Source organism: Populus euphratica, unplaced genomic scaffold (genome assembly GCF_000495115.2).
Source record: "Populus euphratica unplaced genomic scaffold, PopEup_1.0 scaffold366.1, whole genome shotgun sequence".
NCBI classification, from domain to species: Eukaryota; Viridiplantae; Streptophyta; class Magnoliopsida; order Malpighiales; family Salicaceae; genus Populus; species Populus euphratica.
The window spans coordinates 44,338-109,536 of record NW_011500066.1 but is presented as its reverse complement, the minus strand read 5'-3'; the positions used below and the strand labels follow the sequence as shown (position 1 = coordinate 109,536).

At 32.2% G+C, this 65,199-nt stretch overlaps 2 protein-coding genes across 2 annotated transcripts; one reads left to right on the top strand and one right to left on the bottom strand.

The window, feature by feature from the left end:
- Nucleotides 1-5,603: 5,603 nt before the first annotated feature.
- Nucleotides 5,604-10,740, bottom strand: LOC105108262 (uncharacterized). Its single transcript, XM_011002510.1, has 7 exons — nt 10,656-10,740; nt 10,462-10,548; nt 9,939-10,021; nt 9,182-9,271; nt 8,442-8,493; nt 7,417-7,519; nt 5,604-6,153 (listed from the first exon to the last, which is right to left on the bottom strand). Exons 1-6 carry the CDS (start codon nt 10,738-10,740, stop codon nt 7,485-7,487), a joined length of 432 nt encoding a protein of 143 aa, XP_011000812.1. The 3' UTR covers nt 5,604-6,153; nt 7,417-7,484.
- A 24,214-nt stretch (nt 10,741-34,954) lies between these two features.
- Nucleotides 34,955-42,662, top strand: RH20 (DEA(D/H)-box RNA helicase family protein). The gene is made up of 10 exons (XM_011002488.1): nt 34,955-35,152; nt 35,263-35,531; nt 37,012-37,191; nt 37,304-37,465; nt 37,663-37,817; nt 38,635-38,727; nt 40,029-40,114; nt 40,220-40,446; nt 41,473-41,706; nt 42,282-42,662. Exons 1-10 carry the CDS (start codon nt 35,097-35,099, stop codon nt 42,338-42,340), a joined length of 1,521 nt encoding a protein of 506 aa, XP_011000790.1. The 5' UTR covers nt 34,955-35,096; the 3' UTR covers nt 42,341-42,662.
- Nucleotides 42,663-65,199: the final 22,537 nt, after the last annotated feature.

Genomic DNA, 65,199 nt, shown 5'->3' with positions numbered 1-65,199 from the left:
AAAATTTTCTAAAAGAGAAAATAAAAAACATATAATGAAAAAAAAAAAAAAAAAACTAAACTAAACTAAACTTAGAATCTCACTTTGAGCTATTAAAAGTATCACCATTCCATATATCAAGCGTGCTTCGTAGGAGTGACTATTAATTATTGAGAACATCTCCATTTTATATATCAAATACCCTTTCCTTACATATATTTATTTCTTCTAATAGCTATACAAAAAAAATGTCATGAATCAAAAACTTCATATATTTCCACCCTTTTAATATTTTAGAGTAAAACAAACACCACAAGTTTACGGAATAAAGATGTATTCACACACGCATATTAATCAGTTAAAAAAGGATTCACAAGGTTAAGAATATTTTGGAGTAAAAGATGTCAAAGGATAACCTAACACCACAAGTACAATTTATTTCCAAAACGAAGAATTGACAAAAACTAATAAGATCATACATAGTTTTAAATCCTAGATCAGCCTAGCAAGTCGATTCAGGATTGGAATTAGATCGGGTTAAAAAAAAAATAAAGAAAAAAAAACCTGGTATGACCTGGTGACTCGGTTGATTTGGCAAGATCCGGTCAAAAACCCATTGCAATTCGTTAATTTTTTTATTAAAATAATATCATCTTGATTTTAAAAAAATTAATATGGTGACTTGGTCAAAATCCGAAATCTGAGCCTTGAATCAGGTCTAAAAACTATGCAATCATGACTGCGAACAACCCTTGAGGGGATCGCAGATGTTTTTTTTTTTTTGGTGTCAAATAAAGCCTATGACCATCTCAAACCAAAGCTTTCTATGCGATGACTTTGTATCAAATTTGCATAAATAGATGAGTTTTACATCATGGTGGTATTAGATCATTTGGAAACGTGGTATAAGTCGTGTTTCTAAAGATTTTATTTTTTTGTGAAAAATAATTTTTTTAAATGTTTTTTATTATTTTGATGTATTCATTTCAAAAATAATTTTTTTATTTTTTAAAAATTATTTTTAAGATCAATATATCAAAACAATATAAAATATTTTAAAAAAATAATTTTAATTCATTTCAACATAAAAAAATACTTTAAAAAATAAATATAATCACATTTTAAAATAGACAATTCAGATGAATCCTTGCATCTACAAAAAAAAAAAAAAAAAACCTATTTAAAATCAACAAATGGGCTTACGGCCGCTAAATAAAATGTTTAATAAAACAATATATATTATGCAAAAACACTTGTTCCTTTTCATGTCTAGGGTGCCGACCCAGAGACTGGAGACAGATCTAAAATGCATGGTGCGGTAAGGGAACGAGCTTTTTAGATAATAAGCTTAGGAAGGGAAGCTAATTAGAGTAGGACAGCTATATGGAAATAATGGGACCAGACCAATGAAGCAGAAGCCCCAAACATTGTTAAGCTTCCATAGTAGCTGCCCAAAGAAAGGAAATGGCTGATGAATGATCAAAGCAGTCATTGAGGTTTAGTAGAAAGCAAAAAAAAAAAAAAAAATGGGTACTTTTTATTCTGGATCATGCATGCTTTCCAGGTACCTTAAGCAATACTTGGAAATGCAGTTTGCATTGGCTTGCCTAGTCCTCACCTCACCCGTTACATAGAAAAAATACCCAAGATTCTCTGGAAAATGGGAAAGACCACATGAGAGAACACGAAAGGGAGAAAATGGAAGGCAGATGAAATTATTTGTTTTTGTATTTTAAAAATATTTTTGAAAAAAATTGAATTTTTTATTTTTTTTCTTTACTTTAATTTTTTTCTATATTTTTAGAGCATTTTAATGTTCTGATATTAAAAATAATTTTTAAAATATTAAAAAAATATTATTTTGATATATTTTTAAATAAAAAACATTTTTAAAAATAACCATAACTACATTCCTAAACATACTATTAGTCAACAAACTCACCAATAGATTGGGCCAATTGAGAAATAACACATGAAGGGGAATCATGCAAAAATAATGTAGGGCTAGGTCATTTTTATACATGGTCTTGTCACTATTGACTTAATCTGCGAGTGAGTTAACAGACCAAGTCTAAGTAACAATTATAACAAAGATAAATGGTATGAGAAAATCGCTATGGATCAAGAGATTTTTTTTTTATTGTGGATTGTAATAGTAATTTCATTTTTAATTTCTTATCTTTTTGCGTGCAAAAAATTGTTTCTTTGGTTTTCTTTCTCTTCTCATTCATTGTTTCTACTTTCTTTTTTTTCTATTAACTTTTTACAAATTAAATCACGAAGAGAATGCAAGTGAGTCGGATGAGAGGAAACCGGAGAAAAAAGATGAAGATGGTGTTATGTATTAGACATAAATGGAAGAGAAGAGTGCACTAAATTGACAGCGTCGCGACGGAGAGAAATAGACATAGAAAAGAGTGTGAAATTTTATGGTATGTTTAATTTTGATAAAATTATGTGGTTTGCTTTTGTCTATTCTTAACAATTTGACGTGATTAATTATTCTTCCATTAACAAAATGGATGTATCTAATGAGAACATTCTTGATCTCTCCATCAAACCTATAAATTCTTAAGGATAAGTGGTGGATTTTATGAGTTCTAACATCAAATGTGAGATCTTTTTCCAAGATCTAACATGCTTTTTTTATTTTTTTAAATAATGTTAAGAGAATTAAAGATAGGTAACAGAAAATTTAAACAACAAATTAATGAGAAGAATAAGAGAACTATGAGTATGTTGAATCAACATTTTATTGGAGGACAAGTATATCTTTACAATGTTAACAAGAGAAGCTTGCAAGAGTAATTTTTCTTTATTCTTGATAAGAGTTTTTTAAGCTTTAGAGTTGATGCTCTATTAATTTTTTTTTTGTGTTGGTCTTTGCAACATATCATTTGTTGCTGATTTAGAAATTTAACATTTTGTTTGTTAACATTGTTATTATTACTTATTCAGGAATTTAACATGTTGTTTGTTAACATAATGAGTTTGGCATGTTTGCCAGACCTATGATGTCTGGACTTGGTGGTCAGCCAATTCCATAGTTTATGGACTTCATGGTAACCAAGTCCACATAACGTTGGTCTAATATATTTGTTAGATTTATGATGTCTGGACTTGGTAGCTGTCAAGTTTACATAACATGAGTTTGACATGTTTATCAGGCCTAAGTAAACATAAGTCTGTCATGTTTGTCAAATCTAAATAACGTAAGTTTGACGTGTTTGCCAGATCCAAGATGCCTGAACTTGACACCGTCCAAGTCCAAAGTCAAGGAAATGTGGATATGACATGTTTGTCAAACTCAAATAACATGAGTCAACTAATTTTTATTAATGTTTTTTTTTGCAAATACTTTCAACATAGTGCTGATAATCTAACTAAGCCAGACCTAAATAAATAATATTTTTATTCTGTTCTTTTTATCTTTTGTGTGAGTTTTATTTATTTACAATTTAACCTTTCAATTCTATTTTTTGTATACTATATTTTTCAATTCAATCCTTCTATTTTTGATTTCTTAAATTTTTTTCCCTTAACTCTTTTTTCAAAGTTTTTATAGTTTTTAATTTTACCATTCAAATCAAATTTATGATTTTTTTCAATAGTAATAATATTTTTTTAAATTTAATAATAATATAGTAATAGTTAATAGTAATTATGATAGCAATAACAACAACAACAACAATAATTTTTAATTTTACCTTTCAAATCAAATTTATGATTTTTTTCAACATTATTAATGTTTTTTAAAAATTTAATAATGATGGTGGTGATGGTGATAGCAATAATAATAATAATTGTGGTTATAAAAGTAATAATAATGATAATGATAGTAATAAGAATAAAAATAATGATTATTGTAACAGTGTTAATAATTATAACAATAGTATAAACAACAACAATAATAGTAATGATAATAAAAATAATAATGATAATAATAGTAATCACGATAATAATACTAATAACAATTATAATATTACTTATTAATGATAATAGTAATAGTGATAACTGTAATAATAATGACAATATTAGTAATAATAATAATAATGATAAGAACAAGAATTGTTTTAATAATAATGATGATAATTCATCATTCGATATTATATTCATTCTTAGGTACTGGATTAATTGAGAATTCAGTTTCATAATTAGTTTCGTTTCGTTTTTTATAAGATTATCGTGATCTAAAAAAACATTTCAATATTAAATTGGTGAATATTAAATTGATGTTTGATTTTACAATCATCTATTTTTATTATCACTTAAAGAAAAGATAGATTAAAAAAAAATTTATATTCCTAGCAAAGTCCATAACTCAGTTTATAGGTTTAATGTAATAACCCGACTTACTCGATTCACTCAAGGCAACTTGCTTGAAATGGATTGACCGTCACTTTTGGAAAGAAATTTTTAGTTTGTCATTTGCCTTCACACTTCTTCGTTTTTATCAAAACCTCTTTTGTTGGCGTTCATTAACTCATTATGGATAAATCATTACCTTACCTTTTGATATCTTACAAGACTAATGTTGAATTTGCAAAGAACAATTTGTATTAACATAGTAAAGTTTAGTTTAAATTTTGCATTTATTTATTAAAATTCAGTAGTATTTGACAAAAGTATTTGTTATCTTTTTTTTAACAATACATCAGAAATTCACAAGTAATTATTAGTTAGATATCCTGAGACTATTCAACACATTTGCATGAGTATTTTAGTCCTCAATAAAACCATTACTTTTGCTTGGCTAGTGAAAATTATGCAAATCAACAATCATGCCAAGTTTAAGCGTCTTGAATCTAATAACCATGCAAAGCCCAAACACCCATACCAGACTCAAGTACAATAAGTTGAGGAACCACGCTAAACCTAAACTATTTAGATCTAACAACCATTTCAGGTTAAAGCACCCATGCCAAACCCAAAGGTCTACCAACCATGTCAAATTCAAGCTACTCCAGTCTAATATCTTGAATTAAACTACTTGATTCAAACATGTTAAACTCATGTTACGTGTGCTACTTGATTCAAACATGTTAGCTTAATTCAAACATGTTAAACTCATGTTACGTGAACTTCACAAATATTGCAATGGACAAGCTTTGATTTTTATTTAGATTTCAATCTTGTTGTCTTGGTTGTGTATTATCCCATCTACATCTTAAAACCTTTGCTATTTGCTTATGATTTGTGTTAATTTCTTTTTACATTATTAGTTGTTAAAATTTATGTTATCTTATATGTTTAGCCCAAACATGAAACAAGTTCAGCGTAAAGACAGAAAAAAAGAAAAGAAAAAGAAGCCACAGTGGATCAGAGCACAGGCATGTATCTAGTGTCTCCGTAGAGGACGATGCCATGCAATGATAGAAACCCTAGTTGATAGAGACACCAACAGTGGCTGGATAATCACGGCTACACAAACATGAGAAAAAGGCTCACTTGCCAGTAAGTATTTAGAACAAGGAAACATGCAAATAGAATGTGCAATGTTTACATGGCATGTAGGGAGGAATAGAAGATGCTACACATAACGGGAAGAGAGGAGAGGAAACGAGAAACAAAGGTGCGAGGGACAAGCATGTAATTAAAGAGATAAGGTATGTGAAGAGCCACAAGATCCCAAATTCATGTCATTAAAGCTATCCATAGGCGAGGCTACATGCTTGGCCAAGGCATGTGTTCATAGGGTTAGCCAAAAAGCATGTAAGGCACAAGTCCTTTTCTTTTTATCATCATGAAAGAGACACCATTGTCACTAACTTACACTATCTCTCTACACAGGTTTCAGTCCTAATTAGCCAGTTCTATTTTAATCTGCCATCATTTGCCACATAATGTGATCTTAGCTTTCCCCTAGCTTTCTTGCCCCACAACATCATAACCTTAGAATCTCAAGCTTGAAAGGAAATAAAAGAAACGTGCATGACGTTTGCACCTGAGCACATGATGCCCATATCATGTCACTGTGGCACGCATTTTATTACAAAAGCGAAGAGGTAAGGTGCTCGATACAAATTTGATTTACAAACAAGAAAGGCGCACTCTAGATAGTTGACTTACTGTTTGCTTCCTCCATAATCATTTGTGTAGAAGAACCAGTTGAGAATCCCAACGTAAGCATTACTCTTCCAAACTATTTACATTTGTCAGGTAGAGATAACCAACCTATAATATGCAAAGTATAAATTAAAACAAGCCAAAAGCAGATTTCTGAATCATGAATAATGACTTCAGGTCATGACCAAGCAAACTGGATAAGAAATCAATAAAAAAGGTAGATAATCACATATGAATGTCTCAATACAGCCTAAGCCAACTTCACACCAACTTATAAGAGTTTCTATATCATAAAAAATTTATAACCTTGTTTGTAAACAAATTCAAAATTGAATGGTGTCTAATTGAATAATATCCTAAATATAATTTTATTTTAATTAAAATTTAAGGAAAAAAATAAAAAAAAGGGCTAAATATAAAGAACCCAACGCCAAGAGCTGGGTGGAGCATTATTGGCCCAAAATAGAGAAGTCAAGAAAATGAGCCTGGCCTTCTTTTTTTTTTTTGTTAAATTGGGCAGATAACATGTTATTCACCAAATGTTTTTTTTATAAAAAACAAAAACAAATCACACATCATCAATTGAATTCTAGCCACTCTAGATGGCTGAAAAGTTGAGTTCTCACTTGTAGGACAAAAAACACTCATTTTAAACCCCTTTTCACCTGACCACGATAAATTCATTTCTAACCTTAAATCAACCTTTCATCTATATAGAAAAACTTAACCCAAATAAAAAAAAAATATTGAGTCTCAATCTACTTTTTCCGACAAGATAAAGGATTAAAAACACATCAATGATACTCACTCGTCAAAGAAAACTTATTGACACCAAAATCAGCCTTTTTTTTTTGTCAAAATGTGCCATCCAATCACTTTTCTCTCATCTCTCAAGCTAAAGAACTAAAAAGGAAACAAAATAAAGTAAGCTAAAGAACTAAGAAGGAAACAAAATAAAGTTTTGGACCAAAACTAAATGGATCACAATAGAAGTCAAAGGCAAATATGTGGGACTAAAACATACTTTTTCCTGCCAAATTGAGATTGACCACGCCTTTTTATGGTTTTTAGTGTGGTCCTTTTCCTTTAAATTGTTTCTTTATACTATAAAATCAAACTACATCTCATTAAATTGACCTTTAATCAAGTTTTTCAATCTAATTAAAAACTTTAAATCTCAAGAATATGCAATGAAACGAAACTCTCAACTCACAAAACACCAAAAACAACACATGAAAGGATGCAATAATAAAAAGAAAAAGTTTAAGACCAAAAAAAATAAAAACATTGCTCCAATCCACAATTGTACTCCAAGAGAACATTATATTAAGCTTATATCTTGTTAAAACCAGAAGGTAAGAGGGTACTAACTAATGTTTCTAGTGAAGACGCTCAGTTGTAAACTGCTACCCCAACACGTTTTTTAGTTCATGTTTTAGCTAAACCAACATTCTTTCCCCAACGAAGAACACCCCTGCATTAAGAAGTTTTGAAAGGTGATGATTAGTTACAATCTTCTAAAAATCATTCTTTTACCATGGAAGATTAAGGAACATGTTATCATGGTTTTCAATAGATAATTTAGCTTCAATGAATTCCGACAATTAAAGGAAATGTATTAGGTTAACTAACATCACCTTAGCAATAAGATCTATCTACTAACAATCATTTGATAATCTTTCTTTCTTTCTTTCCCCCTTCAATTTTTTTTAGAAAAAAGTAATTCATCATTTCTCTATGAGTGTCCCAAAAATCTCACTCTTAAATAAAATAATCTAGTTGACTATTGCTATATAAGCAACTATTTCTATTATAAAATAAATAATTTTGTTTTTTATGAATCTCAATAAAAAAATTGTCAAAAAGAATTAACATCAATAAGAGGAATTGATTGGAACGACTCTTTTAGGTGTCATGAGTACATGGAAAAATCTTACGATTTCTTGCCATGACACCACATGACATTTGACTTGTATGCCAAGTAATATCTCAAGCAACTCAAACCAAGAGCCTTTCCTTCTATTCAATTTTAGAAGTCCCATCATCATCTTTTGAAAGAGTTGAAAACTTGAAATTCTGTTATTCTGCCAAAATCCCAAGAACACATTCTCCAACCTGAATCAGTAATTTCCCTTCGTATGGTGCTACCTTACATGGACTTTTAGATGTGCTCTAGGCTCCTAAAATAGAAGGGTTCCCAAATCAAAGGCTGCTTTTAGATCATGGGATAAAGATAAGAACAAATTCAAAATTAAATTCAGAAGAACACACGTCTGATTTAAAAAAATATAAAAAAAGTTAATTGCTCTTGTTTAGTTTTGACAAGGAGAACAAGCATTTAAGAGTTTATGTCAGTAGATAAAAGAGGATAAATGAACAAAAAATGTTCTACAGACCTTTCTTTCTCTGACGGTAATTATCATTGAGAAGTTTCTGGAGCAATGCATCCTGATTGCAGCAATCAAATAAATTAGAATTTGAGCTTGAGCAACAAAGATATCACATAATAATGAACTTAAAAAGATGAGAGGGGCGAACATCAGAGCAGGAAAAAGAGAAACCAAACCAATTGTAAACTAAGCACCAAACCATTTTAAATCCTTTATTGCAACCTAATTCCCTTCAAACAGCTAAAAAATACAGCCAGACTCCTAAAACTACATAAGGGGTTGGAAAGAGAAAACTTCAAAATTAAGTAGAAGCAAAAAAAAGTACAAGAAAGAGGTACAATTCCATACGGACCATAACCTATAAGTCTTTTGCCACTATATACAACATGCATGCTCTGTAACTGAATATACAATTGGTTAGCATATTGTATGGTTCTTCTTATCACATCATGAATAGTGACTAAAGTTCACATATGAAAGTGAAGGCTCACCAACATATCCGTAGAAGTTAGAATGACAAGGGATCTTAACAATGGGTAGAAGAAGGGAAGGTTGAGTTAAGTCATAGACTCCAAAAATAGAAAAGTGGTATATAATACAAGATTACAGATTTATTACTTGATTGGAAAAAAATTGCATATCTCACCCATGGAAAAGTCTCCATTTAAGAATATATAATAACAAATGTGATGCAAAATTGAAAGAAAGAAAGAAAGAAGAGATAATATTGACTAGGAAATCTGTACTTGTACTTCACAGCGTACAACTGCAATCACATAGTCATTATGTTCCTCAAGACTCAATGGAGGAAACAAAAAGTGCGTACAAGCATATAGCTGCATCATTTTAGAAACAATGGTGTATATTATCTGGCAAAGTTAAATAAACTTCAGGAAAACAGAAATTGTGTTACAAACATAGAATATACCATGCAGCTTGTAAGCATCAACAAAGAAATATGCATTCTCAGCTAATCATCTAAAAAAGCCATCAACCAGCATATCTGCCCATTTGTTAACGAGTTGATCATTCCTTAATACCCTGTGCTTTTTCCAACATAATTATTATTATTATTATTATTATTATCATCAATAGATCATGCCATTAATGTGTGATTCAGCTTTGGACCCAGAGCACAATAAACATAAACCTCTTGTGTTGCAAAAAGAAGGTGCAATGCAGCCCATTTACATTGATGTAATACAAAAGGCGTGCCAAGAGTAGAATCATAACCTAACAATCAAAGGATCTGAAATTCAAAAATAAAATGGGAGTGACAAATACAAAATGAATCTGGTTAGAGAGCAAGGGAAATATGAAAAACACAACCATGCATCCATAAACAGAATGCCATGCATCTGCAAATATTCTACCTTTCCTTTTCTGATTCAAGCACCAATAAAGCACAGATTATGACCATCCTCTCACAATAACAAAATGTAAGAAATACGAAGGTGTGGGTCCAAATGGTGATTGAATGAAACAAACAAAATCAAAACACACCTCAAAAATACTATCATCAATATAAGCCAAATTCGCGGCATTAAACACTGATGGAGGCTTCTCTACTTTTGGCCCACTGAATCATCCAATTGTTCTACAATTTCACATAAATTCCAATCAAAAAGAAAAAAAAATGGTAACAATCCCAATTGAAAATGATAAAAATAAACGAATCCTTCATTTGATCATCAACCCTTGTTAGGAATGACAAATCATTAATTTGGTTTCCATTAATTATTCTATTACCTATCATTTCCTTGCTATGGTTATTTATCTGAGAAACTAGCTAATCAAAGTAGGAAATGGAAGACCAAAATAACAGAATCTTGGCAATCCCTGAAAACCCATTAACACAAATAACAAGGTTCTTTCTTTCTTTGACTGAACAGAAAAGAATTCTCCTTATTCATTAACCACAACACCATAAGAAAACAAAAGTCCTATATTTCTTTCAAGATAGATATGAGGCTAGAGGAACGTGGCTAGAGAGAGAGAGAGAAACAAGTGTGAAAGTGATAAGTACCTTTACCCTGAACAATAACAGTCTTGCGTTTGAAAACGTCAGAAACTGCCTGAGCAGTTAAAGTGAAAGTCGGTGAGGAAGCAGTTTCTGTCGGTGGTGGGGAAGGGACAGAATTGTTGGGTTTAGGATTGAAGGTTTTTGAAGGAGATTCTTGGATTGTAAGGGGGTTGGGTGTCCACTGAAGCAGCTCTTACTCTCGTTACTTTCCTGGAAATCATATTCATATCCATATCCATATTCATTTGTACTGCCGTTGCCGTTGGCTCCCTCTTCTTTCATCGGTTAAGGTACAGGCACCAGTGGGACTCCGACAGGAGTATAGGATACTATGGCTGCTGGGTTGGGTTTCGGCTGGTTTTGTTTGGGCTTTCTTTTGGTTGGGGATAATTAACCTTATCTTCTTCTTCTTCTTCTTTTTTTTGTTTTTTTCCAAACATTCAATGGTGGGGCTGTAGGTGCATTTCTTATGGGTGTCAGCATCTCCTTGAAGACAATAAATACACGCACGCATGCACTAGATTATTATCTCACATGTATTATGAGTAGAATTATTTTTTTTTGTGTAAAGAAACAACTAACTAATTTTTTAGTAGGAAAAAAAAATCATGTGAGCATTAATTTAATATATGTTGGTCTAACTTTGTGAATTTAAAAATAATTAATAAAAAGTAATTTAATTTAAAATGAATTTTTAAATTAAAGATTTTTTTTATAAATATTGAGACTGATCAACTCGTCTTAATTTACTAATCTATATGTTGGATTATGAGACCATGATAATTATATAGAAAGCAAATAAATACATATTATAAATTCTAATTTCAATAAAATTAATTTTAAATGAAGAAATTAAAAAAACAAAAAAAAATGACTTGAGTTAACTCATATTAATTTTCCAAACTAGTAATCTGGGTTATGAGACCAAGATAACCTAATAAAAATAAATTAAAAAAAATTATGAAACTAGATTTTCGACTAGTTTAGTGTTGAAAAATAAAATTAAAAAAATTAATTAAAAAGGATATAAAAATAACTTGAGTGAACTTAGGTTAACCTACCAATCTCGTGACCCAAGTTGTGAAATAGAGATAGTCTCGTATAGAAAGAAAATTAAAATAAATAACAAAGTCTAATTCTCAATCAACTCAATATTAAATGATAAAATTAAAAAAAATCAATTAAAAAAACTTGAGTCAATTGAATTATCTCGTCAAACCTATAGTCTGGGTCATTAAACTAGAATAACCTCATAAAAAGTAAATTAAAAAAAATTATGAAGTCAAATCCCCAATAAGTTTTATATTGAATGATGGAATTGAAATTAAAAAAATCAATTATAAAAACAAAAAACAACTCGAGTCAATCTGGATAATTTACCAAACCCGTGATCTAAATTATAAGACAAAAATAATCTCATGAAAAATAAACCAAAATAAATCATAATATTTAATTCTCAATTAACCTAATATGTCAAGGATGCATTTGATAAAAAAATGATGTGATGTGAATGATTTTAAAATCAACAACAATAGATCTGACGAAAATGGATGAAAGATGGGTTTGGTTGGTTGTCTTTGTTATGGTGTTTAGGCTGGATTATAGTGATTTTAGGGTAAATAAGATGGAGGATAAACTAAAGTGATACTTTGATAAGTCGATTTGAACACCACAAAGATCAATCTAGGATTTTGACGCCACACTTTTTGTGATTAAAGAGTGATAAGTTAGGTAGGGTTCTTCACAAATTAATTTGGAAGAACAACTCTTAATTCTCTGAATTAAGTTTCAAATATTGGCCAAAAGTCCTTTATTACATATTCTGATAGCATATTTATAATTGGAACATCCCTCTATAGTTAGGAAAATTTAATATAACAGAAGTCAAGCTTAAAAATTAGATTTTGACAAAATAACTAAACAAATTAAACTAGCACACATTTTCTGACTTTAATTGAAACATAAACAGACCAAATTTAAAATGGCTATAACTTCTTGCATAAAAGTCCAATCCAATCATGGTTGGACAATCTCAAAAGATCACATTCTGAACTTGAAATTCACCTAGATTAGTCTTGTTTTCACATGCAATGGATGACTTCAAATTCAGGTATTATACTTATTCTTACACCATTAGTGTAACCTTTTCACCTTGACATAATTAACTTAGCTAGACATAATGAAAGAAAGCAAAATAGATAAACAAAATAAGAACATAAAAGTTAACTAAGTAAAGGAAAGGAAATGAAAGGCATAAACTTAATATTAATGAAAACAAAGCATAAAAAATACAAAGAGAGAAAGGAAGAGCATGATCTTGATCTGGAAATCAAGATGCCTAAATGCATGGCAAATGCCTCCTTTTATAGGCCAAAAATGGGAACTATTGATTTGATGACTAATTGATAAGTGGGTGACCAACTTTTGACTTGGTGACAATCCTTATCTTCTCTTGTCTGCCCAAAACGTCATTGATAACGTCAAAATTGGAGCCAGTTGTAAACATGAAAGTTGTAGGCAATTGTCTCAGCTTTCTTGTGTAAAAATTTCAGCTCATTTGGACTTCTAGAACTCCAGATATGGCCAAAATACCGAATAGTGCTCGGGCTGGAAGACAGATTCGGGCTTCTTTGTTGTTGCTACAATTTGGACTTGATAATGGCCTTTTTAGATCTTGGGCTCCATATGAAAGTTGTAGGCCTATGTCTTACCTTTCCATCCATATAAATTGGACCTAAATCTGAGATCTGTAGCTCCAGATATGACCCAATTACCGAACAGTGTTCCGGTTTGGATTGCACCGACATCTCTTTTCTAAGTTTGGCCATCTCTTTATCCTTGCAATTTAAGTTCTTCAAGTCATCAATCAATCCTTTCATTTATGTGATAGGCCTGCATTAAAAATAGACATTTACCATAAATTATAGGTATCTTATATTATTAGATACATTATTATAAAACATATTTTAGTTAAGGAGTTATTGATACTTCAAGTGCAAAATGATGATATAAAACCATGATAAAAATGCACTTTTAAGTACTAATCACACCCCCCAACCAGCTTATTACTAGTCCCTAGTAATCAAAGCGTTAAAATAGAAAACAAATTTGCAAATTTCACAAAGCAAGGTATTCATCATTTAACTTCCATTAATCTATCCAGATAAACAAACTCTCATTAAATTTATATATCTGCTCAATACCACTTAACAAGATATTAATAAACCTTTCTTTTGTGCTCAATGTATCAACACATAATTATGGGGCTTTTCTTGGAAGAAAACAAAATTTTTGTTCTAATGTTTAAGGTTAACTTCCTTGGGTTGGGATTATTATTTTTGTCTTTTTTTTTTAATGTATATACATATAATTTAAAAATATCATGCATCTTTAACCCATGTAATGAGCTTTCAGCTAATGACTCCCAGACCAGTTGGTATTAGGGCATTAGGTGTTAAGACACCCCTACGAGCTTAGTAACTCGGGTCGCAGATACTGATATGTAGATAGTGCAATGTTTGATTCCTTTAAGCTTTTCTCCTCAACCCATGTAACAAGCGTTGGGCCAATAGCTCCCAAGTCAGTTGACTTTAGGGTATTAGGTGTTAAAACACCCCTTCGGGCTTAATTGCTTAGGTTAGGGAGGCTACGAAACCAAACTTATCTACATTTTTATTATCATCATTTTTTTTTTCTTTTTTTTTTTTTTTTTTTTTTTTTTTTTTTTTTTTTTTTTTTTTTTTTTTTTTTTTTTCTTTTTAATTATATACAATCCCTTTCCCTTAGTTGTTACCTTTAACAAAAGAACATAAATAATGTAATAATCCAATATGCAACCCACAATCATATGTTAAAGTGTGTGTGTGTAAATTAAGGTTTAAGAATACATGTTAAATAAGTATATGAGCAGAATTAAGTGGTAACAATACGAGAGTTTGTAAACCTGAATATTTCAGGAAGTATTATAATAGACCTTGTTAAGAATGGTTACTAAGATGCGTCTCAAGAGTCACTTTAACAAAAGAACTCCTTTACTCTGCCATCCTAGTAACAACAATTATGCACATGCTTTATGAAATGAAAAACAATTTTTTTTTTTATCAACTACTACCCTCTCCCCCCAACCAAAACGAGACATTGTCCTCAATGTTCTAAGGTAGAAAGATAGAGTATAAAAGATATCACCTGAAATAACGAACACTGACAAAACCTGAAACACACTGAAACAAAAATAAGAAATAACAAAACATAATAATAAAACCAAAAGACACAAAAATTCACAAATGAAGGCTCAAATCCAATCTAAGCTTTTTACGGCTTTCCTTAGATGACCAATTTATGCGACTCATGGAAGGATCAATCACAGGAATGAAAGATTGTAGTTGGTCAATCAATTGTTCAGCAGTAGTAGCAGAGATTATGATTTGTCGTGCAGAAGATGTTAGAAATTCCTGTTCCACAGCATGATCAAGAAAAGACAACAACTTATCATAATAACCATTAACATTTAACAAACCTATGGGTTTATGGTGAATGTGCAATTGAGCCCAAGAGGAAATATGAAAGATCTCTTCCAATGTGCCTAGACCACCTGGTAAAGCAATGAAGGCATCAGCATGGTTAAACATTGCATTCATTCGAGCTGACATTGTGGAGACCTGAAGTTCCTCTCCAATTGTTTTTCCAATGATGTCCCCTTGTGCCAAAGCTTCAGGGACGATTCCTAAAACTTGACTACCTCCTAAAAATGCAGCTATTGACACACCTCCCATTAACCCAAGACTGCCTCCCCCATACACTAAATGAATCTTTCTCTCAGCTAGCACCTGACCAAGATGATTTGCTGATTCTAAAAACTCTTTTTCTTTCCCAGGACTAGATCCACCGAAAACACAAATATTTCTTATATGATGACTTGGGGAACTTGCCATTTCTACACACTTCTATATATGCTGAATGAATGGGTTGAGTAGAAATGATGGAAATGAAGAGAAGATTTTATAGATGAGAAATTGAAAATACAAAGCATACCACCTATATGTAGGCTAGCTGAAGTCTTACTCTCTCTCTCTCTTTCTTATTTATTTATTTATTTATTATTATTATTTTATTATTATTATATATATATATATATATATAAATGTATGTACAAGCAGTTGTGATTGTGGCTCACAGCTTTCCCTTGGTTTTACGTCCAAGAACGGCTTAAACGCCCTCTATGGGTCGGGGATAGGCTTCCCATCCAGTTTTCTTAAAAACTGGCAAACAGGGTCTTTTTTAGTCAGATTCCCAAGACTAAGTCGATCATGTTCTTTATGAAAATGAGGCCATAAATCATGAATTGCACGATGCACATCTCCACTAGGATGCGTCTCAAGAGTTAATAGAAGATTATCTAAAGACTCCTTACTCAGGCCATCCTTAATGAATTGTATTTTATCTTCACGGTTTATAGATACCATTCCTAAAGAACGACATTTTGTATTACAAGTCCATCTGGCACATCGGTGACAGACTTTTAGTCGTTTTGCACGACGTTTCTTTGCAAAAGTGCTTTTACCTGTCCCAGGCATGTATGAAATAAAAGAGTTGGAAGACTCACCTGATAATCGGATCTTTGCTTCAATTATCCAGCGAATATCTTCAGGAATTCCATGGTTCATTAACAACCTCAATCTTTCACACCTAGCACGGTAAATTTTTGTAATCGCATTCTGAGGCAGAGCAGGAAAATACTTTTTCAATTTTTCAAGAGTGGTGTCCATTTTTGTTTTGTTTTGTTTTTAAAGAGAAGTGCAGAAGAGATGTAAAGAAAAGAGAAGGAACAAGGAATTGAACAAATATATACAAAGATATCAATTATCATGGGAAATTGAAAGAACCGACTTAAGAGTCACGGAGTACCGTTATCCGCCATTTGACCGGGGTTGGAGAAAGACTAGCAAAACAAAAGTCACACCAAAAAGAAACACAAAAAAAATATGAGAAAAACAAAATAATCAACCTTCATATACAGGATCATTCAAACCAATGGATTCATTTTCACTAGGAAAATTATCAAAGTAAGCTTTCAAACGATGTCCATTGACCTTGAAAACATTACCATTCTTTGGATTCTCAATATCAAAGGCCCCATAAGGATATACATGTTTCACAACAAATGGACCGCTCCATCTTGATCTTAGCTTTCCAGGAAATAAATGGAGTCGAGAATTATAAAGCAAAACTTTTTGACCAACATCAAATGTTTTTCTCAAGATTCTTTTATCATGAAAGTCTTTGATTCTTGCTTTATGAATTTTTGAATTCTCATATGCATCATTTCTTATTTCTTCAAGCTCATTTATTTGTAACTTACGCAGCTGACTCGCATCATCCAGGTTTGAATTGAAAGCTTTAATAGCCCAATAAGCTTTGTATTCAAGTTCCACAGGCAAATGACAAGGTTTTCCATAAACCAACCTATAAGGTGACATACCTAATGATGTTTTAAAAGCAGTTCGATAGGCCCATAGTGCATCATTAAGTCTTAAAGACCAGTCCTTTCGATTAGGGTTCACTGTTTTTTCCAAGATTTGTTTGATCTCCCTATTAGCAAGTTCTACTTGTCCATTTGTCTGGGGGTGATAAGGGGTGGCAACTTTGTGTGTGATTCCATATTTCTTCATTAAAGACTCAAATGGCTTGTTACAGAAATGTGTTCCACCATCACTTATCATGGCCCGAGGGATTCCAAATCGACTCAAAATGTTTTCTTTCAAAAACTTAATGACTGTTTTATGATCATTGTTACGACTTGGAATTGCTTCTATCCATTTTGAAACATAGTCTACTGCGACTAATATGTACACAAAACCAAATGATGGAGGAAATGGACCCATAAAATCTATACCCCAACAGTCAAAGATTTCAATGACAAGAATAGTACTTAAAGGCATCATGTGACGTTTTGAAAGAGATCCTAACTTTTGACAATTTTCACAAGATTTGCAGAATGCATGCGTGTCCTTGAACATGGTGGGCCAATAAAATCCACATTGTAAGATTTTTGCAGCTGTCTTTTTTGACGAAAAATGACCTCCACATGCCTCAGAATGACAAAATTTAATGACATTACTTACCTCATTGTCAGGAATGCATCTTCGAAATATTTGATCAGGACAATATTTGAATAAATAAGGGTCATCCCAATAAAAGTTCTTCACTTCGTTCAAGAACTTTCTTTTGTCTTGAGTGCCCCAATGCGCTGGCAAATGTCCTGAAACAAGAAAATTAACAATATTAGCAAACCAAGGCATTGTAGTGACAGAAAGTAAAGATTCATCAGGAAAGTAGTCATCGATTGGTGTGATGTCAGATTTCGAATCAGTTGCCAATCTTGACAAATGATCCGCGACAACATTTTCGGTGCCTTTCTTATCCTTGATTGTGATATCGAATTCTTGAAGTAACAAAATCCACCGCACCAATCTAGCTTTAGAATCCTTCTTGGAAAGAAGATATTTCAACGCTGCATGATCGCTAAAAACAATAACAGGTGAGCCAACAAGATAAGATCTGAATTTTTCACACGCAAATACTACAGCAAGTAATTCTTTTTCAGTGGTTGTGTAATTTATTTGAGCACTATTTAAAGTTTTACTTGCATAGTAAATGACATAGGGTTTCTTATCTTTTCTTTGTCCTAAAACAGCACCCACGGCATAATCACTAGCATCACACATTATTTCAAAAGGTAATGACCAATCAGGAGGTTGAATAACAGGAGCAGATGTAAGCAGGTTTTTAAGTTTAACAAAGGCTTCTTCACAATATTCAGTCCATTCAAAAACATTATCCTTTGTTAGAAGGTTACACAATGGCTTAGATATTATACTAAAATCTTTGATAAACCTTCTATAAAAACCAGCATGTCCTAAAAATGATCTAACATTTTTAACAGATTTTGGTGTTGGCAAGTTGGCAATTAACTCAATTTTAGATTTATCAACCTCAATTCCTATTGATGAAACAATGTGACCAAGTACAATGCCGTTTGTTACCATAAAATGACATTTTTCCCAATTCAACACAAGATTCTTCTCTTCACACCTGTTCAAAACCTTTTCCAAATTAGTTAAACAATTATCAAATGAATCACCAAAAACAGAAAAATCATCCATAAATATCTCAAGAAAACGTTCAACCATATCACTGAATATGCTAAGCATGCATCTTTGAAACGTGGCTGGTGCATTACATAATCCAAAAGGCATCCTTCGGTATGCAAATGTACCAAATGGACATGTGAAAGTAGTTTTCTCTTGATCTTCAAATGCAATTTCAATTTGGTTGTAACCTGAATAACCATCTAGAAAACAATAAAATTCATGACCTGCAACTCTTTCTAGAATTTGATCCATGAAAGGTAAAGGAAAGTGATCTTTTCTAGTCATTGAATTGAGTTTCCTATAGTCAATGCACATGCGCCAACCAGTAATAGTCCTCGTTGGAATTAACTCATTTTTCTCATTTGTTATCACAGTAACTCCAGACTTTTTAGGTACAACTTGGGTAGGACTTACCCATTTGCTATCAGAAATAGGATAAATGATTCCATTATCTAGAAGTTTAATGACTTCATTCCTCACTACTTCTTTCATATTAGGATTAAGCCTTCGTTGCATTTCTCTAGAGGGTTTAGCATTTTCCTCCAAATAAATCTTGTGTGTGCAAATCAAAGGACTAATTCCTTTTATGTCAGCTATGGTCCATCCTAATGCATTTTTGTGCATTTTCAGAGTTTGTAATAACTTACCTTCTTGATGAACATTAAGTTTGGAAGAAATTATTACCGGAAAAGTTTCATTTTCTCCCAAAAATGAGTATTTGAGATTACATGGTAATGGCTTCAAATCGGGTTTTGGTGGTTGAACACTTGAAGGTATGGACCCAATTGATCGTGGTGGCAATTCCTCAATTTTTGGTCTCCAAATATTTGCCTTTGATTCTTCCTGAAAACAAACCATTTGCAAATCTTCAGATTCATTAAACTCAATTTCATTGGAAGAATTTTCAAATTGATCGTAAATTATTTTTTCAATAAAATCTACTTCCTGTAAATCATTATCATCTCCAGGTTGCTTGCAAATGTTAAAAACATTCATTTTTAATGTCATGTTTCCAAAAGATAACTTCATCACTCCATTCCTACAATTAATCAATGCATTAGAAGTTGCAAGAAATGGACGTCCTAAAATAACAGGAATTGAATTGCATGCTTCAACAGGTTGTGTATCCAAGACAATAAAATCCACAGGAAAGATGAATTTATCAACTTGTACTAACACATCTTCAACTATTCCTCTAGGCATTTTTATAGATCTATCAGCAAGTAAAAGAGTAACAGAAGTAGGTTTTAACTCACCGAGATTTAGACTTTGAAAAACCGAATATGGAAGTAAATTCACACTAGCTCCAAGATCAAGTAAAGCTCTGTCAATTTTATGTTCTCCAATAAAGCAAGAAATTGTAGGACAACCAGGGTCTTTATATTTCAAAGCATTATTGTTCTGAAGAATGGCACTTACTTGTTCGGCTAAGAAGGCTTTCTTTTTCACATTCAATTTTCTCTTTACAGTGCATAGATCTTTCAAAAATTTAGCATAAGATGGTACCTGTTTAATAGCATCTAGCAAAGGTATATTAATCCTTACCTGTTTGAAAGTTTCAAAGATTTCAGAATTGTGATTGACTTTCCTTTGTTTGGTCATGGCATGAGGAAATGGAAGTGCTGGTGGGGAATCAGTCTCTTCCTTGCAATGATCAGGTTCAACCATTTCCTTACCCTTGGAGACTAACTCATCTTCTTTCTCACAAGGTTCAAGAATAGGTTTTTTAATAACCTTACCACTGCGGAGAGTAGTGACTGATTTGACTTGATCCAGATGTTGGCTTCCAGAACTGCTTGTACTTGAATTGTATTGCCCTTTGGGATTTTGCTGGGGTTGAGATGGAAACTTACCTTTCTCCTGAAAACTGAGAGCAGATGTGAACTTTGCAAGAGTATCTTTCAAATCAGCCATGGTTTGAGCATTTTGAGTGTTGATTGTCTCTTGCTTTTCAATGAATGCATGTAATGTTTCCTCAAGATTTCTTCTAGGAGGGGGAATATAAGGAGGTGCATATCCATGAGAATTTTGAAAATTATGTTGTGTTTGAAATGGTGGGTGTGAAGTTTGTGCATTATTGTTACCACTCTTCCAACTGAAATTTGGGTGATTTCTCCAACCAGGGTTGTACGTTTGTGAGTACGGGTTATGACTTGGTCTTTGGAAACTATTTAAAGCATTGGCTTGTTCATGGAGACATTCCTTAAAAGAAGGCAACGTGGGACAATCATTGGTTGAGTGTTCATTGGTTTCACAAATTTGACACACAATTTCTTGAACAGATTTTAATTGACCACTCTTTTTTAATTCTAGTGCCTCAACTTTTCTAGCTAAAGATGCAAATTTGGCTTGGAGGTCATGATCTTCCCTAAGGCTATACATGCCTCCATTAGATGTATGAGGTTGAGTTTTACCTGGTGCCTCACAAGTACCTGTGGTGTCCCAATTTTGAGCATTTTCAGCTAGCAACTCTAGGTACTCCATTGCTTCATTAGGGTCTTTATTTTCAAAAGTTCCATTGCACATCAATTCCACCATTTGCCTATCTTTAGGTGTTAACCCTTCATAAAATTGTGAAACCAATCTCCATGTTTCAAAACCATGATGAGGACAGGTATTAAGCAAGTCTTTATATCTATCCCAACATTTATAAAATGTTTCTCCTGGTTTTTGAGTAAAAGTGGTGATTTGTCTTTTGAAAGAGTTTGTTCTATGAGAAGGGAAAAATTTCTTTAAAAACTGTTGTTGCATTTCATCCCAAGCATGAATGGATCCTGACCTAATATTTTGTAGCCATGTTTTAGCTTTATCTTTTAACGAAAAAGGAAAAAGCTTTAATCTGATGGTGTTCATGCTACAATTTAAGTCATTATAAGTGTTACAAACTTCTTCAAATTCTCTTAAGTGCAAGTATGGATTTTCTAATTCTAAGCCATGAAAAGTGGGTAAAAGTTGAATAATACCTGGCTTAAAATTAAAATGAGATGCATCAGGAGGAAAAACAATACATGATGGTGCACTTGTTCTTGTTGGATTCATATGATCTCTAAGTGTTCTAACACGATTATTCTCATTATTCTCATTATGAATTGATTGGTTATCTTCTTCGGCCATGTTTTCTAAAGAAAATGATGATTTTCTAGAAAGTCTACCACTTAATGTACGTGTCCAAACTCTCATGCAAATACAAAAGAAAAGAAAAGAAAAAAGAAAAAGAAAAAGAAAAAGAAACAACAATTAGAAAAACAAATAAAAGTGAAAATAAAATAAAATAAAATATTTAATTTATACAATAACTTACCTCCCCGGCAACGGCGCCAAAAACTTGACACGATCAAAGAGTTGATGTCTTATCCCAAGTGCAGGAGTGTCAAAGTAAAATAACCCGGCAAGACCGGGGTCGAACCACAGGGAGGTGAATTATATAAATTACAAATAAAGAAAAAGATTTAAAGAGAATAATAACAGAAAAGGAGTTGAAGAAAGTTTTGGGATGTGATATTGATGTAAGGATTAAACAATAACAAAACATATGTCAAGGTTATAGGATTCACTAATGGTATTTCAAATAAATATAATATAAACTCTTTTTATTACTCAACTAGAAACCACACACAAAGGAGGTTCTAATCGGATGATTTCTCGTTATTAGCTCATTATAAATTACTAACATGATCATATTAATTATCTTATATAAGTAATACCATACTTATAAATATCATCAAGCATTCATGTTGCTAGTTTATGTTAACAACAAATCAAGTTTCTATCATAATAACGATTTCGGCCGAAAACTATGAAAGATCAAGCATTTGATGTACCAAATATTATACAACACAAATCTAAATTAAACATTTAATAAGCAAGGTATTAAGAATTAGTAAGATAAAAAGATAAAACATGTTAATAACAATCTTTCTTGGATATAAACATTTAAAGCTCATGTTGAGTTTATATTATACCTATTCTAACACCATTAGAGAAACCTTTTCACCTTGACATAATTAACTTAGCTAAACATTAAGAAGGAGAAAAACACAAATAAACAATATAAGAACATAAACATAATATAAGCTAACTAAGTATAGGAAAGGAAATGAAAGAGCATAAACAAGAGATTACTATAGCATAAAAGAAAACTTGAACATTACAAAGATGTAGAGAGAAAGCAAGAAGATAACTTTGATCTGAAAATTAATATGACTAAATACATGGACAATGCCTCCTTTTATAGGCTAAGTTTCAGAACTATTGATTGATTGAAGAATTGGTGGGCATCCATTGATTTGGTGGCTGGTTTTTGACATTAATGGCTGCTGGTTTTTTGATATTGTGGGCTGATTTTTGATATTGTTGGCTGGCCAAAACGTCATTGCTCACATCAGAATTATAGCCAACTGAATTGTGGAATCTGTGGGCAATTGTCTCAGCTTTCCATCAAAAAAAACCAGAGCTCATTTGGACTTCTAGAACTCAAGATATGAGCCAAAAACCGAATAGTGCTTGAGCTGCAGGACAGCTTCCGACGTCTTCGTTGTTGCTAAGATTTGGGCTTGAAAACGGCAGAACTGAGTCTTTGACTTCATATGAAAGTTGTAGGTCTATGTCTTACCTTTCCATCGATATAAAATGGACCTAAATCTGATATCTACAGCTCCAGATATGATCAAATTACTGAACGGTGTTCGAGTTTGGAATGCACCAGCAACACTTTGCTAAGTTTGGCCTTCTTTTTATCCTTTCAATTTCAATCCTTAAACTCATCAATCAATCCTTTTATTTATGTGATAGACCTGCATTTAGGATGAACATTTACCATGAATTAAAGGTATATTATATTTTTAGACTTGCTAATATAAAACATGCTTTTGTTAGGGAATTTAATGATACTTTAGGTGCAATATGATGACATAAATCCTTAATGAGAATGCACTTTTAAGTACTAATCAAGTTTCAATTGTAGGCAAATAAGCACCCTTGGATCAATTTCAAATTGATTGCTAATTTCTAACTCTAACGGAGCTTCAATCATTCTAATTTGACTCGTCAAAAATTTAATTCTCAATCAACTCAATATTAAATGATAAAATTAAAAAAAATCAATTAAAAAAACTTGAGTCAATTGAATTAACTTATCAAACATATAGTCTGAGTCGTTAAACTAGAATAACCTCATAAAAAGTAAATTGAAAAAAATTATGAAGTCAAATCCCTAATAAGTCTTATGTTGAATGATGAAATTGAAATTAAAAAAATAAAAAAACAACTCAAGTCAATCGGGTTAATCTACCAAACCCGTGATATAAATTATGAGACGGAAATAATCTTATAAAAAATAAATCAAAATAAATAATAATGTCTAATTCTCAATTAACCTAATGTGTCAATGATGCATTTGATAAAAAAATCAATTAGAAGAAAAAAAATACTCGAGTCTACTGACTTAACCTGTTAAACTCGTGGTTCGAGTTATGATACTAGAAACACATCATAAAAAATAAATTGAAAAAACTATGAAACTCAGTGCCTAATAAACCTAATATACAAGGATGAAATTAAAATTAAAAAACTAGATTGGAAAAAAAACAATTTAAAAAAATATATATTATTCTAGTAGATAGTGTTTTATGAGGAGGGGGCACAATAAAATCTTATTCTCTTTTAGTCTTTGTTGAAATTAAAAAGAAAACATTGATTAAAAAAAATAAAAAAACTCCATTATAATGAATAGTATTATGTGAGGAGGGATATAATAAAATTCGCTCCTCTTTTAGTTTTTTGTTGAAATTAAAAAAAAATATATAGATTAAAAAAATATTATTATAGTGAATATTATAATGTGAGGAGGGGTATAATAAAATCCCCTCTTTTTTTAATTTATACTAGTTAGATGGTCTGTGCTACACTGCAAGCTCATCTTTTTTTTCTTAAGAAGTTAGGACTTGACGCTGGTAAGACCCAAGGCTAATTGAGTTCTACATAGGTAGGATCTAAGACTATTTTAGGTACAATATGTAGGCCTAAGAATAGTTAGGTTTTAGTGTGTTTAAGCACCACATATGAGCTGAGAGTATGCCAAGCCCCTAAGCAGACAACTCAAGTGCTATATATGCGCAGGAGTGTGCCCTGCACAAAGGCAAAATCCAAACACCACATGTGCTCAGGAGTGTGGCCATCACTAGTTACAATATGGAGGCCTAAGAATAGTTAGGTCTTAGTGTGTCTAAGCACCACATATGTGCTGGGAGTATGCCAAGCCCCTAAGCAAACAACCCAGGTGCTATATATGCGCAGGAGCGTGCCCTGCACAAAAGCAAAATCCAAACGCCACATGTGCTCAGGAGTGTGGCCATCACTTAGGTAGGATCCAAGCACTACATGAGGGCAGGGGGTGTGTCAGCCCCCAGGTAGCAGCTCAAGTCCATGGTTCCCCACGTAGTTTTCTTTGATAGTAATAACAATTCTTTAAAAATTTATTAATGATGATAATAATAATAGTAATAGTAATTTTTAGTTTTACCTTTCGAATCAAATCTATAGTTGTTTTTCAATATTAAGAATAATTTTTTTCTAATTTAGATATTATTTGATTAATAATATTAATTATTATAAAAATAATAATATTTATAACACAAAAGATAATAATTTTTAATATTAATACTTTTGACTATAGTAAAATAATAATATTCATAACACAAATAATACTATTTTTAATTTCAAGAATATTTAAAATGCAATTAATAATTTTTTATATTAAAAATTTGAATTCTTATAAAAATAATAATATTATAACACAAATTATAATATCTTTGATATGAATATATTAAATTATAAAAAAATATTAATATTTAGAACCCAAGTAATAATATTTTGATATGAATACTTTGAATAATAATAAAAAAAAAATATTTTTTAGATGAATGCTTTGTATTATAAGAAAAATAATAATATTTACAATGTAAATTATAATATTTTTATATTAATACCTGGAATTGTTGCATATTTTTAATAATATTACGTCGAAGGCTAACTTTTTATTTTTATTAAAAAATACCATAAAAAATTATAATATAAATGATAATAGGTTTTCAATATTAATCATAATATTTTGTTTAAAATTTATTAATTATTTTATTAATAATAATAAGCATAATAAAAATAATAATATTTCTAAAATAAATAATAATATTTAGAATAAGGATCCAAGAACCTTGGATCTTGATGAAGGACTCAACAAAATTAGGTTTTTACACACAAACCATTGATATTGAATCTTGACGACAAACCTATTTCTCTTAGTTCCAACTCAATAAGCCAAGCGTTAAGTATCCTCAAGTGGGGAGCGAGTATGGTTCCCATCCAACACATTCCAAACACCATGTATATGTAGGGATGTATCTGGCACAAAGATAGGACCTAGGCGCCATTTGTATATTACACTACAAATTACAAATTGCATTAGTTGAAGTGGTGGAGCTAGAGTTTTTCCAATAAAGGGGCAAATTATTAACATATACTATATTATATAGATAAGCATTCAAAATCAATTCAAAACATATATACTCATTCATATTAATTAAAATTAATTTAAAAATACTTTTAAATTGAAAAAACTTCAATTATAATTGTTTTCTTCGAGTTTTCATATTTTAAAACCACTTCATATTGGCTTCATTATCAATCTTATCGAAGATATCTTTCTCAATGTATACAACCAAATTATCATTCATCCACTTAGCTCCCATTCTATTCCACAATCTACTCTTGACAATATGCATAGCAAAAAAAAACTCTCTCCATTGTAGTAGTTGCAACTAGTAGAAGTAATGACAATTTGATAAGCATATATATTAATGGAAATATCAAATTCTTTTTTGTTTTTACCATTTTCTCTGCAAGATTAGCAATATCTTCAATACCAAAAAACTCATCATCACCATGTAGATCGATAATATACGTATCAAGTTGGTCACCAAGTATTATAAGGTCCACTATAGAGAATTCACTAGGATAAAAAAGAGCAAGGCGAAGAAGCTTTTTTTTGTTGAAAGCAGAGAAAGAGTCACTTAGGTTTAAACATGCCACATGAAGAAGTAACTTTGTACTCGTCTTAGTAAAACGATCATCCAACTCAGTAAGTTGCATGTCAATGATATTGTTAAACAATTCATAATGGAAGTGGTGTAGGTTTATAATCCTCTAAGATTTTCGCCTTGAACGCCTATGAAGCTTGTACTCATCATCCATGTTTAGAATATCAATATCATGTTTGATGCAAAAGGATGACATTTCTTCTAGTAAAGATTCCCAATCATTCTCTCTCATCATTTTGAATTGTTCCTTTAATGTTTTCAATAAACTCATAGCATTTTCTATATCTTGATATTTTCTTTGTAATGCTTGTGAGAACTCATTAGTAACTGCTAGTATCCTTCTCAAACAATAAAGCATGAATACAAAATTAAATGATTCTATAATATCTGTTAAAATAACTGCTTCTGTTCTCTATTTTTGCTGAGCTCACCCCATCCTCCCTTATAATCTCAAGCACATCAAGAACTGATGAAACATTGCAAGTAGATGAATAATTGTAATATAATGGGAGGCTCAATGAGTATCACGATACCTTTTAAGAGAAGTTTCTTGATTTAAGCCTCGTCCACTAGAAATTTCTCCATTTTCAAGTCCTTTAATACTTCTAGCATATTGTTTTTCTCTAATCACCTCTATCCTTTTACATGATGCTCTCCAACTATATTTATCATGCTAGAAATAAAATTGAAGACATATCTAATTTCATTATGCTTCTTTATAACAACCATAAGAGTTAATTGAAGTATGTGAGCAAAACAATGTACATAATATGCACTTAGATTGATATTTAAAATAAGTGCTTTCAAGCCATTGAATTCACCTCGCATGTTACTAGCTCCATCATATCCCTGACCACGTAATCTTGATATGTTTAGCCCATATTTAGAAAACAAAGCTTCAATAGTTGCCTTAAGTGAACTAGCGGTTGTATCTCACACATGTTGAATGCCAAGAAAACATTCAATTATATGTCCATTGTTGTCTGCATATCATAAAACAATAGCCATTTGTTTCTTGATTGATATGTCACGTGACTCATCAATTAAAATTGAAAATAATAAGTCACCTAGATCTTTAATAATTACACTTGTAATCTCCTCTGCAGCAGCTTGAGTAATGTCTTTTTGAATATCTTGAGAAGTCAATTTGTTATGTCTAGGAGTTTCACTGAAAATAACTCTTTTAATAGCTTTATTATTTCTAGAAAGAAAATGCAAGAGCTCTAGATAATTTCCTTGGTTGCTTGAACATTCACATTCATCATGGTTACGAAATGGAAGTCCTTGGTGCAACAAAAAACAAGCACACTTTATTGAAGTGTTCAATTGAGTTTGATAATCACTTTGACTTTTTATTGTTTGCTTAGATAACAAAGTCATGATACTTTGTTTTTCATTCATCAAATTCTCACATTTTATTCTAGCTGCATTATGACAACTATTAGACTTTCCAATATAAAGATCAAATCTTTCCTCTTTTTTTTTTTTTTTTTTTTTTTCAATTTGACTACCCCTCACCCACAAACGAATCAAAATCCCTTTTTGACTTGAAAAGATAATAATACAAGCAGAAGGTAGCAGCTTGAGTAATGTCTTTTTGAATATCTTGAGAAGTCAATTTGTTATGTCTAGGAGTTTCACTGAAAATAACTCTTTTAATAGCTTTATTATTTCTAGAAAGAAAATGCAAGAGCTCTAGATAATTTCCTTGGTTGCTTGAACATTCACATTCATCATGGCTACGAAATGGAAGTCCTTGGTGCAACAAAAAACAAGCACACTTTATTGAAGTGTTCAATTGAGTTTGATAATCACTTTGACTTTTTATTGTTTGCTTAGATAACAAAGTCATGATACTTTGTTTTTCATTCATCAAATTCTCACATTTTATTCTAGCTGCATTATGACAACTATTAGACTTTCCAATATAAAGATCAAATCTTTCCTCTTTTTTTTTTTATTTTTCAATTTGACTACCCCTCACCCACAAACGAATCAAAATCCCTTTTTGACTTGAAAAGATAATAATACAAGCAGAAGGCAACATCTTTAGCTATGTTGTACTCTAACCATGTTGGGTATGCACCAAACCAAGCCAGATTAAAATGTCATAATGTTGATATATTTCCAAATTATTTTTGAGAAAAATCACAGTGTGAAGGTTGTCAAGGACCTTTTTGTAAATAAACTCTTCGGATTGCATCCTTATCATTTATATGGTATTCATAAACTGGTCTTCTTAAGCCAGGGTTAGCAAGGAAAGTGTTGGGGTTGATTTCAATATGACTTTTCTTTGAACTTGATTGAGTTACATGACTTGAAGTTTTGATTGACTTTTCATCCTCAAGCGATTTATGCTTGAAATACTTGTTTAGTGACATGTTAATTTAATATGAACTTGCTGAATTCTTTTTATCATCATTAGTGTCTATATAATAATTAACACAATTACATAATAATTCACTGTTAAATAAAAACTAGTTGAGTTACACAATAATTCTAAATCTTCCATATGAAATTCATAACAAAATACATATTAATTCATCAAAATCAAAACCTATTTCAATTCATATCTATATGCATATAATAAGTATGTTGATTAAATTATACTTAATCATTTCTAGATACTTAATTGAGGAGAAATGCCTAATGCATGTGTAAGATGAACAATTCTTGAAAAACATGTTTTTTACTTGATATTTTACTTACAAACAAGTTATATAAAAATATTAAATTTCAATAAACTACTCTACCAGTACAAGAGATGTCAATAATAGTGGTTTTGCATGAATATTAATTTATTCCTTTATAATAAGAAAAGAAATATTTAATTGATTAAATTAGCAGATTTAAATATTTATTTTGAACATATTCATATCAAAACCCCTAAATTATCATAAACCCTAATATTTTTAATAACTAATTATAAAAGAATAAAATTAAAATTAAACAATGAAATAAATAAAAAAATAAAGAAAATTTATCTAAAATATAAAGCATAAGGCAAGAAAAATTAATTGCTTAACTATACTTAATGAGAAATTTGCATACCAGAGAGACAGAGAATAACCGCTCATGAAAAGAACAAAGCAGTAAAGGTAGGGAACAAAAAATACTCTTTGTTAGTCAAGGGATTTTATATTTTTAAGCCTGCAACATTAATTTGACATATAAATAAAAGAAAAAAGGGAAAAATTTGTGGAATGAGCCATGCATATATATTATATTAGTATATAAGTCAACAATTATAAACAATAACAACTTTTTTTTTCCTTCCTTAACAATTTTCTAAAATAATATATTAATAATTTAATATTAAAAAAAAGAGTTAAGGGTGGCAATTTCCCCCTTTTGTCCTTTAGTGGCTCCGCCACTAATTAAATGCCAAAAAAACTCACATATCACTAGCCTTTTACATTCTTTTATTTTGTTTTTTGTTTTTCCTAGTTCAAGTCTTTTCTACTTTGATCATTAATTTTTTTTTAATTTTATTAATTTATGTTGCATTCACAATAAAATGAGCTTGATAATTTTATTTATTTATTTTCTCTAGGATTATGGTGATTTATAAAAAAAGAAGATAATTTGACATTGGATTGATACTTGGTTTTGTAAAAAATAAAAATTAGTTTTATTATTTATGAAAAAATAAAAATATAGGGACCAAAACTAATAGTGAGGCAAAATACAAGATTTTTTTTTTAAATTGTTCATTAGGCGCTTTTTAAAAGATAATTGCCACCAAAATCTTTTAATTTTCCTTTTTGGTTTTTAGTTTGAAATTGTAATGTTTTAGTCTAAAACTTTCACATTTCAACCTCTGAATTCAAATGAAGAGAGAGTCACTAAAGAACAGTTGAAGAGAAAAAAAATAGTCAGTTGGCTAGATTTTGTGATAAAAAAGTTAAATTTAGTGTCAGCACGTTTCTTTTGATGAGATGAGTATCATTAAGGTTTTTTGAACTTCTATATTGTCAGGGGAAAAAAAAGTTGATAGGGGTTGGGGGAAAATCAATATTTACTTTTATGTTTTTAAAAGGATTGAAGAATATTTTGAGTGAGAAACTAGTTTATTAAGATTCTTAGAGTGTTTATTTGGTGTTCAAAAACTCTAACCCAGTTTCTCAGCCGCTTCTTTTATGTCCAAAATACAAGCAATCACATAGCCTATTGTCTTTTAAAAATAAAATAAAATAAAATAATGAATGACATATCATCCATCCTTGAGCGAAAAAAAGAAGAGAAAGAGAAGGTTAAGAGTGCAAGCGCCTAGTTTTATAGGAGCCGTGAAACAAGTTTTTTTTTTTTTTTCATTGAGTTAGGTATATGTGCCTCATTTTTTCGGCTTAAACATGTGGTTCTTTTCCATGATTTTTTTTGTTTTTCAGTTTTTGATTGAATGCATTATTAACAAAAAAAGGTTAACTTGATAATTTAAATTAGTATTTAATTTTTTTCATGGTTCTTGAATAGTATTATAAGTTTTTGTGGGAATGTTAATGATTTTTTTCCAAATATTATATACCTAATGTGCAAAAATAAGAAATAAAAATCACTCATGAATATTTAATAAATATAAAATTTATGTTCTTTAGTTTTTTTTTTGGATTTTTTACATTATTTTAAAATATTTATTATTTTTTTTCCTTCAATCACATACAAAATGTTTAGAAATTGTTTTAATATTTGTTTTTAAAACAAGCTTTTGAGATCTAGATAGCTTTTTATTTAAAAACAATGTGTGAAAAAACATGTTTTTGTTAAAACAATAAAAAAAATACATTTATAAGAAAATTAAGTTTATATTGAAGAAATATATTTCTATGTGATAATTATATTTGTTGTCTTTCCTACAAATGTTTATTTTAATATTGTTTAATTAAATAAAAAATAGATTTCATAAAACAACATTATTAAATCCAAAATGTTGTTCAAATTTTTTTTATAAAAATATAAATTGATTTTATTTTTATATCCTTTTAAAAAAAACTGAAATCAAGTTTTGATCAAGTTGACTGAATTGTAAGTGTATCTAAAAAAATTTACATATTACATATAACCCAATTCTTATAAAACAAATTGCATTTTATTTTTAAAAAACAAATTAGCATTGTTTTAGAAATTTTATTTTTGCATTTTTTTTTTAAATTTTACAACAAGTTTGTAAACTTCTTTAATAATTTAACTAATATTTCAATAGCCATAATTCTTTTTCTTTGAAAATTAATGGCCAACATTTATTTAGTATAAATGTTGGACTTACAAGCAGACTAGTATTTAAATATCAAAACTTGATTAGAAAGTTTTTAGAATTTTTTTGAATATTCACTAATTTTAATTAAGAATATTTTCACCATAATATATGAGTTGTGGAAAACGTTTTTGCCTTCTAAGATAGGTAAACCTTGCTAGAGCACCTCTATGGATTTTTCCTATAATATTTTATTTAGGCATAAAAACCCATAATAAATTTAAAATATCATATTTATTTATGAGAGTAAATCTTTATTATGGGTCATAGATGGATCATCGATTAGGAGTTCATCAACTATGAGAGTAAATCTTTATTATGGGTCATATAGATGGATCATCAATTAGGAGTTCATCAACTCCTTTAAAGTACATCCAAACCATATAATGTAGTTTATCTCAGATCAGGTATGCTAAGGGTGCTAATATTTTTCTTCATCACAACTAGTTCTTTACCCTAAAATTTCAAATAAGACCAGTCCATCTGGGTCTTGTAGTGACATTAAACCAAATAGCTAGGTGATGACTATTTAATCCTAACATCCTGTCATGTCGCGCATAATAGAATAACGACTCTACTAAAGATAATTTAAGCTCAAACGTCCTTAATAGAGATAAACCTAATTAATTTTACATAATTAGGCCTTGTCAAAAATTGATTGAGATAAGTTTAATGACTTTTTCAAAGTAACTCTTAGTTTTTAATTTGTTCAATTTAGCCTCTAATTAAGCCTTAAACTTTTATTTTCTTCAATTCAGCCTTTGGAAATGTTTGATATAGTCCCCAATGTTGTGTGCCTTTTACATAATGGTCACTAACCTTGAATTTATTCAATTTGGCCTTAATTAACCATAAACTTTGATTTTCTTGTAATTAAACCACTGATTGCACAAATTTAGCCTTTCAAAGTTTTAATTATATCTCTAATCTTTCAATCTTTGTAAATTGATTTGAATTAGATATATAAACTTGATTTTTCTTCAAGTGAATCCTCGACTGACTACTCAAAACTCATTAGAAATTTGACTAAGTTTTTGAATTTAATTAATTCTTTTAATTTTGGTCAAGTCAAATTTCAATCTTAAACTTTGTTTCAAATTAAATCTTTCTTCAGCACATTGTTAATATAGCCTAATATGATTATTCTTTTGCCACTTGAAGATTTATCTCCTCGTTTAAAAAAAAAAGGATTTTAAAATAAAAAATATGTATTTTTATAAAAACAAATTGTTTTATCCAAAATTTAGTTACGACATGTCTGATAAGTCAACTTGAAAATTTCCTGACTTACTCTCTACTTGACATAAGTTTCAAATTAAACCAAATGAATGTTGACTTGACGTGACTTGATTGACATAATAAAACCAAACATGATTCAATTAAAATGTAGTTTGATTTTAAAAAATTCAAGATTGTTATTTTTTTTAAATATTAAATGATGAGGTTTTGAAGTGACTTATGTTAACCCAATTTAACAGGCTAAACTTGCCATTTGAGTCATGAATTCAATTGAGTTTAAAAACTTTACTTTTTGAAATATATCTTTTAATTTAATTATATAATAATAAAAATAAATATTCACAAGAAAGCCATCAAATACAATTTAAGAAAAATAACAATTATGAAGGATAATGCAAAAGGAGTGCTTGATAGTATTATAAAAGGAATGCTATAGTTTTACTCAAAAACAAAGTAAAAAACAAATGATATTTAATAAATTAATATTCTAAATGAATTACTCAAAAACAAAGTAAAAAACAAATGATATTTAATAAATTAATGTTCTAAATGAATTTTTAATTAATTTGTTTTAATTAATTTTAATTAAAATAAAGGAAAAATATTAAGAAACCATAAAGGCCAAAAAAAGGTGAATTCTTATGCCTAGGTGGGCTATTGTTTATGACCATTTGTTTTTTAATGGACAACATATCACTTATATAAATCTAATTTTTTAAAAACAAATGATGTATCATTTGCTAGTTATATTATAAAAATCTCAAGTGGTTGAGAAGTCTGGTCTGGTTTCTTAAATAAAAAAATATGTTTTTAATTATTTTTCACTTAAAAATATAAAAAAAAACATCTCATAAACCGTATGATATACTAATTCCTAACCACAAAATAACTTTTAACTAGTTCAAAAACAATGAAAATCATCATGAATCAAAGATTCTAGAGTCTTGATTTATTTTTGTTTCTAACAAGAAAAGGAGCTAAAAACACTTAAATAAAATTTATTTCATCAAATAAAACTTATTAACACTTATATCATTTTTTTAGATGTTGAAATAGGACAATTGACAACTCTTCTCCTCTTTTTCTAGCAACTCCCTCTCCCCTCGTAGAATACAAAAATAATATGAATTGAACTCCTTGCAAAAAAAAAAAAAGAGACTAATATGTAAAACAAAAAAAGTGCATGACCCAATCTCAAAACTTCAATAAACAAGGATGAAAATGAAAAATAAAAGAATTTCAGGTACAAAAAAATTAAAATTTATGCCTTATGAATAATAAAAAAATAAACTTTTTGTTTAATTATTGTATTGGATCCACACAGTTTCAATTCATTTTAAGCAAAGTCTATTTAAGCAAATAGAACATTAACTTAATCTCTGAATGGTTTTTTTGACATGTGAAAACCTCGTAATAAATTAATTAAAATAAATTATTAAATTTAATTTTTAATTATTGTAACATAGAAGAATAAAATTTAAAAAAATTTAAGTAAAAATGCTTCAAGTAAAAAAAATAAAAAGCTTTTCAATACACAATACTTTGTTTAAGGGGATACAATGTTTTCCCATCTGTTTATTGATTTTTTTAGTAATTATAATTTGTAATTGTAATATAGTTGTATTTGTAACTGTAATTATAGAACATGAAGACCCAGCATGAAGGATAAATAATATCCATTGGATCAGGGTATAATTGTCATCTCAATTTGTCACAGTAAAAAACACGTATGGCTCACCATCAACCAAACAACCGGAAACGCACGCACGCACGCCCCATTATAAAAACCGCAGAGAAGGAAATAAACAAGTCCCGTATCACCCAGTTGCTTCCATTTTTTTTAAACCCTAAAATTCAAAACCAAAAACAAAAATCATCCCTGATAATCTCACCGGGAGTAGCACCATGAGCCGATACGACAGCCGCTCCGGCGACCCAACTTCTTACCGTGACAGGAGAAGGTAATCATCTCAATGTGTTTATAATTATACAGCAGTGAACAACTGGATGAGGATAGCTTGTTTTGCTCTTTCATTGTTACTTCATTTCTGTGAATTTTGTGTTTCTTTAGTGGTTCAGGTTTCGGCGGCGCTTCCAGTTATGGTGGTAGCTCCACTCGGCCATCATCCGAGAGGAGGGAGTATGGTCGTGGTGACTCGCCTGCGAAGTCGGATTTAGATGGGCTGACTCCATTTGAGAAGAATTTCCATGTGGAATCCCCATCAGTGGCAGCAATGTCAGAAAGGGAGGTGGAGGAGTATAGGCAACGCAGGGAGATTACTGTAGAGGGCCGTGATGTTCCCAAGCCTGTGAAGAGTTTTCATGATGTCGGCTTTCCAGGTACTGTGCATCGATTTTTGATTTTTTTTTTTTAAATCCCTTCGATTTCGAGTTTTCTTGTTGCCTATGTTTATGTGTATTGTTTTAGAGGTTCGAGGTAGTCAATAGATTGCTGATGAGAGGTTCCTTGCCACATGGTATTGGAATTGCTGTGTTGCGGGAGATGCTCTTGATTTAACTGAAACCTAGGATAGTCATTCTCCTGGGAGGGTTGGTTACGAGTTTTAAATTTTTCAATCAGCCTATCTGGAGCATTGCGATAACAGACTTTTTTTGACAGCTTGTTTAACTTAGTTTGAATAATTTGTGTGGGTGGAGAGGCCAATTGTTCTAATTTTTATAACTGGTTGGTGGATAGGATAGGAAAATGTGGATTCTGTATATGATTCATTCTTTAAAAAACATTAATTTGTTACTCTTAACAGGTACTGTTGGATTTGAAATGAACTTTAAGTTTTACCTTTTAAATCATTGTTAGGATTTATAATCCAATTGTTTCTCATGCATAGGGATAGAATAGGGGATACTATGATCAATTGATTCCCTAGGGATTGAGGCACCGTTTGTTTTTGTAGTGCAAAATCGTTTTTGAAAAAAAAAGAATTTTTTTGCTTCAAATTACTTTTTTGGTGTTTTTAGATTGTTTTGATGTGTTGATGTCAAAAATAAATTTTAAAAAAATGAAAAAAAATGTTATTTTGATGTATTTCCATACGAAAAACATTTTGAAAAACAACCACTACCACAATGCCAAATGGGCTCTGAGGGGTGTATTTCTCGAGTTGAAAGTTTTGACATGTTCTTCAAGATTTAATCTGCTATCTCTTATAGAGACGGGGCTAGCATTTTTTGCAGCCTCAATGGCTATTTAGATTAGGATTAAGATGCTACTTAATATAATACTTCCTAGCTACTTAATTTGGTGCTGCAAACTATTTCATTAGTTTGGTAAAATCACTCATTGTTGTTTCAAGAGATGTGAGATTATATTCTGTTCACACTACATGAGAGGGGAAGGTTTACTCACTAGAGTGTAACCCAACTATTAGATTACTTTCTCCCCACATCCCCTTCCTTCTCCTATAGAAAAAGAGAAAAGGATGAAAAAGGGAATTAGGAAATAAAACTAGTGATAGAAGATTTCAGAATAGAAAATGGTTGGGTAAGCAACCGACAACACTTAATCAACTAGGATAGGCTATTTTTCGCGTCAATTGAGTTCACTGAAATGGATAACATTTCAGAATGGACAAGTCTTTACATTGGATAACAACGTTTATTTGAGAAAACTAATAATCAGAGATTGCAGAATAGAACATGACTGGGTAAGCAACCTACAGCACTTAATCAACTAGGATAGACAATTTTTTTACATCAATTAAGTTCACTGAAATGAATAACATTTATATGGAGAGTCTTTAAATTGGATAACAACGTCTATTTGGTAGTAAACTTATTAGATCTATTTAGTTTTCTCCAGATTATGTTCTGCAAGAAATCTCAAAAGCTGGGTTTACTGAACCTACACCTATACAAGCTCAAGGATGGCCAATGGCTTTGAAGGGCCGTGATCTCATTGGTATTGCTGAAACAGGATCTGGGAAGACACTGGCTTACCTATTGCCTGCAATTATCCATGTTAATGCCCAACCATTTTTAGGTAAAGGTGTATTTGCTAGTTTTTGAAGCTTCTTATATCATTTCACATGCCTCCATATGTTTTTGATTGTGTTGTTAGCTTAAGTTTGGGCCTGTTCTCCCTTATTTTCCAGCTCCTGGAGATGGACCTATTGTATTAGTTTTAGCTCCAACACGTGAACTTGCTGTTCAGATACAACAAGAAGCAGCTAAATTTGGTGCATCATCAAGGATTAAAAATACATGCATATATGGTGGGGTTCCAAAGGGACCTCAAGTGCGTGACCTCCAGAAAGGTATGTGGTGGTTAACATTGGATGACATTGCTTCTGCACTATTTTTAGAAACATGAACTAATTCATGGCCTTTGAGCATAAGCACTGAAACAGCTTTACTATTTATTAGAAGTTTAGAACTTCATTTAATGGTGTATCTGGATTACACAGGTTGTTGTTTGAGTTTTTCTAAAGTTGTGACTTTGTTTTTGACTCAGGTGTTGAAATTGTCATTGCTACACCTGGAAGGTTGATTGATATGATGGAGTCACATCATACAAATTTGCGAAGGGTTACTTATCTGGTTCTGGATGAAGCAGATCGGATGTTAGACATGGGGTTTGAGCCTCAGATACGAAAAATTGTTTCTCAGGTTCTTGTTTTTAACCTTATCGTTTTCTCTTTGTTAGAAAATAAACAATCTTGGTAAAGTGGTGCGAAGATAAATAACTCTTCATTTAAGTTATGCACAACCAGCTTGGATATTGTTGTTAAGCCCATTGCTTTTTGCCTCTTCTTTTCCTGGTATGTTTAGTAATGCTGTTGCTATTAAGTTTGAACTCTTTCAAAGTTGGATGTGGTTAGCAGTTGTCTTATAAAGCCTCCATGGAAGAAGTGAACTATGGATTGATTGTTGGTTCCTGCCGGGTTAGAATTTTAATGGCAGCCTAGCTGTATAACCAGTCAAATGGCTGGAAGTTGTTTGATTCCTTGGTATGCTGTTTTTTGTTTTGTTTTTTTGATATGGTAAGTTCACCATGGGCAACTGAAGGAGAAACTTGGTTCTACTATGATTAGCTCAAAAACATGCTAGATATATAATTTAGAATGCTGATTTTATAGGAAGTTGAATTTGGAGGTTATCTTTTCTCGTTTTTTTTTGCCAATCATGTGAAAAAAGACATGAATAGGTGGGAATATGCTTGGAATTCAACCAGGTTTGACTTTACTCTCCATCTGATACATGCTGTTGTTGGCTGGCACAGGTGTAATTATAAAGTGCAGCCTACCAAACATTCAAAAGTTAATAAAGTGTGTAGCACTAAGATTGATTGGAATTCTCTGTAGTCTCTCCCTTCTCTCTTCATGCACATGTGCACACTTGTTTGTGCTCGCAGGTGCACACCTTTTCTATTTAGTTCTACCCTTGTGATTATTTTTTTACAATTGCCCTTTTGATCTGTATGCAGATTCGACCAGATCGTCAAACTTTGTACTGGAGTGCAACCTGGCCTAAAGAGGTTGAACAACTGGCACGGCAGTCTCTTTACAATCCATACAAAGTAAGATAGTTCTTCTATGCAGGCATAATATTTTCTGCAATTGATTTTGTGAAATTAAATGGACCCTCTTGTGCCTTTGTCAAATTGAGAAGATTAGTCAAATGTTTAAATACATGACACAAACTCCATCAACATTCTATGAAGTGTGATAGAATAATGTGACCCACTTCCATCACAAAACTAATAGAAATTGATAATGTCGTGCTGCATAATCATATCTTGTACCAAAAACATTCATCCTAAGAACAGAAGTTTTTCAAGGATAAAATATCTTGTACTGAAATCCCTCGTCGTGGCACTTGGATCAAGTGATTCAATCTTCTACAACTCTCTCACTCCCGTAATTGAGAACACCCAGATGGAATGTATTTGTGTTGGGGATGATTGAATGAATGGAATAGCCAAACTGTTCCATGTTGCCCCACATTCCCAGCCCAAAGGAGCTGCCACTACCACCAATCCAATAAGTTCCAAGTCATCAATCCCAATAGAGCCACCTCAGAACCTACAGACATCTGCAACCTTGTGGTGAAGGAACCTACCAATGTCTTATTATCCTAGGATCATGGACAAATTCCAGACATATTGATCACTAATTATTCAAATGAGCTGGTGCTTATCAAGAGCAAGAACAGCATACCCATTTCATATGCTGATCTTGATAAGTACTGCTGTATGACCATCCAACAAGTAAGGATGGTTGCCACTATCTTCTACATGTAATCTCAAATAAGAACATCATTAATTTGCATACTTGCCTTGTATAGCTTGAATTGAAACAAATTTGGAAGCTTATGTGGTGTTTTTTGTTTTTCAATTCTCATTTGTTTCTTCAATGAGTTGGATTGATAAAGATAAAAATGATTTGAGTTCATGAAGTTGATTCAGGTTAAAAATTAGAGCTACTCATGTTATAACAAAGTTAATCAAATCCTAGTTAATTTAGTCTTGATTAGTTTTACTCATTTTGGGCTATTTCCAATATAGTTAGATTATCTTACTTGGGTTACATCTCATAGATTGATATGGGTTCTTATGTCATTTAAACCAACATGAGAAGTTAAGATTCTCGGCAATGTTCATCTGGCCACCAAAAAGTTGCAATAAACAGCATTCCATTGCTCAATGTTTCTAACTTCTATTTTTTTTAATGGTTTCTAGTCTTCTTATGAACTGTCCAGTAGCATTGTGATCATTCAATCAATAGTATTGCCCAAGGCCTTTGCCTCTTTGGATTCTCATTCTGTTATTGTTGTTGCATGATTTTTTAGTTGGTTCTCCACTTGGATATTATTGTGCAGGTGATAATAGGATCTCCAGATTTAAAAGCTAATCATGCAATACGTCAACATGTGGACATTGTTTCGGAGAATCAGAAATATAACAAGTATGATGTATTCTGTGTTTGTCTTATTGCTTCTTGTTTTTATTAGCATCTGTCTGCTGTTGTACATGAAATAGGATTTTTCACATATCTTTCTTCACATTCCAGATTGGTGAAGTTGCTGGAAGATATCATGGATGGTAGTCGTATTCTGATTTTTATGGATACCAAGAAAGGTTGTGATCAGATCACTCGACAACTTCGCATGGATGGTTGGCCTGCTCTCTCAATTCATGGAGATAAAAGTCAAGCAGAAAGAGACTGGGTCCTGTCTGAGTTCAAAGCTGGCAAGAGTCCTATAATGACTGCAACAGATGTTGCTGCTCGTGGATTAGGTACACTTTATATACATCTTGCTGATGCTACAAAGCTTTGGTTTTTGACTGTGCTCTATGTCCCTAATTTTGGTTGTTACATTGTTGTCTGAGATTTTTTGCCTTTATTTCTGAATGTCACTTATCCCCTTTATAAAGAACCATAACTCAATAAGGCCAGCTCACTAAGGCAGCCGATTCTCTCTCATTTATAAACTCATCTCATTCTCTTTTGTACAAAGAATAATCATCTTTCTGTAGTTGCTGTCATTATTCAAGCCTCCCTTTATCTATGGTTGATAGCTTTATCATTCTCCTTTATCAACACACTTTCTGATCCTTTTTGTTTTACCTTTTCTGTCCATCTCAATTTTATATATTCTTATCCAGACAAAGTTATTCTTTTCAATTTCCGACATCTTTTGAATAAACCGTTTGTAGCTTTGTTATTGCTTTTCCATCATGTATGATCTTCTTGTTATCTTTCTTGCCTGAAATTTAGTTACAGCATTCAAGTCTTGTTCGTGGATATGTTCTCGGATCATGCAGTCTGATGGAGTTTGTACCCTTAGTATTCCCTAGCACATCTTTTTGTATATATTCTTTGTGAACTCTAAAATTCAGCTCTCTGTATGGTCTGTTGTGGTTCAATGTAATGGCGATCTTCACATTAAATCACTGCTCTGTACATTTTGTTTTTCAAGGATATCCTTTCCTCATTAGCTTCATTATTTTTTTTTTTGGTTTTTTTTTTTTGTCATTTTGGCGATGGCTATTGTAATTTGTTTTACAAGCTTTCAGCTCTTAATCTTTCCTTTTCTTTTGTTGGAGGTTGTGGGGAAGGGTGTTGTTCATCTGGCCCCATAATTTGATTGAATTTATATCTTCTCTTTTGGAGTTCTGTGGGGCACTGAACTCTCTTTGGGTTTGCTAGGGTGTACATTGGTTCTTAGGTTTTTGACCTCTGCAAAACTCTTAAGGGGAGGATCATCTCTTGACTTAGCCACCTCAGTTTCTGGATTCCTTATTGTTTTGTTTTGGTGGCAGATGTGAAGGATGTTAAATATGTGATCAATTATGACTTCCCTGGGTCCATAGAGGATTATGTTCACCGCATTGGCCGGACAGGAAGGGCAGGAGCAAAAGGAACAGCTTACACTTTCTTCACAGCTGGGAATGCCAGATTTGCTAAAGAACTTGTCACCATACTCGAGGAAGCTGGACAGAAGGTCAGTCCAGAATTGACAGCAATGGCTCGTGGTGCACCTCCTCTACTATCTGGTTAGTTGTCTGGAACCTTTTCTTTTCACACTGTTTTTTTGGGGGAGGGCTACAACCTTAATAATGGCGCAATGACTCTATGGATACTTTTTGGGGATATTTCCTCTTCTTTTTGGGTGGGGGCCCAGGTGGCAAGAGTATCTGGATTGTTTTGGGAAACCAGATTCTGTGGACATTGAATGCTATGATTTGTTTAGATAGAAATTTAAGGTCTGGATCCATTATCATAAAGTGGCCACTTGAAAACATGAGCCGTGGCCTCCATTGGAGTTTTTGCGCTCATTATCACTGGTAAAAGTCTCAAGAGGTCGTTGAAATGTGTAAGAGGCATAGGTTTAGTGTGCCAAACTGCCACTGGTTTAAGGATTTGATTTCTTACTTCATTTCCTATGATAGATGTTGATTTTTGTGACGGAGCTCCTCCATTCACTTGGATGAACTTTTGCCAGAGTGATGTGCTGATAAAATACTGATCGCATTATGTGGTTTGCATGTGCATGTTTTACAACTATTAGTGTGTGTGTGTGTAGCATTCTTATTTACTAAAGCTCTACTTTGCTTCTCTATCTCACCAGGCCATGGGGGTTTCCGAGATCGGGGGAGGGGTTACAGTGGTGGCCGGTCTTGGAGCTAATGAATGAAGGTGGGCAATGAGCTCGGTGACCAATAGTGTTATCAAAAGAGTTGTATGGTAGAGAAATAGAGGCAAGGATTCTTTTTTCGGATTTGGATTGCTTATTTTTACTTGAATGGTCTAGCTGCCTATATATACGAGGGCAGTTGGCTATGTAAGATAACTGTTAAATTATGCCCAAAGGATCTTGCATCTGTGCTATAGAGTTGAAAGTTCAGTAGCTCGCTCATTAACAATTGAGTTGCAAGTTATGATACCACTGTATCAATATTATTCTCTTTTTTCCTCTGTTTTCCGGAATAAATTTGTAAGTTTAATCCAACTCCCAAACATCCAAGAGTTACGAATATGTAATACATTAAGAAGGCTAAAGCAAATAAGCTTCAAATGGACGGTCAAACCAGTTATCCCTCAACTTTTTGATGACTTAATAAATGTTGGATCGATATCTACTTCTTCTGAACCGCTGCTCTCTGTTGAAAGGTTCTTCTGAAACGTTTCTTCCATTTCGCCAACCTGCTGTATGACAGCAGCATCTGGATGATTCGACAACTTGGTGCGGAGACTCAATTTGGGCTTTTCCTTTCGAAGGTAAACAAGGGAATCAAATTCAAGACAAACGAGCTCAACCAAGGAGCCTATAATTTGACAGCCTTTTGTTTTGTTTTTAAACGAGGTCATTTTCAAGTTAATTTTGGATGGAGGATTTTTTTTATTAATAAAATTTTATAGTATTTAGAAAATAATTGTTTTCTATGTCTAGTTTAAAGATAAAGTAGATATGACTAGGAAAGAGAAGTTTTAAATTAAGATATTTTTATTATTTTTGGTGTATTATGAATTATTTTTTTTATTTTTTTTTATTCAAGGTACATTTTAAGTGGGTCATGTGTCTCACCTTCTTTTTTTTTTATGTTTATTTTTTTTTCAAGGGGATTCTTGAGAATAATTAATAGAATGCTATTAATTACTGATTACTCTTTGAGTACTATAAATTCTCCACTTGTTATCTGTTTTCATTAGATAGAGTTCTTTGAAATGGTTAATTTTCCCACCCATGGTTGAAATTTTGGTCTTTTACAATCTAAACCTAGATTTCAAGTATTAATTAATTTGATAAAAATCATTATTATCACAAGCAATTATAAACATAAATAAAAATAAAATAATAAAAAAAGTATGGGTGACCTTTTGACAAAAAAATAAAAAGAACATGGAATTTCAATAAGGAAATTAAGTACAGTATATTGTTTTCAGTTTTTAAGATGATGATGAAGAAGAAGGAGGTTCAAAGCTCTTCACCATCGAACTTTGTTTTTATTTTTTTATTTGTATTTTATCAAATCATTTAGGTCTTTTTGATTTTTTGTTCATTTTATTTGTTGTAGAAAAAAAAAAAACCCTCATCATCTATAACCAGCCCTCGTCACCTATAACTACTTTATTGTTATATGCATAAATTGAACTAAAGGAGAAGGCCAAGTTTCAAATAATTGTAGCCATTACCAAGATACACCATTATACTTTCAATCCATACCATTCCATTAATTAATTGTATGCACACGAGTTGCGTGTCTCCCATGCTAGAGTAAAGAGGTTAGTTAAGGAGAATAGTTTGGAAGGAATGCTATATATATAGCATGATTGTAATAGAATAGGGATATATAAAAACATGATGAATGCATGTTAAGAGGCCATTTTCATTGCCCACTCCCCCTTATTATTTCCTTTTCTTCTTTAATTATGTGATTGTCATTTGTTCATACTACTGGATCCAAAATACCTCTTGTACCAATTGGTATCAAAGCCTTCGAACCTTGAAAATAGGCCATGGCTCAAGACACTAGAGCATAGGATTTGAGGCACTTGGAAGACTCCCTTGAGTGTTGACAAGGAGCACACAACGAAGTATGAACAAGTAACAAAGTTATTGGAAGGGTATAGTTAGAAATTGGATAGCTATGAGGCTAAATTTGGTAAGATTAAAGACTTGATAAATGGGTTAACTTTCTAGGAAAGTACCTTCCTTCAGAAGCTAAGCTTGGTGATACTAAGGGTAATTAGGTTGTTAATCAAGGGCAATTAGGGTGCTCCAATAGTGCTACTAAGGGTTGTTGGGTAAAGGAAGAAGGTCAACAATTTCATTAGGTATACAAACCCAAACGCGACTTTTCTAGTGTTAATGGGGATGGTGTCCATAAATGGTGATTCAGATGTAACCAGTATTTTGAAATTGTAAAAATGAATGATTCTAAAAAACTCAAATAAGCATTCTATTACATGAATGAGAGAGCCTTATATTGACATCAGAATTTTTTTAAGAGCCACCTTAAGGTCCTATGAGATGAATATATTGAAGTACTGTGCCACTAATTTAGGGGCAGAAGGATCCTTTAGAAGAATTGAAAGATCTTAAGCAAATGGTAGACTTAGAAACTTATATATAAGAATTCGACACGCTCTGGAATAGGACAGAGATGACTAAGAGGCAGGCTCTGATATTTTTTCTTTAAGGATTAAAAGTTGAGATTAAGAACATGGTCAAAGTTTTTGAACCAAAAACCTCATACCAAGTTTACAACCTAGTTAGACTACAAGAACATACTATCAACCATAAACACCATCATCAATCTTACAATACCCATCAATCTACAATTAACCTACAAAAATCTTTATTTTTCTAAAATATCACTAAAACCACATTTTTTCACAATAACAACACTTCAAAACCAGTTTCCTTCCATCAGAAAATTCCAACCACTAATAACTACCCTGTTAAACCCCCTACAAACCCATTAAAGCCATTAGAAACAAGGAATTGGATGAGAGAAGGGTGAAGAGACTGTTTTTAGTGTGATGAAAAATTTATACTAGGACATTGATGCAAAAACAAGAGGTTTGTATTCATTATGCGTTTTAGAAGATGAGGATAATGCAAAAGAGGAAGTCCAAAAAGCTAGTGAGATTAACTCTAATATTCTCACCCCTTAAATATCCATCAATGCCTTGAAGGGTACTTCAAGTTTTCAAACACTAAGAGTGACTAGAAAAGTTGACAAGTCTCTACTCTATATCATGGTTGACTTCGGCATCACATATAATTTTATCAATGCTCAAGTGGTCAAGAAACTGAACTGTACCCTAACTCCTATTAGACCCTTGGTAGTAGAAGCAATAAATAGTGGTAAGATGACTTATGCCTATATGTACAAAGGATTTATGTGGGAAATGAAAGGAGTTAAATTCTCAGCTGATGTGTTTGTGGTGGAACTTAACAACTGTGACATGGTGTTATGAGTATAATGGTTGGCTATATTGGGTAACATCATATCCAATTACAATGAATTATAGATGTCTTTTGTATGGCAAAGGTAGGAAGTATTGTTGTAAGGAGAAAGTCTAGTTAAGCTATAAACTATTGGATTCGAGCAATTCAATAGTTTGATTGACAATCTCACTTAGCTAGTGGAGGTCAGTCTATGTAGCCTAAGATTAATGGAAGAGGGTGATCACATTGTAAAGTCTATGACCACTAATTTACAACCTTTGTACTAGGAATAATTCTACTATAGAAAATTTGTTGAATTCTTACCAGGATATTTCAAAGGAACTTATTGGGGTACCATCCCTTAGGACAAACAACCATGCTATTCCTCTCAAGGAGGATCACAACCAATCAACTTGAGGCCCTATAAACACCTTGGCTTACAAAAATATGTAGTAAAGAAAATAGTGATAGTGTTAGATTCTGGCATAATACAACACAATACCGATCCATTTACCTCACTGGTGGTTTTGGTAAAAAAGAAAGACGACACTTGAAGGTTGTGTGTGGATTATAAGGCCCTTAACAAGATGATGGCAAATGACAAGTTCTCTATTCCTATAGTAAAAGAGTGCTGGAAGAACTAATAAGAGCTACTGTGTTTTCTATAGTTGATATAAGGGCAAGATATCACCAAATTAGAATGCTTAGTGGAGATATACACAAGATAGCCCTTAGAACTCATAATGACCATTATGAGATTTTAGTCACGCCATTTGGCTTAACAAATATACCATCTACCTTTTAAAGCTTAATAACTGACATATTCAGAAGGCATTTATAAAAATGCACACTTGTCTTTTTCTTTGACATCTTAGTGTATAGCCCTACATTGAAAAATCATATAGAACAATTGTAGATAGTGTTTGAAATATTTAGAAGTTAAAGTCTCTTTGCTAAAAAAAGAAAATGTGTCTTTGGTAGTTAAAGTCTTTTTGCTAAAAAAAGCAAATGTGTCTTTGGTAGCTCTCAAATTGAATATCTAGGCCATGTGATAACCAAAACTAGGGTGGTTATCGATCCATAAAAAATCTAGGCAATAGTGAACTGGCCAGTACCTAGAAATGTAAAAAAACTAAGGGGTTTCTTTGGGACTAATAGGTTATTATAGGAGATTTGTCAAGGGGTATGGAACCATATGTAAACCTTTAACCTAGTTGTTAAAGAAGGATTCCTACAAGTGGAATGAAGAGGCTACTATTGCCTTTGAAATGCTTAAGCTATCTTTGACAAAACCCCTAATTTTGACCTTGCCTGACATGACTAAGATGTTTGTTATTGAGATAGATGCACCAAGGGCTAGAGTAGCAGCTGTGTTGATGCAGGAGGGACATTTTATAGCTTTCTTTAGCAAAGCTCTGGGTCCAAGGCAATAAGCTTTATCTGCTTATGAAAGAGAGATGTTTGGTATTCTACAGGTTGTGGCTCAGTGAAAACATTACCTCTAGGGCATACACTTTTGAAAATGACTAATCATTCTAGCCTCAAGCATCTGTTAGACCAGAAGGTAACCTACCATTCTAAAATTTTGGCTTACTAAACTACTTGGGTTTAACTGTGAAATTGAGTATAGGAAGGGAAAGGACAATGTGGATATAGATGCTCTGTCAAGGGTTTCAAGTGGGCAATTGAGCACTATAGTCATGACCTTAATCTTTACACCTGTCATGGATGAAATTAGAAAGACCTATAAGACTGATGTTAGCTTAAAAGCCATTATACAAGATTTAATGAGAGAACTGATTAGTACTTAAAAGTGCATTTTTATCATGGTTTTATATCATCATTTTGCACTTGAAGTATCAATAACTCCTTAACTAAAATATGTTTTATAATAATGTATCTAATAATATAAGATACCTATAATTTGTGGTAAATGTCTATTTTTAATGCAGGCCTATCACATAAATGAAAGGATTGATTGATGACTTGAAGAACTTAAATTGCAAGGATAAAGAGATGGCCAAACTTAGAAAAGAGATGTCGGTGCAATCCAAACCAGAACACTAAGAACTTAAATTGCATGGATAAAGAGATGGTCAAACTTAGAGAAGAGATGTCGGTGCAATCCAAACCGGAACACTGTTCGGTAATTGGGTCATATCTAGAGCTATATATCTCAGATTTAGGTCCAATTTATATGGATGGAAAGGTAAGACATAGGCCTACAACTTTCATATGGAGCCCAAGATCTAAAAAGGCCATTATCAAGTCCAAATTGTAGCAACAACAAAGAAGCCCGAATCTGTCTTCCAGCCCGAGCACTGTTCGGTATTTTGGCCATATCTGGAGTTCTAGAAGTCTAAATGAGCTGAATTGTTTACACAAGAAAGATGAGACAATTGTCTACAACTTTCATGTTTGCAACTGGCTCCAGTTTTGACGTTATCAATGACGTTTTGGGCAGACAAGAGAAGATAAGGATTGTCACCAAGTCAAAAGTTGGTCACCCACTTATCAATTAGTCATCAAATCAATAGTTCCCAATTTTGGCCTATAAAAGGAGGCATTTGCCATGCATTTAGGCATCTTGGTTTCCAGATCAAGATCATGCTCTTCCTTTCTCTCTTTATATTTTTTATAATGTTTATGCTTTGCTTTCATTAATATTAAGTTTATGCCTTTCATTTCCTTTCCTTTACTTAGTTAACTTTTATGTTCTTATTTTGTTTATCTATTTTTCTTTCTTTCATTATGTCTAGCTAAGTTTATTATGTCAAGGTGAAAAGGTTACACTAATGGTGTAAGAATAAGTATAGTGTAAACTTAATATGGACTTTAATGTTTGATACTAACATGTTTTGTATTTGTTATCTTAGCATCTTGGTGTTCAGATCAAGATCATGCTCTTCCTTTCTCTCTTTGTATTTTTTATGCTTTGTTTTCATTAATATTAAGTTTATGCCTTTCATTTCCTTTCCTTTACTTAGTTAACTTTTATGTTCTTATTTTGTTTATCTATTTTGCTTTCTTTCATTATGTCTAGCTAAGTTAATTATGTCAAGGTGAAAAGGTTACACTAATGGTGTGAGAATAAGTATAATGTAAACTTAATATGGACTTTAATGTTTGATACTAACATGTTTTATATTTGTTATCTTGTTCACTCTTTAATACTTTGCTTGTTAAATGACTAATCTTGATTTATGTTGTATAACACTTGGTAAAACAAATGCTTGACACTTTCATAGCCCATAATGTATGGTATAACCGACACCTAAGCTATGAAAGGAACTTGATTTGTTGTTAACATAAGTTATAATCATGAATGCTTGACGAGATTTACAAGTATTAGCATTAATTGAATAAGATGACTAATGTAATCATGTTAATAATATATAATCTGATTGGAACCTAGTAAACTTAATATGGACTTTAATGTTTGATACTAACATGTTTTATATTTGTTATCTTGTTCACTCTTTAATACTTTGCTTGTTAAATGACTAATCTTGATTTATGTTGTATAACATTTGGTACAACAAATGCTTGGCACTTTCATAGCCCATAATGTATGGTATAACCGACACCTGAGCTATGAAAGGAACTTGATTTGTTGTTAACATAAGTTATAATCATGAATGCTTGACGAGATTTACAAGTATTAGAATTAATTGAATAAGATGATTAATGTAATCATGTTAACAATATATAATCTGATTGGAACCTCCTTTGTGTGTGGTTTCCAATTCAATAATAAGAGTTTATACTATACTTGTTTGATATACCATTAGTGGAACCTCTAACCTTGACATTTGTTATTATTATTGTTTAATCCTTACATTAATTTTCCATCTCCAAGTTCCCATCATCTTCTTCTTCTTCTCTTTCTTTATTACTACTACTATTATTATTATTATTATTATTATTATTATTATTGTTGTTATTATTATTACTATTATTATTATTATTATTATTACTATTATTATTGTTGTTGTTGTTATTGTTATTGTTATTGTTGTTGTATTATTGTTATTTATAATTTGTACAAATAACCTCCCTGTGGTTCGACCCCGGTCTTGCCGGGTTATTTATTACTTCGACACTCCTGCACTTGGGAGAAGACATCAATCTTTTAGTCGTGTCAAGTTTTTGGCGCCGTTGCCGGGGAGGTAAGTTCTTGTATAAATTATAGTATTTATTTTATTTTCTCTTTTCACTTTTCTTGTATATAACTTTGTTTCTTTTCTTTTGTTTCTTTTTATTTTGTTTTCTTCCTCCTTCTTTTGCTTTCTTCTTCTTTTTTTTTATTTTATTCCTACACGTGCATAAGAGTGTGGTCACGTACATCAAGTGGTAGACTTTGTAGGATATCCTCATCATTTTCAGAAAATATGGCCGAAGAAGATAATATATCACTTCATAATGAGAATAATGAGAATAACCGTGCTAGAACACTTAGAGACCACATGAATCCCACAAGAACAAGTGCACCATCATGCATAGTTTTTCCTCCTGATGCATCTCATTTTAATTTTAAACCGGGCATTATTCAACTTTTACCTTCTTTTCATGGTTTAGAATTGGAAAATCCATACTTGCATTTAAGGGAATTTGAGGAGGTCTGCAACACATATAATAATTTAAATTGTAGCATGAACACCATCAGATTAAAGCTTTTTCCTTTTTCATTAAAAGATAAATCTAAAACATGGCTACAAAATTTAAGACCAGGATCCATTCGTGCTTGGGATGAAATGCAACAACAATTTTTGAAGAAGTTTTTCCCATCTCATAGAACAAACTCTTTCAAGAGACAAATCACCACTTTCACTCAAAAACCAGGAGAAGCATTTTACAAATGTTGGGATAGGTATCGAAACTTGCTTAGTACTTGCCCTCATCATGGTTTTGAAACATGGAGATTGGTTTCACATTTCTATGAAGGGTTAACACCTAAAGATAGGCAAATGGTTGAATTGATGTGCAATGGAACTTTTGAAGATAAAGACCCTGATGAAGCAATGGAGTACTTAGACTTGTTAGCTGAAAATGCTCAAAATTGGGACACCGCGGGTACATATGAGGCACCGAGTAAAACTCAACCTCATACATCTAGTGGAGGTATGTACAACCTTAGGGAAGATCATGACCTTCAAGCCAAGTTTGCATCTTTAGCTAGAAAAGTCGAGGCACTAGAATTGAAAAAGAGTGGTCAATTAAAATCTGTTGAAAACATTGTGTGTCAAATCTGTGAAACAAATGAACACTCAACCAACGACTGTCCAACCTTGCCTTCTTTTAAAGAATGTCTCCATGAACAAGCCCATGCTTTAAACAGTTTTCAAAGGGCTAACCACAACCCATACTCCCAAACATACAACCCTGGTTGGAGAAATCACCCAAATTTCAGTTGGAAGAGTGAGAACAACAATGCACAAACTTCACAACCATCGTTTCAAGCACACCACAATTTCCAAAATTTTTATGGATATGCACCTCCTTATGCTCCACCTCTTAGAAGAAATCTTGAGGAAACATTGCATGCATTCATTGAAAAGCAAGAGACAATCAATACTCAACTTGCTCAAAACATGACAGATTTTAAAGATACTCTTGCTAAATTAACATCTGCTCTCAGTTTCCAAGAGAAAGGTAAGTTTCCATCTCAAACACAACAAAATCCCAAAGGGCAATACAATGCAAATGCAAGTAGTTCCGGAAGCCAACACATGGATCAAGTCAAATCAGTCACTACTCGGCGCAGCGGTAAGGTTATTGAAAAACCCTCTCTTGAACCTTATGAGAAAGATGATGAATCAATCTCTGAGGGTAAGGAAGGGGATGAATCTGAAAATTGCAAAGAAACGACTGATTCACCGCCAGCACTTCCATTTCCTCAAGCCATGACCAAACAAAGGAAAGTCAATCACAATTCTGAAATTTATGAAATTTTCAAACAGGTAAGGATCAATATACCATTGTTGGATGCTATTAAACAGGTTCCTTCCTATGCTAAATTTTTGAAAGATCTATGCACTGTGAAGAGGAAACTGAATGTGAAAAAGAAAGCCTTTCTAGCCGAACAAGTAAGTGCTATTCTTCAAAACAATAATGCTTTGAAATATAAAGACCCTGGTTGTCCTACAATTTCTTGCTTTATTGGAGAGCATAAAATTGAAAGAGCCTTACTTGATCTTGGTGCTAGTGTGAATTTACTTCCATATTCAGTTTTTCAGAGTCTCAATCTAGGTGAGTTAAAACCAACTTCTATATCTCTTTTACTTGCCGATAGATCTGTAAAAGTGCCTAGAGGAATAATTGAAGATGTGTTAGTACAAGTCGATAAATTCATTTATCCTGTGGATTTTATTGTCTTGGACACAGAACCTGTTGAAGCATGTAATTCATTTCCTGTTATTTTAGGACGTCCGTTTCTTGCAACCTCTAACGCATTGATTAATTGTAGGAATGGACTGATGAAGCTATCATTTGGAAACATGACATTGGAGATGAATATTTTCAACATTTGCAAGCAACCTGAAGATGATAATGATTTACAAGAAGTAGATCATATTGATGAATTAGTTTATGATCAACTTGAATCTACTTTAAGTAAAAATGAATTGGATGAAACTGAAGATTTGCAAATGGTTTATTCTAAGGAAGAAATCACGAATGAAACAAGCACCGAAAATGTTGATGCGAATCTTTTGTCAACAGTGACAACAGATTCGACATCTGACATCACACCAATCGATGATTACTTTCCTAACAAATCCTTACTTTCTCTTAGTTCAATGCCTTGGTATGATAAAAATATTAATTTTCTTGCTTTAGGAGATTTGCTAGCTGATTGGAGTACCCAAGACAAAGAAAAGTTTTTGAACGAAGTGAAGAGCTTTTATTGTGATGACCCTAACTTATTCAAATATTGTCCTGATCAAATATTTCAAAGATTCATTCCCGACAATGAGGTAAGTAGTGTCATTAAACTTTGTCATTCTGAAGCATGTGAAAGTTATTTCTCGTCAAAAAAGACTGCTGCAAAAATCTTTCAAAATGGATTTTATTGGCCCACCATGTTCAAGGACACACCTGCATTCTGTAAAACTTGTGAAAATTGTCAAAAAATTGACACTGGTCAAAAAGTTTTGTTTTATGATTCTCCACTCTATGCACTCCCTAAAGAGCTAAGATTAACATGGACCAATCCTTATGGGGCCTGTGATATTGAGAATTCAATGAATGACAATGATTTTAAGGAAAATGGACATCGTTTGAAAGCTTACTTTGATAATTTTCCTAGTGAAAATGAATCAACTGGTTTGAATGATCTTGTAGATAAAGGTTGATTATTTTGTTTTTCTTACATTGTTTTTGTGTTTCTTTTTGAGTGATTTTTTTGCTAGTTTCTCTCACCCCGGTCAAATGGCGGACAACGGTACTCCGTGACTTAAGTCGGTTCTTTCAGTTTCCCATAATAACTGATATTTGTGTATATATTTGTGCAATTCTTTGAATCTCTCTTCCAATTCTCATTTGAAAATGGACACTAATCTTGAAAAATTAAAAAAGTATTTTCCCGCTCTGCCTCAGAATGCGATTACAAAAATTTACCGTGCTAGATGTGCAAGATTGAGATTGTTAATGAATCATGGAATTCCTGAAGATATTCGTTGGTTGATTGAAGCAAAGGTCCGATTATCAGGTGAGTCCTCTAACTTCATTTCACACATGCCTGGAACAGGTAAAAGCACTTTTGCAAAGAAGCGTCGTGCAAAACGACTAGAAGTCTGTCATCGATGTGCTAGATGGACTTGTAATACACAATGTCGTTCTTTAGGAATGGTATCTATAAACCGTGAAGATAAAATACAATTCATTAAGGATGGCCTGAGTAAGGAGTCTTTAGATAATCTTCTATTGACTCTTGAGACGCATCCTAGTGGAGATGTGCATCATGCAATTCATGATTTATGGCCATTATTTCATAAAGAACATGATCGACTTAGTCTTGGGAATCTGACTAAAAAAGACCCTGTTTGCCAGTTTTTAAGAAAACTAGATGGGAAGCCTATCCCCGACCCATAGAGGGCGTTTAAGCCGTTCTTGGACGTAAAACCACGGGAAGATGTGAGCCACAATCACAACTACCTGTACATACACATGCTTGGTTTTATTATTGTGTTGTGTTATTTCTTATTTTTATTTTAGTGTGTTTCAGGTTTGTCAGTGTTCGTTATTTCAAGTGATATCTTCTATACTCTATCTTTCTACCTTAAAACATTGAGAACAATGTCTCGTTTTGGTTGGGGTGAGAGGGTAGTAGTTGATAAAAAAAAAATTGTTTTTCATTTCATAAAGCATGTGCATAATTGTTGTTACTAGGATGGCAGAGTGAAGGAGCTCTTTTGTTAAAGTGACTCTTGAGACGCATCTTAGTAACCATTATTAACAAGGTCTATTATAATACTTCCTGAAATATTCAGATTTACAAACTCTCGCATTGTTATCACTTAATTCTGCTCACATACTTATTTAACATGTATTCTTAAACCTTAATTTACACACACACACTTTAACATATGATTATGGGTTGCATATTTATTACTTCAGCACTCCTACACTTGGGAGAAAACATCAGTTTTTTGGTCTGTTATCATGCATTCACAACTAAACTTCATCTCACTTGTTTTAAATTAGTTTCGTCAAGCAAAGTGCTCTAATATGTCAAGGAACCCCATAGCATCCTAATGTTTTAGGTTTATAGAACTTTTATTGTGATGACCATAATGATTAGTACTTAAAAGTGCATTTTTATCAAGGTTTTATATTATCATTTTGCACTTGAAGTATTAGTAACTTCTTAACTAAAGCATGTTTTATAATAATATATCTAATAATATAAGATACCTTTAATTTGTGGTAAATGTTCATTTTAAATGTAGGCCTATCACATAAATGAAAGGATTGATTGATGAATTTAAGAACTGAAATTGAAAGGCCAAAGAGTTGATCCTCTAACCTTGGTCGTGTCAAGTTTTTTGTGCCGTTGCCGGGGAGGTAAGTTCTTGTACAAATTATAGTATTTATTTTATATTCTCTTTTCATCTTGTATACATTAATATTCCATCTCCAAGTTCTCATCATCATCTTCTCTTCTTCTTCTCTTTCTTTATTATTATTATTATTATTATTATTACTACTACTACTATTAATACTATTATTATTATTATTATTATTATTATTATTATTATTATTATTATTATTATTATTATTACTGTTGTTGTTATTGTTGTTATTAATACTATTATTATTATTATTATTTTTATAATTGTTGTTTATAATTTGTACAATTAACCTCCCTGTGGTTCGACCCCGGTCTTGCCGGGTTATTTATTACTTCGACACTCCTGCACTTGGGAGAAGACATCAATCTTTTCGTCGTGTTATATAACCTTAAGGAAGATCATGACTTCCAAGCCAAGTTTGCATCTTTATCTAGAAAAGTCGAGGTATTAGAATTGAAAAAGAGTAGTCAATTAAAATCTGTTCCAAAACATTATGAGTCAAATTTGTGAAACGAATGAACATCCAACCAATGACTGTCCAATTTTGCCTTCTTTCAATGATTGTTTCATCGAAAAGAATTGAGGTTGACAAATCTAAAATCGAGTTAATTGCCAACTTGCCAATACCAAAATCTGTTAAAGATGTTAGATCATTCTTAGGACATGCTGGTTTTTGTAGAAGGTTCATCAAAGATTTTAGTGTCATATCTAAGCCATTGTATAACATTCTAACAAAGGAAAATATTTTTGAATGGACTGAACAATATAAAAAAGCCTTTGTTAAACTTAAAAACTTGCTTACTTCTGCTCCTGTCATTCAATCTGCTGATTGGTCATTATCTTTTGAAATAATGTGTGATGCTAGTGATTATGTCATGAGTGCTTTTTTGGGACAAAGAAAAGATAAGAAATCTTATGTTATTTACTATGCAAGTAAAACTTTAAATAGTGCTGACATGAATTACACCACCACTGAAAAAGAATTACATATAGTAGTATTTGCATGTGAAAAATTTAGGTCTTATCTTGTCGGCTCACATATTGTTGTTTTGAGTGATCATGCAGCTTCAAAATATCTTCTTTCAAAAAAGGATTCTAAGGCTAGATTGATGTGATGGATTTTGTTACTTTAAGAATTTGATATCACAATCAAAGACAAGAAAGGCACCAAAAATATTGTCGTGGATCATTTGTCAAGATTGACAATAGATTCGAGATTTGACATCACACCAATCAATGACTACTATCCTGATGAATCCTTGGTTTGCTAATATTGTTAATTTTCTTGTTTTAGGACATTTGCCAACTCATTGGAGTACCCAAGATAAAACAAATTCTTGAACAAAGTGAAGAACTTTTCTTGGGATGACCCTTATATATTCAAATATTGTCCTAATCAAATATTTTGAAAATATATTCCTGATAATGAGGTAAGTAATATCATTAAATTTTGTCATTCTGAGGCATGTGGGGGTCATTTCTCATCAAGAAAGACAACTCCAAAAATCTTACAAAGTGGTTTTTATTGGCCCACCATGTTCAAGGACTCACACGCATTCTGCAAGACTTGTGAAAATTGTCAAAAGTTGGGATCTATTTCAAAACATCACATGATGCCTTTAAATCCTATTCTTATTGATTGTGCATCAAAAGTGTCATTAAGTCTCTTATTTTACATATGTATTTATTGTTTTTATTTGGTTGTTTTTATAATAATTGATGTGTTTTTTAGTAATGAAGTTTGTTTTAATGTTTCGATAGGTTTTTGGAGCTTAAATGAATTAATTCAAAAAATTCAACGTCGGAATTCAGAACAAAGAATTGAAGAGACATTTAGTTGAAGATTGAAGCAAATCTTGGTTCAAATAAGTGCTCCAAATTTGTCCCAAAAATCAATTCTATTCCAATTCTAGAAAAGAATATCATATGATTTATTTCAAGCCCAAACTTGCCTTATGTTGTGTGCAAACTTCAACCATTAAACACTCAAGGTTTCAATGTCAATCTTAGCCCAAATAATAAGTACATTTGTATACTTATTTGATGCTCAAATTCAGCCCAAAATCAGCCCCAAATCAGCCCTAAATCAGCCCCAAATCAACCTTCAAATCAACCCAAACACAATCCATGATCTTACATGTCCACACAACAAATAACAATTGATTTATTTTGGGCAATCCATTGATCCAAGAAGGCAAGCACATGGATGGAAAGCTGGAGGAGATATTTTAACATTATTTTGGGTCAAAAAGAAGAAGGAGACACCTTATAAATGAGGAAGAAAAACGTGCACCAAAGTAGTTGTAAAGCTGTCTTGATTTGATTTTTCAGAACACCTTTCGGTGTTTTGCCCATAACGTTTGACTCAGGTGTCCAAATGAGCTGTTATTTAATGATCTGGAAAGGTGACAGAATTGCCTATAAATATGTCTCTAATATACTTCTCCAAAAAAAGCTTCTAAGAGGGTCGAATTGCTGTCCAAAGTTAGAGTCAGATTTGTGTCTGAATTTTTTCTGAAATTGTATTGTGTTCTTCTTTATAGATTTCGGTTCTTTAGTTTGTAAAACTTATTTTTTCAGTTGGATTCAAGTTCTTTCATGTTTATTGAAGTGTTCTTATATATAATCATGGTTGGCTAAACTCTTTCTTGGATCCAAATCAAGGATAATGGTGATTGAGGTGAGTTCTTTAGGATATGAATGAATCTTAATGTTTATCTTCTTATTTTCTTCATGAATGATTTATTATTGTAAATAAATTTTAGAAATCATTTAGGTAATGTTATAATCTTGAATTTTTATGCACAAACTTTAGTTTTGGTATAGAGATTGCTTGATTCAATGTCTTACTTAATATGAAAGTACTTGTTCATTCTTAAGCAATAATCAATCTTCATCTTTCTAATCTTCATTGTAATATCTTACGATCTAATATCACCATCGTTGAGATTAGGTTGAGTTATCTTATATATGTTGAAGAAATCACCAATACATCACCATTAAAATTGATTTGGACCAAGACTTACTTTTCTTGTCATTTAAAATCTATTTATATTTTTTTTATCTTTGAAAACAAATCTATTTACATTTTTTTTTATCTTTGAAAACAAATCCATCAATTATTTTCAACCAAGTTATTGTTAATTTAATTTCTCTTTTTTTTTTTTTTGTTACTTAGCTTAATTTCCAGATCTAGCTCTCTGTGGATATGACCTCGATCTTACCGAGTTAATTGCTACATCGCACACTCGTGCACTTGCGAGTTAAAACAAGCCGATCATAAAAAGCGGTCAAGCAATTTTGGCGCCGTTGCCGGGGAGCTAGCAAGCAAAGGTAACAAATTTAGATTTGATTATTGGAAAACTAAAAAAAATCATATAAAAAAATCAATTGGCTGGTTTTACCGCCTAAAAAAAAAAATTTTACTTTAACGTTTCGGATATTGGACTATGGACTGGACTATTAATTGTTGGATTTTAGTTGGTTCAACCATTTTTCTTTTATTGTCTACTCTTATTAGTTTCTAATATTTTTCTTGTTTATTTCATTTTATTTTGTTGATATTGTTTTTATTTATTGTCTAAAGTGTTTGGCCGGTATTACCGCCTCTTGTTTATTTCAGTTTATTTTGTTGTTTTGTTATGCTTTTTTTTTATATATATATTTATTGTTTGAAGTGCTTGGCCGGTATTACCGCCTTTTGTTTATTCATGCTTGTTATAATTATCTTTTAATGTTTATTATTGTTATTTTTCTTATATTTATTGTCTAAAGTGCTTGGTCGGTATTACCGCCTCTTGTTTATTTCCTTTTTATTTTGTTGTTTTGTTATGATTATTTTTGTTATATTTATTGTTTGAAGTGTTTGGCCGGTATTACCGCCTTTTGTTTATTCATGCTTGTTATAATTATCTTTTAATGTTTATTGTTGTTAATAGTGCTTATTAGTTGGAGAGTGAATTTCTTAATTTGTTGTATTTTTATTTTTGAGCTATTACTTTTATTTGTATTTTTTTTCTTTCCTTTCCTTTCATATTCATATAATTGTTATATTATTATTATTATTTTATCATGGCTAATGTTGAAGATGTAGAGGGTGAAGGGAGTGTTCAAGGTAATGGACCTCCACAATTCAATGATCAACCTAATTTTCGAACTCTTAGAGAGTATCTTCACCCGGCTAGACAAAGTACACCTTCATGTATTATCTTACCTCTTAACCAACAAGCTTTCAATTTGAAACCGGGCATGATTCAACTTCTTCCCACATTTCATGGTATGGATTCTGAAAATCCATACATACACATTAAAGACTTTGAAGAGGTATGTAATACTTTTATTGATAGAACATGCACAGAGGAAACCATTCGACTTAAATTGTTCCCATTCTCTCTAAAGGATAAAGCCAAGCTTTGGCTAAACTCCTTGCGTCCTAGGTCTATAGGTACATGGAGAGAAATGCAAGCTGAAGTTTTGAAAAAATACTTCCCCACTCATAGGACAATAGTTTTACAACGTCAAATGATGAATTTTTCTTGTTGTCCAAATGAGTCATTTCACCAAGCTTGGGAAAGGTTCAAAGACTTGTTAAATGCATGCCCTCATCATGGTTTTGAGATGTGGAGATTAGTGAGTTTCTTTTATGACTCTCTTACCACAGATTTTAAAAAGCTAGTGTCAACCATGTGTAATGGTGAGTTTTATGACAAAGAACCAAGTGAGGCCTTTGATTTTTTTGATCAATTGGCTGAAAACATAAAGCAATGGGAGACTTCTCTCCCAGTTCATGTTGAGTCTAGAAACACCATTTCTCATTCAAGTGGGAAGTTTCAATTGAAAGAGACTGATGACCTCAATGCTAGATTAGCCTCATTGGCTAGGAAAGTAGAGTCTCTTGAGATTAAAAAAGTGCATGTCATAAGTGAACAACAAGAGGAAAGTTGTGTTGTTTGTGAGAGCAAAGGGCATAGGACAACTGAGTGTCCTACCATTCCAGCCTTCAAGGAAGTGCTATATGGCCAAACTTCTGATTCAAGTAATGTTAGAAAGCCATTTCCAAACCAAGTAGGAAATCCCTACTCTGAGACCTACAATCCTGGATGGAGGAACCACCCAAATTTTGGATGGAGAAATGAGGGCTCTCCAGTACCTCAAACATTTCAACCTCCACCCCAACCATTTCATGCTCCCACACATAACACATACCAACCACCTCATAAGAGATCCTTAGAGGATACTCTTCAACAATTCATGCAAACACAAGGAGGAATCAACAACCAAGTTTACAAATTCCAAGACCAGACCAATAGGACCTTAGATGACATTCGAAGTCAACTAACTAAGTTGACTCAATCACTAAGCATTCAAGAGAAGGGAAAAATCCCAGCTCAACCAATGCCCAATCCTAGAGGTCAGGTACACATGAGTGAATCCTCACCTAGTGAACCTTCAAACCATGAACAAGTCCAAGCCATCACTACCCTTAGAAGTGGAAAGATTGTTGACAAAGGTGTAGGTTTTAGGATTCCTAAAGGTATTGTAGAGGAGAAATCTAGGGAAAGTGAAGAGGGAATCAAAACACAAGTGACAAATGAGAGTTTGAGTGACAAAGAAGGTGAGATAAATGAGAAAGAGATGAGTGAGAAAGGAGATGATTCAAGAAAAATTGGAGTCAAAATGAGTGATTTAGAATTTGTTCCTAGAGCACCATTTCCACAAAGGTTAGGGAAACCTAAACAAGATCTTATGAACTCAGAAATCTATGAATTATTCAAACAAGTGAAAGTCAATATTCCACTCCTTGATGCAATTAAACAAGTTCCATCTTATGCAAAGTTTCTTAAGGATTTATGCACAGTCAAAAGGAGATTGAATGTGAAAGAAAGAGCTTTTCTAACTGAACATGCTAGTGCTATCATCCAGTTTAAGACCCCTCCCAAATACAAAGATCCTGGTTGTCCTACCATTTCATGCATTATTGGAAGTCATAAGATAGATCAAGCTTTGTTGGATTTAGGAGCAAGTGTGAATTTAATACCATACACTGTTTACGAACAATTAGGTTTAGGAGAAATCAAGCCTACTCGAATCACCCTTCAATTAGCTGATAGGTCAATCAAGATTCCTAGGGGTATCGTTGAGGATGTGTTGGTCCAAGTAGATAAATTCTACTTTCCTGTTGATTTTGTAGTGTTAGACACCGCACCAATTCAAGGTTCTAATGCCCCCATCCCAGTCATCTTAGGGAGACCTTTCCTAGCTACATCCAATGCCTTAATTAACTGTAGGAATGGGGTGATGAAATTGTCTTTTGGGAATATGACTGTGGAGATGAACATATTCAATATCTCCAAACAAATTGGGGAACATGAGGACATTAGAGAGGTAGATTTCATCCAAATAGTTTGTCAAGAACACTTTGAGAGAGTGTGGATCAAGGATCCATTGGAGAGAACTTTAATTCATGATGAAAGATTTTGTTCTTTGGAATGTGTTGATGAGGAGGTAAGAGAACTCGAGACTTATCTAGATCCAATGCCTATTATGTCAATAGGTCAATGGACCCCATCATTTAAGCCTTTGATTTCTCCCCAAGGGAAAGTTGAGGAATCTCTTGTCCAGCCTGATAAACTAGAAAGGAAGCCTTTACCGAGTGATCTTAAGTATGCATTTCTAGGGAAGATGAATCATATCCTATTATGATCTCATCAAAACTTAGCATAGAGCAAGAACACAAACTTTTGAGAGTGGTGAGAAAACACAAGAAAACAATTGGGTGGAAAATTACTGACTTGAAAGGAATTAGCCCTCTTTTATGTACACATAGAATCTATCTTGAAGAAGAGGCTAAATCTGTGAGGCAAATGCAAAGACGATTGAACCCAAACATGAAGGAAGTAGTGAGAGGTGAAGTGCTTAAGCTACTTGATGCAGGTATCATTTACCCTATTGCAAACTCAAAATGGGTTAGTCCAACCCAAGTTGTCCCAAAAAAATCTGGAGTCACGGTAGTGGAGAATAAAAATAATGAGCTGGTACCAACTAGAATCCAAACTGGATGGCGCATGTGCATTGATTATCGTAAATTGAACATGGTGACTAGGAAGGACCATTTTCCACTTCCATTTTTAGACCAAGTGCTTGAAAGAGTAGCTGGAAGAGCTTTCTATTGTTTTCTGGATGGATACTCAGGTTATAACCAAATTGAGATTTCTTTAGAAGACCAAGAAAAAACCACTTTCACTTGTCCTTTTGGTACTTATGCTTATAGAAGAATGCCATTTGGTTTGTGTAATGCACCAGCCACTTTTCAAAGGTGTATGATGAGTATCTTTAGTGACATGGTGGAAAATGTTTTGGAAGTTTTCATGGATGATTTTTCAGTTTATGGGGATTCTTATGAGTTGTGTCTAATGAATCTAGAAAAAGTTCTTGAAAGGTGTGAAGAGACCAATCTTGTACTCAATTGGGAGAAGTGTCATTTTATGGTGACATATGGCATTGTTTTAGGTCACATTGTCTCTTCAAAAGGGATAGAGGTAGATAAGTCAAAAGTGGAAGTCATTCAAAAATTAACTACCCCTAAGACTGTGAAAGATGTGAGATCTTTTTTAGGACATGCTGGTTTTTATCGAAGATTCATTCATTCTTTTAGTACCATTGCCAAACCATTGTGTAACTTGTTGTCACAAGATGTCCCATTTGATTGGACATCAAAATGTCAAGAAGCTTTTGAAAAGCTTAAAGGGTTGTTGACAACTGCACCAATCATGCAAGCTCCTGATTGGTCTTTACCATTTGAACTGATGTGTGATGCTAGTGATTTTGCGGTTGGGGCTGTTTTAGGGCAAAGAAAAGACAAGAAACCTCATGTCATATATTATGCTAGCAAGACTTTGAATGATGCTCAATTGAATTACACTACAACTGAAAAAGAACTCTTAGCTGTGGTCTTTGCATTAGACAAGTTTAGGTCTTATTTGGTTGGATCTCTTGTTATTGTTTTCACTGATCATGCAGCATTGAAATATTTGCTCACAAAACAAGATGCCAAACCACGTTTGATTCGATGGATCCTCCTACTCCAAGAGTTTAACATTGAAATTCGAGATAAAAAGGGAGTAGAGAATGTAGTAGCTGACCATTTGTCTCGTCTTTCAACCTATAAGACCATAATTGATGAATCTCCAATAAATGAACTCTTTGCTGATGAAAATTTATTTTGTGCAGGTACTGTCTCTTACATTGGTTCTCCATGGTATGCTGACATAGCAAATTACCTAGCCACAAGTCAGATTCCTTCTCATTGGTCTAAACTTGACAAACAAAAATTGTTGCGCAATGTGCGCACCTTTTTTTGGGATGACCCCTACCTATTTAAATATTGTCCTGACCAAATTATTAGGCGGTGCATCCCTGATCATGAAATTCCAAGGGTCATTAATTTTTGTCATGCATTAGCCTGTGGTGGGCATTTCTCTTCCAAGAAAACCATTGCCAAAATCTTGCAGTGTGGTTTTTATTGGCCTACCATGTTTAAAGATGTTCATGCCTTCTGTGTTACATGTGACCGATGCCAACGACTAGGTAGCCTCACTAGGCGTAACATGATGCCCCTTAACCCCATCCTTGTTTTGGAAATATTTGATTGTTGGGGGATTGATTTCATGGGACCTTTTCCAAGTTCATTTGGTTACCAATTCATCCTTGTAACTGTTGATTATGTGTCTAAATGGGTGGAGGCCATTGCATCTCGAACCAATGACCATCGAGTTGTGGTCAAATTCTTGAAAGAAAATATTTTCTCCTGTTTTGGCATGCCTCGGGCTATGATTAGTGATGGGGGAAAACATTTTTGTAACAAGCCTGTTGGGATTTTGATGAGAAAATATGGTGTAATTCACAAGGTCAGTACCCCCTATCACCCACAGACTAGTGGTCAAGCTGAGTTGGCAAATAGGGAGATCAAGAACATTTTAGAGAAAACAGTCAATCCAAACCGTAAAGATTGGTCCCTACGACTAGTTGATGCTTTGTGGGCATATCGCACTACTTATAAGACCTCTTTAGGAATGTCTCCTTATAGGCTAGTTTATGGAAAGCCTTGTCATCTCCCTGTTGAGATTGAGCACCGTGCATATTGGGCCATTCGACAATTCAATGACAATGAAAACGAGGTTGGAAAAAATAGAAAGCTTCAATTGGATGAATTAGAGGAGTTGAGAAATGATGCATTTGAAAATGCAAAAATTTCAAAACATAAGATGAAAACTTTGCATGGTAAACATATTCTTAGAAAATCCTTTCATGTTGGTCAAAAGGTTCTCTTGTATAATTCACGATTACATCTCTTTCCTGGGAAGTTGAGGACAAAATGGACTGGTCCATTTGTGATTAAATCCATCTCTGAGCATGGTGCATTTGAGGTAGAAAATCCCAAGAATGGAAATATTTTCAAAGTAAATGGTCATCGATTGAAACCTTATCTTGAAAATGTTGTGGCTGAAGTTGAGACATTGGATCTTCAAGATCCAATACCATTGTAGTATTAGAAGTAATGAGTTTTTATTTTTATTTTATTTTTATTTTTATTTTTCATTTTTATTATTTTTTCTTCTTTCTTCCATCTCTTATATTTTCGTGTTCATGCATTCGGGACAATGCATTATTTTAAGTTGGGGGGTGTGAGGTTCTTTATTTTAAAAAAAAAAAAACATCAATGTTTTTTTTTATGTTTTCTTTTAGTTGGGATATGCAGGTTAAAAAAAAAAATTAAGCAAGAAGTCAGCTCATGCCCAATTCAATCAGACATTCATCCTTGAAAACAGAAGGGGAGTAACAATTTTCTAATCTTTATACTTTTCTTCTCTTTCTCTTTTACATTGAGGATAATAAATCATATCTTCAAAAGGGAAGTGACTACTTAAAGACAAAAAATAAATCATATCTTCAAAAAAAAAACAAAGAAAGAAAAAAAGAAAGAAAGAAAATATATAGATATTTCTCTAGTTTGCTACTTTGTTTGTGTTGGTGAGAAGGGAAGATTACAAGTTGAGTTTTCGTATGAATCAATTATGTTGGTTGCACGATAAATATGACTGAATTTGGAAATTTTGTATGGATGTTTGATTTAGAGAATGTGAGTATGCTTATTTTTCTTTATTTGCTATTGTGTACACTAAGTTAAAGATACCAATGTTTGCATGATAGGTCCTTCAAGTGTGATGAATCGAGCCTAATTATGGTTGTTATTATTATTTTTTATTTCAAAGGTTTTATATTTTGTTTTGCTTGAGGACTAGCAAAATCTAAGTTGGGGGGTGTGATTGTGCATCAAAAGTGTCATTAAGTCTCTTATTTTACATATGAATTTATTGCTTCTATTTGGTTGTTTTTATAATAATTAATGTGCTTTTTAGTAATGAAGTTTCTTTTAATGTTTCGATAGGTTTTTGGAGCTTAAATGAATTAATTCAGAAAAATTCAATGTCATAATTCAGACAAAGAATTGAAGAGACATT

Excerpts from the sequence above, each read along its gene's own strand:
- LOC105108262 (XM_011002510.1), bottom strand. The coding sequence starts at position 10,740 with ATGAAAGAAGAGGGAGCCAACGGCAACGGCAGTACAAATGAATATGGA. Across the intron at positions 9,272-9,938 it reads TTGATGATAGTATTTTTGAG|CTATATGCTTGTACGCACTT; the intron begins GTGTGTTTTGAT and ends AAAATGATGCAG. Across the intron at positions 8,494-9,181 it reads TTGTACGCTGTGAAGTACAA|GATGCATTGCTCCAGAAACT; the intron begins GTACAGATTTCC and ends TGCTGCAATCAG.
- RH20 (XM_011002488.1), top strand. The coding sequence starts at position 35,097 with ATGAGCCGATACGACAGCCGCTCCGGCGACCCAACTTCTTACCGTGAC. Across the intron at positions 37,466-37,662 it reads AGTGCGTGACCTCCAGAAAG|GTGTTGAAATTGTCATTGCT; the intron begins GTATGTGGTGGT and ends TTTTTGACTCAG. Across the intron at positions 40,447-41,472 it reads TGTTGCTGCTCGTGGATTAG|ATGTGAAGGATGTTAAATAT; the intron begins GTACACTTTATA and ends TTTTGGTGGCAG.